At 38.8% G+C, this 72,089-nt stretch overlaps 1 protein-coding gene across 1 annotated transcript; it reads right to left on the bottom strand.

Moving 5' to 3' along the window:
• Positions 1–26,837: 26,837 nt before the first annotated feature.
• Positions 26,838–46,122, bottom strand: LOC121394129 (mucin-5AC-like). Its single transcript, XM_041564140.1, has 4 exons — positions 45,965–46,122; positions 45,210–45,238; positions 27,522–29,166; positions 26,838–27,390 (listed from the first exon to the last, which is right to left on the bottom strand). The coding sequence occupies exons 1-4, from the start codon at positions 46,120–46,122 to the stop codon at positions 26,838–26,840; spliced, it is 2,385 nt and encodes a 794-aa protein (XP_041420074.1).
• Positions 46,123–72,089: the final 25,967 nt, after the last annotated feature.

Genomic DNA, 72,089 nt, shown 5'->3' with positions numbered 1-72,089 from the left:
TCACTGTTCTATAATGAAGTCAGAAGTATAATTATACCTACCATGCCACAGGGCGGGCATTTTGTCAGTTGAACCATGTTGGTCTAATTGGGCCCTCCACCCATGGGGTGACCCCACACAAAGGTTGCCACATCAAGCTTTAAATATAATGAAGCAAAAAAACAAAAGCAGGATAGACTTAGTATCTAGTATAGGTCAATCTAAAAACAACTGGACTTGCTGAGTAATCAATGAAAGCCCAAATAATATAAAAAGTAGAAAATCTGTATCGGAAAATATTCAAACATGAAGTGTTTTTGCCCACTCTTGGCATGAAACACATCAGGCTTGAATATATTTCAATAAAGATTTTCTACTTTTTATATCATCTGGGCTCCTTTTTCAACTAACAGTAAGTCTATCCCGCTTTGTTTTTTTTTTGCTTGATTACATTCAATTACATGGCCCATGGACTATGGGTCTGCTTGGGATTAGAGTCGACTACTGTGAATGACTTTGTTAATGGAATGAGGAATTTTTTGGAATCTACATTGATTTTTGGACAATGTTCCAGAAGTAGAGGCACACACCACAGCGAATTAGTCTATTAAAAACACACTAAGGAAAAGGGTTGAAGGTTGGGTAAGTAGCAGAGAGCAAAAAGTATAGTATGCAGACCTTTGGTGCTCTACAACCTGCTTTTAATTCCCCACAAGTCCTATCAAAATGGTCCAAACTGGGCTCCACAATTGCTAAGGCTAATCTTGCCTGGCCAAGTACATGGGGCATGTCATGATCCATTAATATGAAGCGCTTCAAAAGTGGAGATGAACGGGAACCTTTGATGTGGATCTTTCATGGGGTCCAGGACGGAGACTTGAACACTTAATTAATCAAGAACAAACATCCCTTAAATTATGGGTGGCAGAACATCATATTTGTTGGAAGTTAGTGAAGTCTGCAATGAGGACCTAATGTCATCCATCCTGTCCCAGTAGGTGAATTAAGGTCTCTAGAACTGGGCACAGAAAATGAACCCAATATTGAAGCCAAGGAGCCTATGAGCCCCTGTTGTCCTCCTTCATGAACAGATTTGCCTCAATTTGAGGACATAGTGAAACAGAGATGCACCCCCTGCTGCCCCATGATGCCACTTCCTTACAGCAAGGATAAAGATATGGCACATTAATACATTAATATACACAGAAATAACAATGTCATATTAATAGGCACAAGTAAGTGCATTTTCTTGGTCGTCTACAGCGCACAGATAATGATTAATACTGCATGTACCCAGTACAAACATAATTTACTTTAAAAGGATACTGTCATGGGAAAAAAAGTTTTCTTTCAAAACACATCAGTTAATAGTGCTGCTCCAGAAGACTTCTGCACTGAAATCCATTTCGCAAAAGAGCAAACAGATTTTTTTTATATTTAGTTTTGAAATCTGACATGGGGCTAGACATATTGTCAGCTTCCCAGCTGCCCCCAGTCATGTGACTAAAGGCTCAGCCATGTATTGCAGATGATAGAAGGGAAAAGAAGATTAATTGTATTAGGCAAACATGCTAATGTTTTATTCAGTTGATTTAAATCAAGTTTTACAAAACCGTCTGGCCATAGCCCCAAAGCAAACTTCTCCGCATTCTGTGTGTGCCTGGCATCTTGGAAAAAACCGACGTTATCAGTTGGAAATCCCAGCGTCTAATAATGTTACTGGCTGTGTGTAATAGTGGGGGTCTGGACAGGGCTTTTTCTAGATAAGCTACCTAATGCGCTTTAGAATTACATGTCGGTCATTCTTGGGGAAATATTTTGATAGATTAATTTTTGCATTAAAAAAAATAAGACATTTTAGCGGCAAGAAACTGAATTTTTTTTTTAGATTAAAAAAACATTCTACATTGTCCTCTGCCTGAGAAGTTATAAGGCAAGTATAGTATGATAGTAAAATCTTCATAGAAAGAGTAACACGGCCAAAACCACAGCGGTGAGTTGAGTAAAGTACTGATTTAAAACGGCCATTAGTGTCCAAGTGAGTAACGGCCATTAGTGTCCAAGTGAGTGACCATTGGCCCAAGTGAGAGAGGGTTGTTCAGGTTTATGTTAAATATGGGCAAACTGGACAAAGGTCCAAGTTTTTGGACAAAGTGTATGTGTGTAGGGGGGGTTGTTTCTGTTTATCTATTATCTATCGATTTATCTATCTATCTATCTGTCTATCTATCTATCTATCTATAATCTATTTATCTATCTATCTATCTATCTATCTATCTATAAATCTACCTATATCTATCTATCTATCTATCTATCTATCTATCTATCTATCTATCTATCTATCTATCTAACTATTTATTTATTTATCTATCTATCTATCTATCTATCTAACTATTTATCTATCTATCTATCTATCTATCTATCTATCTATCTATCTATCTATCTATCTATCTATCTATCTATCTATCTATCTATCTATCGATAATCTATCTATCTATCTATATCTATCTATCTATCTATCTATCTATCTATCTATCTATCTATCTATCTATCTATCTATCTATTGATATATCTATCTATAATCTATCTATCATCAATCTATCCATCCATATATTATCCATTATCTATCTATATATTATCTATCTATCTATCTATCTATTATCTATCTATCTATCTATCTATTGATATATCTATCTATCATCAATCTATCCATCCATATATTATCCATTATCTATCTATATATTATCTATCTATCTATCTATCTATCTATCATCTATATATCTATCTATATATTATCAATCTATCTTTTTATCTATCTATCTATCTATCTATCTATCTATCTATCTATCTATCGATAATCTATCTATCTATCTATCTATCTATCTATCTATCTATCTATCTATTGATATATCTATCTATCTATCTATTATCAATCTATCTTTTTATCTATCTATCTATCTATCTATCAACTATCTATATAGGATTATTATTTATGCTTCTAGGGACACTGCAGGCTTCCAAAAAAGTCATGACATATTTTAATAATGGGCCTAAAGTAATGGCTTGAAGAAATACAATAATGAAAATAGAGAAAATAATAGACTAATAAAATTCCGTGCAAATCGTTTACATTTCAAAATAATGGGGTTTTTAGTTACAAGTTCATGATCATAAAATTGCCACAATAAATAGAAATCTATAATGGAAGTTCAGATCTGGCTTAAACATTTTAGAAAAGTTTTCTTTCATAAGCATTTAGCTACAATTATATGATCACAAAATTGCCAAGCCACCATACCACGGCAAGGTAACCCCCATATGGTGGTTTTTTTTTTTTTATTATTATTTTATTATTTAGAAATATTTACTTTGTCTTTTTAAATTTACCTATACAAGATTTACTTTGTCTGTGATTCATTCTTTTTATCAGACTGCTGAGATTTGATGACTCGAAGCAAATCTTTTATTTTCATCTTTGGTGCTCTTTCCTTCACTCGTGCTGTGAATACTGAACTGGGTGGAAATATATCATCTGATGCACACTCTTCCTTTCCTTCTATTTTCTGTGCATCTGGTTTTCTCTCTAAGGCTTTGGGATGTACCTTAGGTCCTTTGCCAAATCTCAGCCTGAAACGCTTGGGGTTCCATAAAGCTGCATCTTCTGAGTTGGTGTCCAACTTTCGCTTTCTTGTTCAAGGAATTGGGTTCCTGAATAGAGGGGAATTTTCCTGAACTGAAAATGGTGACTCTCTCAGATGTTTCATTTGCTGCTGTAGAGCCACCTGCTGCTGTTGTGCACGAGTGGCACGTTCCATGTCACTTAAAGTTATGTATTCATATATTCCCCTGGTTGTAGTAGAGGGATTCTGAGGGAACATGACATTATTTTGAAGATTCCACTGATTAAATTGCATAAAATTATATTGTTGTTGTGTAGAATTGCCTTTCTGTGCCATGGAATAACTAATATTAGGCATCATTGTGTTACCAGTTGCTGGTAATGAAATTCCACCAACGTTCCCAGTGTTATTTGCATTGTGCTGTTCAAATCCACCTTTCTTCATCACCAAAGAGCTAGTACTTGGTATAGCGTTAGTATCTTTGGCTACAATTATTGTTGGTGGAGCAGATGTTTGACTAGGGACAACACTAGTGTTTGCTGCACTGCTAGTACTTGGTATAGCGTTAGTATCTTTGGCTATGGTTATTGTTGGTGGGGCAGATGTTTGACTAGGGACAATACTAGTGTTTGCTGCACTTGTAGATATTATAAGAGCTTTGGCAAATGCATCCTGTAATACTTCTAAATCAGACTGTTGCTGAGTAGATGAACTGGGCTGTGAGATTTTCCTATGCCTTGTAGGTTTTTTAGGTTTTTTGCTTCTCTTTCTACGCTTTTTTTAGCCTTTTTGTCTTCTCTATGTTTTTTCTTATTTTTTGGCTCTTCGTATGTCATTGTACAAGTTCTCATCACAGCAGAACAGCTGGACACAATATGTCCATATATGGTCATGTCATTGAATACATTCTCACTATGTCCATATATGGTCATGTCATTGTACACATTCTCATAATAGCAACTGGGCACTGTGTCCCTATATGGTCATTTGTCATTGTAAACGTTCTTATAAAAAACAAAACAGCTTTGATGTCTAGTGATGAGAGAATTTGTCCCGTTTCGCTTTGACGCAAACTGGCGAAAAATTTGCGAAACATCGATTTTGCCGCCCGCGACAATTCACCGATGCCCATTAAAGTCAAAGGGCGTCCATTTATCAGCGTTAGCATCAAATTTGGTGCCGGTGTCGGAACCGTTGCCAGTGTCAAAAAAACTTTGATGCCGGCGTCGAAACCATCGCAGGCGTCAAATTTTTTTCTACGCTGTCGAATTTTCGCCAGCAGAGTTTTGCAGCAAATTTGCAAATTGATTCACCAGTGGCAAAATGGCCAAATTCACCGCAAATCCGCGCCTGATGAATAAATTCGCCCATCACTAGTGATGTCATTATTTTCAGCAGTGATGTCACAATACCACAGATATACAAAACAGTGACAATATATGTTTTAACATGATTTTTATTTGTTTCTCACATGTAATCATACAAAATACATGAAAAGACTTAGAACACTGCTGTGTGCCTTCCAAATGGTGTATCTGATATATTATAAAATAAACGAGACATACTTTGAACTGAGCCAGGGTTAAATTTAATGTAGAACAAGCGAATTAAAAACACAATAGAAATGAAAGTATAAAATAAAAACAATAAAACTATTGACATAAAATGGTATTTTCTTTACATTAGAGTGCTCTTCCTATAGTAACAGTCCCTTGATGAAATATGAATTCATTCTATAACAGATTTTGCTGATGTTAAACCTGAATAATCACTTCAGAAAGCTACATTGTTCTAGTCAAAACAATCTTTGCATCTTCATCTTTCTATGTCAGGTAATGCACCAATAAACTTGTTCCACTTATCCCTAAATCCTTCAAATATCTCATGACATCATCTGTTGAACGAGCAGTTGGCTTAGTCCATTATAATTGCTTTCCTAGCAGCAGCACAAATGAGGTTAATAAAAGAATGAGCACCGTTTCATTATTGGTCAAAAAGTATTGTGTAGCATAGAACGTACCTGATCTGATTATTTGTCTACTTTGGACTATTATAAATATATTGACCAGAATACTATGCAAACGATAAAATACTTTACTCAGCCTTCTCCTCCAAACTTTTCTTTGAAAAATTCCATATTCTTTTAAAGCTGTAGATTTCAACATTTGTACAAAGTCCCCTGTTGATAAAGGGTCCCATGTGGTCAGATAAGTTCAACTGGCCTATGGCTGATACTGCTTGTCAGGCCTTAAATTATCATTGTTAGGACTGGGGTTTTAGAAAAGGGATGATTAAGGATGATTAAGGGATTGTTTCCCGAAACGCGTAGGGCATTTTTGATCCTTGCATGAGCTTGCAATAAAGACTTTTTGCCTCTTCAAGTGAAGTGCCGCCCTTTCTTTTGGCAATGTTTTAGAAAAGGGGGACCCCAGACAGTTTTATCTGTCGATTCAGCTCCTTCTGTCCGAGTCGGCAGTTTATCTGCCCAGACATGGGGAACTCCAATAGGCCTACCCAACAGATATCTGGAGCAAAATTGAGGACATATGGATCAGACTGGTTAAAAAATCTATTTGGTCATTGCCCCAGTGGCCTGTATCCAATTGTTTGCTCCTAGGCCCAAATTAATGGATCAATCTGATATTGCCCACCTATTGGGGAAAGGTCCACTCATTCGGTGATCTTGACAAAACGCAAATTTATTAATATATGGCCAGCTTAAGTTTTGGACTTTTTCTGTACAAGTCCCACTTTACAGTCTGAAATTTTTGTTTGCTGTCGTCTTTGCATCATTAAAAGATATATTTGTCATATCTGTCATCCTACTGCAGTTTTGAGAATATTTAGTAGAGTAAATACTAGGGATGCACCAAACCCCCCCAAACCCTTCGCGAAAGATTCAGCTAAATACCGAACCGAATCCTAATTTGCATATGCAAATTAGCAGTGGGAAGGGGAAAACATTTTTTACTTTTTTGTTTTGTGACAAAAAGTCACATGATTTGCATTTGCAAATTAGGATTCGGATTCGGTTCGGCCAAGCAGAAGGATTTCTCGAATCTGAATCTTGCTGAAAAGGGCCGAATCCTGGATTCGGTGCATCCCTAGTAAATACATGTTTACCTTAAATGTCACATTAGCTGGACTTCATGTTGAACATCAAAGAATAAATAGGAAATGCTGTCCAACGTTTTCATATATAGCGGTCCAGTTATTCACTGAGGAACATGTTTGGAGGCAGATATTAATAAAATTATAATGTTATCAAAAGTGGTCATTGAACAGTCTATGGGGGATGTCATAAAAATCTGTTTTGTGGTCCTCCAATTGGACAACCCTAAATCATCTTATTCTAACTGGATCTCTTGTTTTTCCCCTCTCTCCACTTTTAAATGGCCCTTCAGTGGGATGAGGGCAACAGTTTAGGAATTGACAGGCTTCACAGACAGAATATTGGGTGACTCTTGTACTTGATGGCACCCTGATTTATAACACAATATCTGGCATTGTACAATAGGAGAGACATTTTAGGATTAAGTCACAACACCTTATTTAAACCCCATCATTTCTTTCTACCCTTTTACCACTTTATGTTGCAATGCTATACTTTTTATTTAGATTGTAAGCTCTTGTATGTCATTATGTTATCCCTGATAATGGATGTTTTTGAAAGTTCTGCACTTTTCTTATTCAAGTATCTTATTGTGCTAATGTGCATTATTGAAGATCAATAAACAGAGGGTCTCTTATTTAAAGAAAATCTACAGCTGAACACATGCGTGTTGGGGTCATTTGGAAATTGCATAAATATTTATTTAACATTTTTCATGTTGTTATTGATAACCAGTGATGTTAACAAGTGCTGTTTGTAACTAGACTTATTTTGCTCTGATGAGCCTCTGATCCCTGCTGGGCTCCACAATAGCCTTACAATATAAGGCCAGGAGAAGTGAGGAGTACAAAAGGAATTTGCATCCCTAAGAACAAACTATGAGGGGGCTTAAACCATTGTGTTGCAATGGGGTTTCCCACATTCTTCTTATGAATTCTTACTATCTATTTAGATATTTAGGGCGCTGGGCACAGGGCACATTATCAACCCTCCCACTGTTGATGAATTGTCCGGCAATACTTGCTATGACACCCCAGGGCTAACACCCCTTTATTTTATATGGACACATTACCCCTGCAGGCCCATGGTAGTGGTTGCTCCATGGTTCCCCTGCACCGACAGGTGCCCTTGTACAAAATTCATACTAGCAGCATGCACAGCATCTCACTTAAAACATTTATTTGTGCAATTCAAACAAACTACAATTCACATAAGCCTTCATGGCATTACAACATTACACACCACAGTGCAGTGTCTCCCCCCAGTCTGCCTACCTTATGTTCAGCCACACCCTCCTGATGCGTTTCATGCTATTGGGCGCTTCATCAGAGGAGGTGTGGCTAGTACAGGTCATATCCTTTAAACACCTACAAGACATAAGAAAATAAAGGGCATGACCAGAAATTATGTTGTGAAAACAAACTCACCAATAGGCAAAAAATTCATTACTATTTTTCCATCTAATGGGAAAATATTCATGAAAAAGTGCATATATGCCATAAAAAATACATATTATTGGTATCTTTACAATTAAGGTGCACTGGTGCAACACAATATATAAATATACTCAATATAATATAATATATATATATATTAAAAAGTTTCAGTGAGTTCAGAGATACTTCAGTGTTAAAAATCTTTACTTTAAGATCAATGATTTAAAGGGGGTTGTTCACCTTTGTAACAAATTGACAAATCTAACAGTTCACATGAATAGAACAAATTTTCCATAGAAATAGTTAATAGAAAAAGTACAGTTCAAGAGATATTCACCTCAGAAGTGTCCCTGTACTAATCCTTCAGTTCCACACAGACCCTGTGCTGGGAGGGGGTCACTGACCCCCAAAAACACTACAGTGTTCACTTCCTCTTCCTTATATGACATCACACATTGTACTGGCAGCTAACTTAACTCCTATTGGCTAATGTCTGCTGTCAATCTGCCACTGCTTACTGTGCTGGGGAATTTGAGCAGCATTCATGTACTGAAGAGAAACTTTGTGAAAGGGAGGGGGGGTGTGGGCTGTGTGCTGCAGAGACTTCAACTGTGCAGATGGGGGAGATCGAGGTGCTAGGGACCTGGAGTTGTACAGATAATGGATCTTTCCATAATTTGGATCTTCATACCTTTAGTCTACTAGAAAATCATGTAAACATTAAATAAACCCAATAGGCTGGTTTTGCTTCCAATAAGGATTAATTATATCTTAGTTGGGATCAAGTACAAGCGACTGTTTTATTATTACAGAGAAAAGGGAAATAATTTTTATAAATTTGAATTATTGGATTATAATGGATACTATGGGAGATGACACTTGTACTTTCCAGAAATATACTATTTGGGGGGTGGGGGGGTCCATGTATTATTTTGTGTATTTACCTCATAAAAAATCATTATTCAGCAGCTGACGTGACTTCCGGGACTATTTGTATGAGCTTGAGGCTTTCTAAATGAGTTGAATTTTTGTGCATAAAGTAAAATATTTTTCTGGTATAGATCCCTATATCATGAAAAATATAACTTTTTAATTTTTTGGTATTTAGAGCTCTAAATCTTGTTCCAGGAGTGGAACACTTAAACACTTAAAAAAGGTATCGTTTTCCTAGGTAAATAACCGCCCCGCCCCCCCCCCCCCGGAAGAGCGCACAAAATGTTCAAAAAAACTACCTGCCCTCAACACTGTTCTGCCTGTCACTTAGTGCTGCCACCTCACCCTTTTAAAACCAAACACATATGAAATCCACAGCCTGCGTGGCTAATTAGCAATTCATTTAGATGCATGATACATGGCTGCACAGAAATCAGTTCAGTCTGCAGCATCTAAATGAGTTGATAATTAGCCATTCAGCCTGTGGATTTCATATGTGTTTGGTATTAAAAGGGTGAGGCGGCAGCCCTACTGTCCCTGCTAGATGTGTAAGTTACATACGTTTCTAAGCAAATCAGTGCTGGTTTTGTTGCAATTTTGTAAATAACTGACATTATGCTTAATGCCAAAGGTATTAAAAGATAAAAAATATAGAAAAGCCAGTATTTATTCCCAGAAAAGGTTGCACCCCTTTGGCACTCCATTCAGTTTTAGTCTAGGCAGAAGGAGAGAGAACAGAATTGGGAGAATAATGTTGCTCCTTCCTTTTCTGCAGTATTTGTCTGCATGGCTGTGTGATTGTTTGTTGCAAGGCAGATTTGTTTATATGCTGCGTCTGTTAACCTCTGCCATTACAATTGAGTAAACAACCAATGACCATTCAAATTATGTGACTGGTTACAGTTCACAAGCAGCCAATAAATTACTAGGAGGAGGGCAGTATCAACATCCAATAGGAAACAAGTAAGGGCAAAGCCTGGGCATGATGATGTCATCATATAGGAAGTTCTTGGTGTGTCAGGTTCAAAATAGGCCACTCCCATCACTTCAGAAAACTGGTCAGAGAGACAGGAGAAGGACTGAGTTAATAGGTATAAAAATTAGCTTTTACAATGGCATTTTTACTTTTTGTTATGGAAAATGGTTTTTCTAACACATTGAGAGCATTGTTAGTGGTTTCATAAGATTTGTACATTGAAGGTGAACAACCCCTTTAACTCCATAGTGATTTAGCAGATGCAATGCATAGAGTAGAAAAGCTAAAGGGTAAAAAAGACAAGAATGAGAAGAAAATAGAAAGATCAGGAATGGGTGGTGAACGAGAGATGATGTATTTTGGAATATGGATTACAATACAAAGCAGTGAGGAACAGTATAATAAAAAAAAACTGTAAAATTTTAAATACAGATCCAGATATACGGGCGCTCAACTTAACTCCAATGGTCAATAGCAGGAAGGCTAAATCTATAGCTAGTCAAGTAGCCCCTAATAGGCTAAAGAAGGATCTAAAAAAGAAAAATACCTGGCTGGAGTTAAGAGATTTTTGTCCTTGAAAAAGTTGCGTAGTGTGTTAAAGCAATTATTGTAAAAAGGTGCATAAATTCAGTAATAAAGATAACAGTCAGGAATTCATGATTAAGAGAACTATAACTTGCCTTCAAAATATGTTGTTTATGCTATACAATGTCAGTGCGGGGCCCTATACGTTGGCCGTGCGATTAGACAGTTGCGGGTTAGGTTGGGAGAGCATTTAAGAGGTGTCACCAGCAAAGACAAAGATAATCCAATATATAGACATTTTCAGACCTCACATGGGGGATTACCTCAGGAGTTTAAGATGTTTGGTATCGACAGCATAAATAAAAAAAGTTGAGGTAATTCAACCACAAAATTGTTAAGATTAGAATCAAACTGGATTTTTAAATTGGGAACAATTATACCTGAGGGAATGAATAGTCACTTTGAATTGAAACCGTTTCTTACATTACTATGGAGTTAAATCATTGACCTTAAAGTAAAGATTTTTAACATTGAAGTATCACTGAACTCACTGAAACTTTTTAATATATATATATATATATATATATATATATATATATATATATATATATATATATATATATTTATTATATGGAGTATATTTATGAATTGTAAAGATACCAATAATATGTATTTTTTTATGGCACATATGCACTTTTTCATGAATAGTTACCCTTTAGATGGAAAAATAGTAATGCTTTTTTTTGCCTATTGGTGAGTTTGTTTTCACGACATAATATCTGGTCATGCCCTTTATTTCTAATATATGTTATTTTTTAAATAGCCCTTTATAAGACTGAAATACCAATTTATTTAGTTTTTTAATTGAAGTGTTGAACACTGTATTATATATAAAAAGAGCTGTGGTTACCATTTGATGGAACTTGCACATAAATGGTTAAACGATCAACCCTTCATGATGTATAAAATATATCTTGTAGGTTTTTAAAGGATATGACCTGTACTAGCCACACCTCCTCTGATGAAGCGCCCAATAGCGTGAAACGCGTCAGGAGGGTGTGGCTGAACATAAGGTAGGCAGACTGGGGGGAGACACTGCACTGTGGTGTGTAATGTTGTAATGCCATGAAGGCTTATGTGAATTGTAGTTTGTTTGAATTGCACAAATAAATATTTTAAGTGAGATGCTGTGCATGCTTTTGATTTATATACAGTGATATTGGACATGTGCACAGCTCTCACCAGGAGATAGCATACAGCCCTAAAATAAAAATGTATGGATTATTTATAGCTGGAGGTCCAGGCTACATTCCTTTGTGCATTAAAGACATTTTTATGGAAAGTACCGCATTGAAATAAATTAAATAAATTAAGTAATAATATAATTCAATAACAGATTCATTTTAACCTTTAATCACCACAATGGCAGAAAGTCAACCTTTTTGTCTGTCAGACCCTATGTTAATTGATGTAAGGACAAGAGTGACAAAAGTATTTAAAGGGATACTGTCATGGGAAAAACATTTTTTTTCAAAATGAATCAGTTAATAGTGCTGATCCAGCAGAATTCTGAAATGACATCCATTTCTCAAAAGAGCAAACAGATTTTTTTATATTCAATTTTGAAATCTGACATGGGGCTAGACATTTTGTCAATTTCCCAGCTGCCCCTGGTCTTGTGACTTGTGCTCTGATAAACTTCAATCACTCTTTACTGCTGTACTGCAAGTTGGAGTGATATCACCCCCCTCCCTTTCCCCCTCAGCAGCCAAACAAAAGAACAATTGGAAGGTAACCAGATAGCAGCTCCCTAACACAAGATAACAACTGCCTGGTAGATCTAAGAACAACACTCAATAGTGAAAACCCATGTCTCACTGAGACACATTCAGTTACATTGAGAAGGAAAAACAGCAGCCTGCCAGAAAGCATTTCTCTCCTAAAGTGCAGGCACAAGTCACATGACATGGGGCAGCTGGGAAATTGACAAAATGTCTAGCCCCATATCAGATTTCAAAAACGAATATAAAAAAATCTGTTTGCTCTTTTGAGAAATGGATTTGAGTGCAGAATTCTGCTGGAGCAGCACTATTAACTGATTCATTTTGAAAAAAAATTTTTTTCCCATGACAGTATCCCTTTAAATACCCAGGAAAGGTTCATTTTGGAGATGAGGAAGATATAAGAAATCATTTTCGAAATTTACAAATTTAGAGAGAAAAAGAAATGAAGGCATGGTGGCAGAAAGAAACTCTTTTACAATATGCAGCTGAAGGGATAGAACCGAGGGGCCTAAGAATCACAAAGAAATGGCCGACCTTCAGCAGAGATGATGCCGATTTCCTGCTGGAGTGGAAAAAGTATTTGCAGAATTGTTCCATGAATCTTATAGCAGGGGTGTCCAAAATGTGTGGGGGCCGACCATTTTGCCCGACATTCTTTGAACCATTAACACCATTTAACTCATTTAAGCAAGGAATCGCGTAGCCATATCGGTAATATTTGGGCACATTAGTTACACTGGCCCTCAGCCTCCATCATGAAAATAATAATAATGTGGCCCCCCAGCACAGTGTGATCAGGAATCCTGTAGCAGTAATATTTGGGCATATTAGTGAAATGATCTGCCACTTGGTCTATACTGCTGCCTGTGTGCTGAAGGTGTTAGTAATAGACACGTACTGGCACATAGAGACGCACTGATCTCACATACTTCTTTAGGGCTGAAGGTGCAATAGACGTAGTGACGTGCCAGTACAGTAAACTAAAGACGTATGGTGTCACTACATTCCAGTACGTGTCTATTACTAACACCTTCAGCACACAGGCAGCAGTATAGACCAAGTGGCAGATCATTTCACTAATGTGCCCAAATATTACTGCTACAGGATTCCTGATCACACTGTGCTGGGGGGCCACATTATTATTAATTTCATGATGGAGGCTGAGGGCCAGTGTAAATTTGATGAAGGACTGCAATTGGCCCCCGGGCTGCACTTTGGACATGCCTGGTCTATGTGTTCTGTATGATATTGTATGGAAAAGTTGATGTTATATGGATTATCATTAACATAGTTAAGGAAGCCCATTAGCTCATCTATAGAGCCACTCCATACCATGATGACATCATCAATGTAACAATACCAGCCCATGATGTCATCATCATAGGGGTTGTCTGCACCAAAAATGTATTCCTCTTCCCACATTGCCATAAAATGACCAGCATATGTGGGTGCAAACTTTGTCTCCATATCTGTGCCTGTAATTTGGCAATATATTTGTCCATTAAAGGACATAATGTTATGTGACAAAATAAATTTGATGGCTTCAAGCAAAAAATCAATGTGTGTTCTTGACTGTAGAAATCTGTTCAAAAACATATTCACTGCCTTCAAGCCATCTACATGGTTTATTCATGAATACTGACTGAACATCCAGAGTGACCCAAATGCAATGTGTCTTCCAATCCAAAGTGCTAATTTTATAAATGGCATCCTGACTATCCCTAAAATATGCTGGTGTAGTAACCACTATTCCTTTCAAAAAATTCACTTAAACGACCTTTTCTGGAGACTATCGGTCTTCCGGGTGGTTTAAGTGCATCCTTATGAACCATTGGAAGTGCATAAATGTGTGCCATAACTGGGTATTCATGCCAAATGAAATTATATTCTGTTTCATCAAGGATGTTACATTCCTTTGCATACAGTAGCATTCCTTTCATTTCTCTTTTATGCACTTCCAAAGGATTTTGCTTCAAGCATTCATAGGGATTTTCATCTTTTAGAATACTCTCTACCATTTCAATATAAGGATGTTTAACTAAAATGACCACTTCTGATCTGCTCTTTTTATGCACATTTGACCATTATTCTGCAATTTACACAATTCTTTTTTTGAACACTGTTGATATTTCCCTTATATACGTGACTCTGCAGTTTTTCTGAGAAATTTTAATCAAATCTTGTTCAATTGCTTTTCTATACATCAGAATACCACTTCCTGGGGGCACATTGGGTTAGAACACTGAATTTCTTTTTAGATCACTGTGTATTATAAAACCTCCATTGTTTTTCTCTATCTCCTTATCCACTGGCTGATATAGTTCACCTTCTTTCTGGCATTGTGCCATAAAATTAACAATCTCCTGCGTGTGTTAAAATCAAAAAGCATATCTCCCTCTTTAGATGAATCATCAGTACACATTACAATCTTTTTTTTGTTTTTATCTGCAAAGAATGTTTTTTAACGCTATTTTTCTGATTAATTTCTGCACATCTACATAAGCATTAAATTGGCTCATTTCAGCAGTAGGGCAGAAATGTAATCCCTTTTTTAGAACTTCAATTTCGTCTTGATCTAGAACATAATGGGATAAATTCATAATCTGTTGCCCATGCACAGTTATTAAATCATTTACAGTTAATTCATTTTTATCCACTTTCGATCTATTTTTAAATAAGTCAGTTCCAGATTTCATCAGATTTGTCTCTACATTATCATTTGTATCCATCACAATAGGCTTTTCATTTTCATTAATTGTTTGTTTCTGTATTGCCTTTAGTTCTCTCACCTTGATATTCATTTGATTTGACCAAAGTGTTACAACAGTCACTTCCAAAATCAATAGTCATTTCACTATAGTGTCTTTAATCATAGCAGGACTAGGCCCGCCCATCAGTTCTGCTAAGCCGGGAGCTTGTGATGTAACTTCACTACCGGTTATGCTACTCACCACCTTGTGCGGGGTTTGGGTTGCCGCAGTGACCTGCGTGGTTCCTCGTAGCCTCTTTGCCACTTCTTCCTCTTTCCTCCGGATGTCTTTGACTCTAGACTGTGTATCCTTCCATCTGGAGGTATCCCCGGTCCTCCATATATGGCGCCTTCATATTCGCGCCTGTGGTTACCGGTCCGCTCTGCATTCTGGGTAGAAATCTCCCGCTGGTGTTCGCCGGTCCCGTTGTGTTACAGTCTCGCAATCTTTCCCCCCTTCCACCATCTTTGCTTGTGCAGGGGACGCCGAGTCCTCGTGGCTTTCTAAAAAACGAGCAGAACTGGTAAACGATGTATCACTATGCACAGCTACAGTATCATCTTTATAATTTCTGTTTTTCTTGTTTTGATGTTTAAGTGATGTTTAAGCTCGATTCAGTACGTTCTATTGCTCGTTTAAGGTATCGAACAGTTCACTGGCTTTAAATTGGGACCAGTCTTTTTGTATTTCATTGATTTCAACATTTATAACTTTCAACTCTTTCTCTTTCTGTTTAACTATTAATGCTATAAGGTTCATGGAACAATTCTGCAAAATCTTTTTCCACTCCAGCATGAAATTGGCATCATCTCTGCTGAAGGTCGGCCATTTCTTTGTGATTCTTAGGCCCCTCGGTTCTATCCCTTCAGCTGCATATTGTAAAAGAGTTTCTTTCTGACACCATGCCTTCATTTCTTTTTCTCTATAATTTTGTAAATTTTGAAAATGATTTCTTATATCTTCCTCATCTCCAAAATGAACCTTTCCTGGGTATTTAAATAGTTCTGCCATTGTGGTGATTAAAGGCTAAAATTAACCTGTTATTGAATTATATTATTACTTAATTTATTTAATTTATTTCAATGTAAAAAAAAAAAAATTTCTTTAATGCACAAAGGAATGTATTTGATAGCGCCAGTCCTTAGCCTGGATCTCCCACATTTGGCCCCCGGGCTGCACTTTGGACATGCCTGATCTAGCTCTATCTATCTCTCTATCTGTCTATCTATCCAACTATTAAAATACTATTACTATTAAAATCCCTTTCACAAGAAATAACACATGCAAATTTAAAAATCTATTTATCTATCATCAATCTATCTGTCTGTCTATCATCTATCTATCTATCTATTATCATCTATCCTATCTATCTATCTATCTATCTATCTATCTATCTATCTATCTATCTATCTATCTATCTAGTTACCTACTTACATAGTTACATAGTTAAATTGGGTTGAAAAAAGACAAAGTCCATCAAGTTCAACCCCTCCAAATGAAAACCCAGCATCCATACACACACCCCTACCTACTTTTAATTAAATTCTATATACCCATACCTATACTAACTATAGAGCTTAGTATCACAAGCCTTTGATATTATGTCTGTCCAAAAAATCATCCAAGCCATTCTTAAAGGCATTAACTGAATCAGCATCACAACATCACCCGGCAGTGCATTCCACAACCTCACTGTCCTGACTGTGAAGAACCCCCTATGTTGCTTCAAATGAAAGTTCTTTTCTTCTAGTCTAAAGGGGTGGCCTCTGGTACGGTGATCCACTTTATGGGTAAAAAGGTCCCCTGCTATTTGTCTATAATGTCCTCTAATGTACTTGTAAAGTGTAATCATGTCCCCTCACAAGCGCCTTTTTTCCAGAGAAAACAACCCCAACCTTGACAGTCTCCCCTCATAATTGAAGTCTTCCGTCCCTCTAACCAATTTAGTTGCACTTAGTCTCTGCACTCTCTCCAGCTCATTTATATCCCTCTTAAGGACTGGAGTCCAAAACTGCACTGCATACTCCAGATGAAGCCTCACCAGGGACCTATAAAGAGACATAATTATGTTTTCATCCCTTGAGTTAATGCCCTTTTTTATGCAAGACAGAACTGTATTTGCTTTAGTAGCCACAGAATGACACTGCCCAGAATTAGACAACGTGTTATCTACACAGACCCCTAGATCGTTCTCATTTAAGGAGACTCCCAACACACTGCCATTTAGTGTATAACTTGCATTTATCAACATTGAACCTCATTTTCCAGTTTGCTGCCCAGTTTTCCAATTTAGACAAATCACTCTGTGGCAGCATCCTGCATGGAACCTATAGTTCTGCACAATTTAGTATCATCTGCAAAAATAGAAACAGTACTTTCAATGCCCACCTCCAGGTCATTAATAAACAAGTTGAAAAGCAAGGGACCTAGTACAGAGCCCTGCTGTACTCCACTAACAACACTGGTCCAATTAGAAAATGTTCCATTTACCACCACTCTTTGTAGTCTATCTTTTAGCCAGTTCTCTATCCAGGTACAAATACTATGTTCCAGGCCAACATTCCTTAATTTAACCAGTAACCTTTTGTTTGGCACTGTATCAAATGCTTTAGCAAAGTCTAAGTAAATCACATCCACTGCCATCCCAGAATTGAGGTCTCTACTTACCTTCTCATAAAAAGAAATTAAATTAGTCTGGCAAGATCGATTACGCATAAAACCATGCTGGCACAAACTCATAGTATTATGATTTGCTATGAAGTCCAGTATCTTATCCTTTATTAACCCTTCGAAAAGCTTTCCTACCACTGATGTCAGACTAACTGGCCTATAGTTTTGAGGCTGAGAACGGGATCCTTTTTTGAATAGAGGCATCACATAAGCAATTCGCCAGTCTCTCGGCACTATGCCAGATCTCAATGAATCCTGAAAAATTAAGTAAAGAGGTTTGGCAATCACAGAGCTAAGCTCGCTAATTACCCTGGGATGAATACCATCTGGCCACGGACCTTTGTTAATCTTAACATGTTCTAGTCTCTTTTGAATTTCTTCATGTTTGAACCATGCATCATTAGTTGTATTACTAGAATTGGGACTGTTAAGAAGGAAACCTTCACTTACTGGTTCCTCATTTGTGTAGACAGATGAAAAATATGAGTTCATAATCTGCGCTTTTATTTTGTTTTCATCAACCAGCTGACCCCCTCTGATAGTAAGGGTCCCACCCCTTCCTGCTTCAGTTTTTTTACTATTAACATATTTAAAAAATAATTTTGGATTTTTTTTACTGCTTGCTGCAATATCCTTTTCTATATCAATTTTAGCTTGCCTTATAGTTTCTTTGCATGATTTATTGGCCTCCTTGTACCTTATAAATGTTTCGGCTGTACCAGCTAACTTGAAAGCCTTAAAAGCACATCTTTTCTTACCCACCTCAACACCAACGCTTCTATTGAACCAAAAAGGTTTTGCTTTGCAACGACGTTCCTTGCTTACAAGTGGAATATACTGACAAGTATATTTATCAAGCAGCATTTTAAAGACTTCCCATTTTTGTTCTGTGTTCAACCCTGTGAAAAGCATTTCCCACTTAATATGTTGCAGAGAAGCCCTTATCTATCTATCTATTTATCTATCTCTCTATATCTCTAACTTTCAATCTACCTATCTACTATCCTCTCTTCTCTCTCTCTCTCTCTCCTTCTGTCTCTCTCTCTCTCTCTTCTTCTCTCATCTATCTATCTATCTCTATCTCTATCTATCTATCTTCTTTCTTTCTTTCTTTCTTCTTTCTTTATGTATGTAACGCCAATCTGGGCTATCCAAACCACAGATAGTTAAAGAGTCCAGCTATTGGTATGAGCATGGGTTACATTGGACTCAAGGTGTAGTGCAACTACAACACTCACTCAAATGATTGGGCCCAGAAGGTTCTTATGGTGCAAACAAAGTAACTGTTTAATAGTCAGAGACAATGACCTCAGCTTACTACATCACCAGAGGTACAAAAGGCACAGCACATAACATTCAGCTTTCTCTCGGCCTTGCTGTACTCTGGCTCCCCTGGGCACACCCAGCCATATCAGCATCCAGCAGCCAAAGAGGAAGAGGCCACTCCTTACACACACTATAGTGCAGTGTGGCAGGAAGTTGTCATATCACCTCTTGGCCAATAACACTGAGCTACACAGGATATTGCCTGGTAACTGAGAAAAGGGTAGGGCCTTAAAGCCATAGGGGCAGATTAAACCCTATGGACCCCTAATCTATATAGGATTATTATTTATTGTATGCTTCTAGGGACACTGAAGGCTTCAAAAAAAGTCATTACATATTTGAATAATGGGCAAAAAATTGTAGCCTGTCTCTGAAGTAATGGCTTAAAGAAATACAATAATGAAAAAAGAGAAAACAATTGCCTAATAATATTCCATGGAAAATGTTTACATTTCAATGTAAAGGGGTTTTTAGTTACAAGTTTATGATCATACAATTGCCACCATAAATAGAAATCTATAAGCATTTAGCTACAATTATATGATCACAAAATTGCCAAGCCACCATACCACGGCAAGGTAACCCCCATATGGTGGTTTTTTTTTTTTTTTTTTTTTTATTATTATTTTATTATTTAGAAATATTTGCTTCGTCTTTTTAAATTAACCTATACTAGATTTACTTCCTTTTTATCAGACTGCTGAGATTTGAAGCAAATCTTTTATTTTCATCCTTGGTGCTCTTTCCTTCACTCGTGCCCTGAATTACTGAACTGGGTGGAAATATATCATCTGATGCACACTCTTCCTTTCCTTCTATTTTCTGTGCATCTGCTTTTCTCTCTAAGGCTTTGGGATGTACCTTAGGTCCTTTTGCCCAATCTCAGCCTGAAACGCTTGGGGTTCCATAAAGCTGCATCTTCTGAGTTGGTGTCCAACTTTCGCTTTCTTGTTTCAGGAATTGGGTTCCTGAATAGAGGGGAATTTTCCTGTACTGAAAATGGTGACTCTCTTAGATATTTCATTTGCTTCTGTAGAGCCACCTGCTGCTGATGTGCATGAGTGGCACGTTCCATGTCACTTAAAGTTATGTATTCATATATTCCCCTGGTTGTAGTAGAGGGATTCTGAGGGACCATGACATTATTTTGAAGATTCCACTGATTAAATTGCATAAAATTATATTGTTGTTGTGTAGAATTTCCTGTGCTCTGTGCCATGGAATAACTAATTCAAATCCACCTTTCTTCATCACCAAAGAGCTAGTACTTGGTATAGCGTTAGTATCTTTGGCTACTAAGTATTGTTGGTGGGAGCAGATGTTTGACTAGTGACAACACTAGTGTTTGCTGCACTGCTAGTACTTGGTATAGCGTTAGTATCTTGGCTACAGTATGTTGTGGGCGGTTTGACTAGACAATACTGTGTTGCGCACTGAAGAATACAGAGCTTTGCAAACGCATCCTGTAATTACTTCTAAATCAGACTATTGCTGAGTAGATGTAACTGGGCTGTGAGATTTTCCTATGCCTTAGTTTTTAGGTTTTTTGCTTCTCTTTCTACTCTTCTTTTAGCCTTTTTGTCTTCTCTATGTTTTTTTCTTATTTGTTGGCTCTTCGTCACTGGAAGAAGAAGAGTTTTTTTCTCACAGAGGAGCTGGTACTTTGAGCCTCTTGCTCCTGGGTCCTAGCAATGCTTTGCTTGTGCCGAGTGCGTCTTTTTATCTTTTTATATTTTTCTTTTCACCTTTTGCTGCTGCGGCATTTTGTTGTGATACTGGGGACCATAATATGATATAAGGGACTGTGGAAGTGGTCTTATCATCTTTATCAATTCTTTGAGATTTTATTACTGCTAGTCTAGTCTTCAACAGAATGAACTCTTTTCCTTACAGAAGAGGTGGTACTTGGTCCTGCAGTTGAACTGCTGGCCAAGTTTGTACTGGCTGATTGTCCAGTTACAATGCCAGAGTTTGCTCCAACTGAGCTAGAATTAGATGAAATGCCAGGGGCCTTTTCAATGGCATGCAAAGCTGCTGTCTCTGATTCTCTTTTTTTTTAAAATTATTTTATTACTTAGAAATATTTAATTTGTCGGTGATTCATCCTTTTTCTCAGACTGCTGAGATTTGATGACTAGAAGCAAATCTTTTATTTTCATCCTTTGTGCTCTTTCCTTCACTCGTGCCCTGAATACTGAACTGGGTGGAAATATATCATCTGATGCACACTCTTCCTTTCCTTCTATTTTCTGTGCATCTGGCTTTTCTCTCTAAGGCTTTGGGATGTACCTTAGGTCCTTTGCCCAATCTCAGCCTGAAACGCTTGGGGTTCCAGGAAGCTGCATCTTCTGAGTTGGTGTCCAACTTTCGCTTTCTTGTTTCAGGAATTGGGTTCCTGAATAGAGGGGAATTTTCCTGTACTGAAAATGGTGACTCTCTCAGATGTTTCATTTGCTGCTGTTGAGCCACCTGCTGCTGATGTGCACGAGTGGCACGTTCCATGTCACTTAAAGTTATGTATTCATATATTCCCCTGGTTGCAGTAGAGGGATTCTGAGGGAACATGACATTATTTTGAAGATTCCACTGATTAAAGTTGCATGAAATTATATTGTTGTTGTGTTAGAATTGCCTTTCTGTGCCATGGAATAACTAATATTAGGCATCATTCTTTTACCAGTTGCTGGTAATGAAATTCCACCACGTTCCCAGTGTTATTTGCATGTGCTGATGTTCATACCAAAACTAGTACTGTCTTGCTACTTGCACTCTAAGAGACTAGTACTGTTGCTGGCTATACTGTAAGCGTTAGTATCTTTGGCTACAATTATTGTTGGTGGGGCAGATGTTTGACTAGTGACAACACTAGTGGTTGCTGCACTGCTAGTACTTGGTATAGCATTAGTATCTTTGGCTACAATCATTGTTGGTGGGGCAGATGTTTGACTAGTGACAACACTAGTGTTTGCTGCACTTGTAGATATTACAAGAGCTTTGGCAAACGCATCCTGTATTGCTTCTAAATCAGACTGTTGCTGAGTAGATGTACTGGGCTGTGAGATTTTCCTATGCCTTGTAGGTTTTTTAGTTTTTTTGCTTCTCTTTCTACGCTTCTTTATAGCCTTTTTCTCTATGCCTTTATGTTTTTTCTTATTTGTTGGCTCATCGTCACTGGAAGAAGAAGCAGTTCTTTTTCTCACAGTGGAGCTGGTACTTTGAGCCCCTTGCTCCTGGGTCCTAGCAATGCTTTGCTTGTGCCGAGTGCGTCTTTTTATCTTTTTATATTTTCTTTTCACCTTTTGCGCTGTGGCATTTTGTTGTGATACTGGGGACCATGATATGATATAAGGGACCGTGGAACTGGTCTTATCATCTTTATCAATTTTTTTAGATTTATTACTGCTAGTCTGGTCCTCAGCAGAATTAACTATTTTTGTTACAGAAGAGGTGGTACTTGGAGCTGCAGTTGAACTGCTGGCCAAGTTTGTACTGGCTGATTGTCCAGTTACAATGCCAGAGTTTGCTCCAACTGGAGCTCCAACTGGAGCTCCAACTGAGCTAGAATTAGATGAAGTGCCAGGGGCATTCAAAGCTGCTGTCTCTGATTCTCTTTTTCTCTTCCCCAAAAGGGAACTAGTGGGTTTTTTTGGATCCATATCACCAATGTTAATTGCAAGAGATGGAAAAGCTGCAAAAACAATGTACAATAACTATAAAGTATGTAACATGCAAACTATTCCATCAGCTCGCTGAAAAGGTGACTGCATCCATCGATATCTAAAGATCAAATGACAGCTGTCGAAGCTGCGACCGTCCTTTATATAGCCGTGGAAACTGATGCTATATGCCCATATATGGTCATGTCACTGTAAACGTTCTCACTATGTCCATATATGGTCATATGTCACTGTACAAGTTCTCATCAGAACAGCTGGACACAATATGTCCATATATGGTCATGTCATTGAATACATTCTCACTATGTCCATATATGGTCATGTCATTGTTCACATTCTCATAATAGCAACTGGACACTGTTTCCATATATGGTCATTTGTTGAAACCAACAGCTGTGATGTCATTATTTTTAGCAGTGATGTCACAATACCACAGATATACAAAGCAATGATAATGGAATAACAGTGCAATATATGTTTTAACATGATTTTCATACAAAATAAATTAAAAATACAAAAAATACAAATACATTAAAAGACACCGCTGTGTGCCTTTCAAATGGTGTATCTGATATATTATAAAATAAACTAAACATACTTTAAACTGAGCCAGGGTTAAATTAAATGTATTTCAAACAAGCTAATTAAAAAAAAACAATAGAAATGAAAGTATAAAATAAAAACAATAAAACTATTGACATAAAATGGTATTTTCTTCCCTATAGTAACAGTCCCTTGATGAAATATGAATTCATTTTATAACAGCTTTTCCCGCTATTAAACCTGAATAATCACTTCAGAAATCTAATTTATTGATCTCTCAAAGTCCCTGATGGGCTCCACAATAGCCTTACAATAAGAGGCCAGGAAGCAAAGTGAAGAGAGAAAAAGAAATTTGCATCCCTAAGTAAGGGCACTTGCCGCCGGAAACATTAGAGGACCCGCTTTATTTGATTGTTGGGGAGGTTATTCTAATTTCTGACAAACTATGAAGGGGCTATATGGAAGTAATAGCTTTGGGTGCAAGTACCTGTAACAAAGGGGTCAATGTGTGCAACCATTGCGTCCATTTTTGTGTGATAAAACACCAATAAACACATTAGCCAGCAGGAATTTTTCTACCAGTATAGCTATACTTTACAATTCCTTCTGCTTCCGTAATATCAAAATACGTTTGTTTCTTCAACAGAGTGATTTTTTATCGCCAATCGGAGGAACATAGCAAATTGGCACATTTCAAAGGGATCTGTTAGTAGGGGAACATCTATCAGTGGTATCGACGCTGAGTATTCAGTTTGTGTTTTCTGCAGTTATCAGATTTCTGCCGTATGTCCTCAGTGGAGTCTCAGAGAGTCTTTATCCCTTTAATCTGCTGAGCGTGGATTCCTCAGTATCGCATAGCACTATCTATCGATAATCTATAATCTATCTATCTATCTATCATCTATCTATCTATCTATCTATCTATAAATCTACCTATATCTATCTATCTATCTATCTATCTATCTATCTATCTATAATCTATCTATCTATCTATCTATCTATCTATCTATCTATCATCTATGTATCTATCTATATATTATCAATTATCTTTTTATCTATCTATCTATCTATCTATCTATCGATAATCTATAATCTATCTATCTATCTATCTATCTATCTATCTATCTATCTATCTATCGATAATCTATAATCTATCTATCTATCTATCTATCTTTTATTCAGCAGTGCAGGCACACTACATGTTTCGGGCGGAGCCCTTGATAAAGGGCTCCGCCCGAAACATGTAGTGTGCCTGCACTGCTGAATAAAACACATTGCAGTTGAAAATTACTGCCTGGAGCTGTATTGATTCTATATTTTTCCTTGAATTATGCACATGGGGTGTAACACAGACACCTACTGAATCTTACAGCAATAAAGTGAAGAAATTGGAGGCTGAATCATACCTACTCTATCAATTTTAGCTTGCCTTATAGTTTCTTTGCATGATTTATTGGCCTCCTTGTACCTTATAAATGTTTCGGCTGTACCAGCTAACTTGAAAGCCTTAAAAGCACATCTTTTCTTACCCACCTCAACACCAACGCTTCTATTGAACCAAAAAGGTTTTGCTTTGCAACGACGTTCCTTGCTTACAAGTGGAATATACTGACAAGTATATTTATCAAGCAGCATTTTAAAGACTTCCCATTTTTGTTCTGTGTTTAACCCTGTGAAAAGCATTTCCCACTTAATATGTTGCAGAGAAGCCCTTATATCTATCTATTTATCTATCTCTCTATATCTTTAACTTTCAATCTACCTATCTACTATCTCTCTCTCTCTCTCTCTCTCTTATCTATCTATCTTTCTATCTATCTATCTTTCTTTCTTTCTTTCTTTCTATGAATGTAACGCCAATCTGGGCTATCCAAACCACAGATAGTTAAAGAGTCCAGCTATTGGTATGAGCATGGGTTACATTGGACTCAAGGTGTAGTGCAACTACAACACTCACTCAAATGATTGGGCACCAGAAGGTTCTTATGGTGCAAACAAAGTATTTGTTTAATAGTCAGAGACAATGACCTCAGAAAAAAGCACAGGCACATAACATTCAGCTTTCTCTGGGCCTTGCTGTACTCTGGCTCCCCTGGGCACACCCAGCCAGATCAGCATCCAGCAGCCAAAGAGGAAGAGACCACTCCTTACACACACTATAGTGCAGTGTGGCAGGAAGTTGTCATATCACCTCTTGGCCAATAACACTGAGCTACACAGGATATTGCCTGGTAACTGAGAAAAGGGTAGGGCCTTAAAGCCATAGGGGCAGATTAAACCCTATGGACCCCTATATCTATATAGGATTATTATTTATTGTATGCTTCTAGGGACACTAAAGGCTTCAAAAAAAGTCATTACATATTTGAATAATGGGCAAAAAATTGTAGCCTGTCTCTGAAGTAATGGCTTAAAGAAATACAATAATGAAAAAAGAGACAACAATTGCCTAATAATATTCCATGGAAAATGTTTACATTTCAATGTAAAGGGGTTTTAGTTAAAGTTAGATCATACAAAATTGTAGCCTGTCTCTAGTAATCTTAAAATCATAATGAAAAAGAGACACAATTGCCTAATAATATTCATGAAAATTTACATTCAATGTAAAGGTTTTTAGTTACAAGTTTATGATATACATTGCACATAAATAGAATCTATAAGCATTAGCTACAATTATAGATCACAAAATTGCCAAGCCACCATACCACGGCAAGGTAACCCCCATATGGTGGTTTTTTTTTTTTTTTTTTTTTTATTATTATTTTATTATTTAGAAATATTTACTTTGTCTTTTTAAATTACCCTATACTAGATTTACTTCCTTTTTATCAGACTGCTGAGATTTGAAGCAAATCTTTTATTTTCATCCTTGGTGCTCTTTCCTTCACTCGTGCCCTGATTACTGAACTGGGTGGAAATATATCATCTGATGCACACTCTTCCTTTCCTTCTATTTTCTGTGCATCTGCTTTTCTCTCTAAGGCTTTGGGATGTACCTTAGGTCTTTTGCCCAATCTCAGCCTGAAACGCTTGGGGTTCCATAAAGCTGCATCTTCTGAGTTGGTGTCCAACTTTCGCTTTCTTGTTTCAGGAATTGGATTCCTGAATAGAGGGGAATTTTCCTGTACTGAAAATGGTGACTCTCTCAGATGTTTCATTTGCTTCTGTAGAGCCACCTGCTGCTGATGTGCACGAGTGGCACGTTCCATGTCACTTAAAGTTATGTATTCATATATTCCCCTGGTTGTAGTAGAGGGATTCTGAGGGAACATGACATTATTTTGAAGATTCCACTGATTAAATTGCATAAAATTATATTGTTGTTGTGTAGAATTGCCTTTCTGTGCCATGGAATAACTAATTCAAATCCACCTTTCTTCATCACCAAAGAGCTAGTACTTGGTATAGTGTTAGTATCATTGGCTATAGTCATTGTTGGTGGGGCAGATGTTTGACTAGTGACAACACTAGTGTTTGCTGCACTGCTAGTACTTGGTATAGTGTTAGTATCTTTGGCTACAGTCATTGTTGGCAAACGCATCCTGTAATACTTCTAAATCAGACTGTTGCTGAGTAGATGAACTGGGCTGTGAGATTTTCCTATGCCTCGTAGGTTTTTTGCTTCTCGTTCTACTCTTCTTTTTAGCCTTTTTGTCTTCTCTATGTTTTTTCTTATTTGTTGGCTCTTCGTCACTGGAAGAAGAAGCAGTTCTTTTTCTCACAGAGGAGCTGGTACTTTGAGCCTCTTGCTCCTGGGTCCTAGCAATGCTTTGCTTGTGCCAAGTGCGTCTTTTTATCTTTTTATCTTTTCTTTTCACCTTTTGCGCTGCGGCATTTTGTTGTGATACTGGGGACCATAATATGATATAAGGGACTGTGGAAGTGGTCTTATCATCTTTATCAATTCTTTGAGTTTTATTACTGCTAGTCTGGTCTTCAACAGAATGAACTCTTTTCCTTACAGAAGAGGTGGTACTTGGTCCTGCAGTTGAACTGCTGGCCAAGTTTGTACTGGCTGATTGTCCAGTTACAATGCCAGAGTTTGCTCCAACTGAGCTAGAATTAGATGAAATGCCAGGGGCCTTTTCAATGGCATGCAAAGCTGCTGTCTCTGATTCTCTTTTCTTTAAATTATTTTATTACTTAGAAATATTTAATTTGTCGGTGATTCATCCTTTTTCTCAGACTGCTGAGATTTGATGACTCGAAACAAATCTTTTATTTTCATCCTTTGTGCTCTTTCCTTCACTCGAGCCCTGAATACTGAACTGGGTGGAAATATATCATCTGATGCACACTCTTCCTTTCCTTCTATTTTCTGTGCATCTGCTTTTCTCTCTAAGGCTTTGGGATGTACCTTAGGTCCTTTGCCCAATCTCAGCCTGAAACGCTTGGGGTTCCAGGAAGCTGCATCTTCTGAGTTGGTGTCCAACTTTCGCTTTCTTGTTTCAGGAATTGGGTTCCTGAATAGAGGGGAATTTTCCTGTACTGAAAATGGTGACTCTCTCAGATGTTTCATTTGCTGCTGTTGAGCCACCTGCTGCTGATGTGCACGAGTGGCACGTTCCATGTCACTTAAAGTTATGTATTCATATATTCCCCTGGTTGCAGTAGAGGGATTCTGAGGGAACATGACATTATTTTGAAGATTCCACTGATTAAATTGCATGAAATTATATTGTTGTTGTGTAGAATTGCCTTTCTGTGCCATGGAATAACTAATATTAGGCATCATTCTGTTACCAGTTGCTGGTAATGAAATTCCACCACCGTTCCCAGTGTTATTTGCATTGTGCTGTTCAAATCCACCTTGTTTCATCACCAAAGAGCTAGTACTTGGTATAGCGTTAGTATCTTTGGCTACAATTATTGTTGGTAGGGCAGATGTTTGACTAGTGACAACACTAGTGTTTGCTGCACTGCTAGTACTTGGTATAGCGTTAGTATCTTTGGCTACAATTATTGTTGGTGGGGCAGATGTTTGACTAGTGACAACACTAGTGGTTGCTGCACTGCTAGTACTTGGTATAGCATTAGTATCTTTGGCTACAATCATTGTTGGTGGGGCAGATGTTTGACTAGTGACAACACTAGTGTTTGCTGCACTTGTAGATATTACAAGAGCTTTGGCAAACGCATCCTGTATTGCTTCTAAATCAGACTGTTGCTGAGTAGATGTACTGGGCTGTGAGATTTTCCTATGCCTTGTAGGTTTTTTAGTTTTTTTGCTTCTCTTTCTACGCTTCTTTATAGCCTTTTTCTCTATGCCTTTATGTTTTTTCTTATTTGTTGGCTCATCGTCACTGGAAGAAGAAGCAGTTCTTTTTCTCACAGTGGAGCTGGTACTTTGAGCCCCTTGCTCCTGGGTCCTAGCAATGCTTTGCTTGTGCCGAGTGCGTCTTTTTATCTTTTTATATTTTCTTTTCACCTTTTGCGCTGTGACATTTTGTTGTGATACTGGGGACCATGATATGATATAAGGGACCGTGGAACTGGTCTTATCATCTTTATCAATTTTTTTAGATTTATTACTGCTAGTCTGGTCCTCAGCAGAATTAACTATTTTCGTTACAGAAGAGGTGGTACTTGGAGCTGCAGTTGAACTGCTGGCCAAGTTTGTACTGGCTGATTGTCCAGTTACAATGCCAGAGTTTGCTCCAACTGGAGCTCCAACTGGAGCTCCAACTGGAGCTCCAACTGAGCTAGAATTAGATGACATGCCAGGGGCATTCAAAGCTGCTGTCTCTGATTCTCTTTTTCTCTTCCCCAAAAGGGAACTAGAGGGTTTTTTTGGATCCATATCACCAATGTTAATTGCAAGAGATGGAAAAGCTGCAAAAACAATGTACAATAACTATAAAGTATGTAACATGCAAACTATTCCATCAGCTCGCTGAAAAGGTGACTGCATCCATCGATATCTAAAGATCAAATGACAGCTGTCAAAGCTGCGACCGTCCTTTATATAGCCGTGGAAACTGATGCTATATGCCCATATATGGTCATGTCACTGTAAACGTTCTCACTATGTCCATATATGGTCATATGTCACTGTACAAGTTCTCATCAGAACAGCTGGACACAATATGTCCATATATGGTCATGTCATTGAATACATTCTCACTATGTCCATATATGGTCATGTCATTGTTCACATTCTCATAATAGCAACTGGACACTGTTTCCATATATGGTCATTTGTTGAAACCAACAGCTGTGATGTCATTATTTTTAGCAGTGATGTCACAATACCACAGATATACAAAGCAATGATAATGGAATAACAGTGCAATATATGTTTTAACATGATTTTCATACAAAATAACAAAAAATACAAATACATTAAAAGACACCGCTGTGTGCCTTTCAAATGGTGTATCTGATATATTATAAAATAAACTAAACATACTTTAAACTGAGCCAGGGTTAAATTAAATGTATTTCAAACAAGCTAATTAAAAAAAAACAATAGAAATGAAAGTATAAAATAAAAACAATAAAACTATTGACATAAAATGGTATTTTCTTCCCTATAGTAACAGTCCCTTGATGAAATATGAATTCATTTTATAACAGCTTTTCCCGCTATTAAACCTGAATAATCACTTCAGAAATCTAATTTATTGATCTCTCAAAGTCCCTGATGGGCTCCACAATAGCCTTACAATAAGAGGCCAGGAAGCAAAGTGAAGAGAAAAAAAGGAATTTGCATCCCTAAGTAAGGGCACTTGCCGCCGGAAACATTAGAGGACCCGCTTTATTTGATTGTTGGGGAGGTTATTCTAATTTCTGACAAACTATGAAGGGGCTATATGGAAGTAATAGCTTTGGGTGCAAGTACCTGTAACAAAGGGGTCAATGTGTGCAACCATTGCGTCCATTTTTGTGTGATAAAACACCAATAAACACATTAGCCAGCAGGAATTTTTCTACCAGTATAGCTATACTTTACAATTCCTTCTGCTTCCGTAATATCAAAATACGTTTGTTTCTTCAACAGAGTGATTTTTTATCGCCAATCGGAGGAACATAGCAAATTGGCACATTTCAAAGGGATCTGTTAGTAGGGGAACATCTATCAGTGGTATCGACGCTGAGTATTCAGTTTGTGTTTTCTGCAGTTATCAGATTTCTGCCGTATGTCCTCAGTGGAGTCTCAGAGAGTCTTTATCCCTTTAATCTGCTGAGCGTGGATTCCTCAGTATCGCATAGCACTCTCAGTAGGAAACCTTCAAACATTGAAACTCCTGCAAACCACAGGAATTACTGGAAGATAGTATCCTCATTACTGTATTTCCTTGCCCTATGGCAGAGGTCAGGGAGCACATGATCATTAGTTGATGAACGGGAAAAAAACCAATAAGGCAGATGGGTGGTGCCTGATGGCCACTTTGTTTCCAAGGCCAGATTGTTGGAAGAGTTTTGTTGTGTTCTAAGGGCTAGTCCACACGAGGAGATTCGGGGAGATTTTGTCGCCTGGCGACTAATCGCCTTGTTTTTTGAGTGACTATCTCCCCGAACTGCCTCACTGAGTCAACTTTGGGCAACTATTGAAAACGCATCGCCGCGTGTGCATTAGCACAGGCGACTTTTCATTGTAGCCTATGGGGAAAAACGCTGAGGCAGTTCGGGGAGATAGTTGCTCAAAAGACAAGGCGATTAGTCCCCAGGCGACAAAATGTCCCCGAATCTCCTCGTGTGGCCTTACCCTAAAGGGAAGATCTGGTTGTATTAATTATGTTTAATAAACACACATCAAACATGATCAAACATGTTGCATGGCAGTGGAAGATGCATTTAAGGGCACTTTAACACCCAACTTTAAGCTTATATGGGATGTTGGGAGCTGGTGGGTCTCATTTCAACTGTTGGAGGTCTTTGCCATGTACATACATCACCCAATATTTAACCCAACTTTCTGGCCGTTCAGTGTAGGAGATGAAAGAAAAAGTCAGGACATTTCAGTAACAATCTTGGACTGCGGGTTGTGCTGTCAAAATCGTCACTGTCCCGCAAAACGTGACAGTTGGGAGACATGGCAGTATCTGTCTAAAAAATTCTCACAATGTTTGGTGTCATCCTAGATCTTCATCTGATCATTGGCCCTGGGGCCCAGTGCATGGGAGGTCCCTTTGATCAGAAATTGGTCATGATGTCTATGTCCTCTGTCTTCAGTTTCTCACCTGCCAAATATTTGTGCGCTATTATTTATATCAACTGATTTGCATTGCCTTATTATCAAGGAACAAATGCCTGCCATAAAGGTAATTGAACACATTAGAAATCAGAGCTTACACCTTGCGCAACTATAACTGGATACGCAACACAAAGAGGACTTCAAATCCCAAAAAGACAATATAAGTAATAGAATGAGTGTGCGCCTCCTAAGATTTGAAGGTGATATTATTCTTAGGAGGCGCACACTTATTCTATTACTTAAATTGAACTCATTAGGGTTTATTTACAACCCCTCCCTACTACACCTTGCCCGTCTGCTTTATGCATGTAATAGCTAAAGAAATTGTGTTTATATATTATATCATACCTCCCAACTGTCCCGTTTTGATTGGGACAGCTCAACCCACAGCCCCGTATTTGTACTGAAATATCCCGACTTTCTCTTTCATCTCCTGCACTGAACAGCCAGAAAAAGATACAAAGTTTCTAACTTAAGTGGCTTTTAGCAGAGAGCCCAGAATAGATACTTGAAGGGGTGGTTTACCTTTAAGTTAACTTTTAGTATGTTGTAGAATGGCCACTTCTAAGCAAGTTTTCAATTGGTCTTGATTATTTATTTTTTTTATAGTTTTTTTAAATTATTTGACTTCTTCTTCTGACTCTTTTTAGCTTTCTAAATGGGGTCACTGACCCCATATAAAAACAAATGCTCTGTAAGGCTACAAATGTATTGTTATTGCTTTTTATTACTCATCTTTCTATTCAGGCCTCTCCTATTCATATTCCATTGAACATTGCACTGAACAGCCAGAAAAAGATACAAAGTTAATTGGCTTTTGGCAGAGAGCTGGAATACGTGGCAGGTGCACTTAGATACGTTTGTAACAATTTAAGATAAGCAGGTCTCTTGGGGACTTTTAAAGTTTACAGGGCAATTCACCTTCATTAGCAAAACTATAATGACACATAAAAAACACAGAAATGCATTCAAACTTTCCTAACGTGCCAAATTTTTTAAAATTAACATGGTAATTAGGGAGTGTGGCCACAAAAATGGGCGTAGGCTGAATCTTTTTGTCCCTATTTCTATTTCCAATGTTATTGGGAGGTATGGGGGTCAGAGTGAAATAAATGACTTTCAATATTTGATTGTCCAGCAGTGCAAAATAATGGACCCCCTCCCCAAGGGTTGGACTGGGTTAGACACCTGGAAAAAACCTAGTGGACCCCGGCCTTGGTGGGCCCTGCTGGCCCAGACTCGATCCCCTTTGGCTGCTGAACTCCCACCCCTGACACTCTGATGGTAAGTTCATTTAAACGCTCTTGGGGGAGGGGGTTGGGCGGCTGGTGGCAGCCCCTGTAGGGGTGTGTGGGAGGACTGCAGGGGGGCCCCTGGTGGGCGGTGGGGCCCCAGGGGCAGCAGCCCAAGTGAGTCCTGCAGCCACCAGTCTGACCCTTGCCTGCAAATGCTGGAAAGTGTGCTATATTTCTCCAGGATTTTTTTTGTAAGAACATGCCTTTCATTTTCTAGCAATAGCAAGTTTTCCCTTAATAAAAAGTTTATACACACTTAGCCCCGTGAAAGCCCATTATTCATACATGTACCTCGCACGTATCTGCAAAAAAACAAGGCTATGTGTTAGCAAGCGCACTGGGCTTACGCTCTCTTTATAAACAGCGCAGGAATGACATTATCCACATTTTGGCAGAACTGACCTATTTTCCACTTAAAACAAAAGAATTCCAAAAAAATTTTTCACATTGCATTTTCAGCTCTAAGGTTGCATTTTTTTTTAATAATGTGTATAGGAAAGGAAAACGCTGTTCTCTAAGAGGTATTAGGGAATAGTGGTATATGAATATTAGGAATCCATTTCTCATTAAAGTCGCTCTACGGTTGCACGGATTGTTTTTCCACATTCCCCGGTGCCCTGTAAAGCGGCGCAGTGCGAAGAGAAAAAAAAAAACATTTGACTATTTCCTAGATCTTGCTCTGGGATTATTACTATTACCTAATGTTTCCATACCGAGTTACTGTAAAAGCACTATAAATGGCACCTTTCACGAGCCAGGGTTTTTTTTTCCTTTTGGAGCTTATTGGTGGAATCCCTTTCTTCTCTAAAAATATTCCTTCTGTCTGGGAACGCTTATAAAAGAAGGATTTTCCAATACACAAATGGGAGTCGTGCCTGTGTCATTTAACAGGATTATAATAGGCATAAATATTTGTCAAGCGTGAGAGTTTTTTTTTTTAAAGGGGCATTAAACCTTGGTAGGTTCCTGCAGAAGGGGATACTTACTGTAAGGTGGTGCAGTTTGTGCTATCTCTCTGCACAGGTAATGAGCTTATTTAGTTTTTCCTGTTGCTGCCTTACTTAGGTTACTACCCACACACACAAGCCATAGTTCCATCTAAAAAAGGAGTGGGCCAAATCGTGCTGTTGAGTTGACCTTCAAGTTGATGATTAGATCACATAGGAGGCATGGTCAGACCCTTTGGAATGGAACTGCATCCACAGTAAACATGGCCCTTACAATGGAAATTTCCAATCATAATGATTGATCTGGGTCCAGGTCCTGTTTAGATATTAGTTGGGAAGACAATCATTTTGGCCCCAGGTCAATAAGCTACAGACTGGGTCATAAGTGACCAGGTGAGAAGTAGTGAGACAAGTTCAAGCTTACAAATTGCTATCTCTCTGCACAGGCAATGGGTTTATTTAGTTGCTCTTGTTGTTGTCTTACTTAGGTTACTACTCCTACTTTTGCCTTGCCACACACACAAGCCATAGTTCCATCTCAAAAAGGAGTGGGCCAAATCATGCTGTTGAGTTGACCTCCAAGTTGATGATTAGATCACATAGGAGGCATGGTCAGACCCCTTGGAATGGCACAGTAAACATGGCCCTGGACCATTGGAAATTTCCAATCATAATTAGTGATGGGCGAATTTATGCTCGATTCACCGCCAGCGAATAAATTCGCGAAACGCCCGCGAAAATTCACGGCAAAAAATTTGCCGGCGTCAAAAACGGGCGCCGGCGTCCAAAACGGGTGCCGGCATCAAAAACGAGACTCTGGCGCCATTTAGCGAAATTCGCACGAAATTCGCGCATTTTTCGGCGAAGCCAAACGGCGCAAATTCGCCCATCACTAATCATAATGATTCATATGGGTCTAGGTCCTGTCTAGATATTGGCTGGGAAGACTGTCATTTTGGCCCCAGGTCAATAAGCTACAGACTGGGTCATAAGTGACCAGGTGAGAAGTAGTCAGACACGTTCAAACTTACAAATTGCCCTTAGAAGAGGTTGATGGTGGATGGTGGGCTGTATTCAAGGCCACTCCATTCCCTCCTTGACCTCTCCATTGTCCTAGTCCCACTAGTAATGGGTGACACTCACATAGATACTTGTGCTTTCCTTGGCCCTTTCAAAGACATCAGAGATGTAGGGTAATGTAAATATGACCATGATTGGGTTTGTAGTGGGGATGGGGTCGGTTAATATTGACATAGTTCAAGAGGTGGCCAAACAGGAGGGAGTACAACAGTTGAGCCTTTCCAGCAAAGTCAGGAATTCAAGTCAAAATGACCTTTACTATCAGATAGTTGATTTGGTCTCTACTGAATCCCGACAAAGTTAATTGCTGTGTGGGCCCAAAAGGATTGCCTGATCTCTGATATCTGACTTAGAATATTCCTCTATCACCCTGCAGTGATCCAGTTGCCGGTCAATGTGGTGAATGCTCTGCTCGTCCTGATTTTGCAAACACTGCAAACCAAGACCATGTATTTCTTATATATACAATTTACAATTAAAATTATTTAATCAAAAACATTGCTGGAGAAATACGTAGACATTGCTAAAGGTCTGATTCTGTCCATAAAACCCTAAGACGTTGCTACAAGCCATGTGTCTCAGGCTATTAGAGTTCCTTGCTTATTCATATCTAAACATTGGTGCTAGCCCTGTGCTCCTTGTGGCCGGCATCCTTAGAGCCAAACGAAATGCAGATGCACACCTGGTCCCTCTTTCAACGTTCACGGTGCATGGAACATAGGAGGACGGCAACTCCAATTAATTCTATTTACGGCATCCTTAGAGGCCAAAGCAGTTTGCTAAATACTCCTTAAGACTACACTGAACACTACTGTTCATACATGGGTCTGCTTGATAAATATCTCTTTTGTGTTTCTAGGCATGGCCATGATTTGACCATGGAGCTCTGTCTCCTCTGGTCAAATCATAGACTGGCTATTACATAGGTCACACTGTGTAGAGCCTCGGGGGCCTGGCCTGAGGCCTCACTCTCCTAAATATACCATTTAGACTTGTCTGTTAAATATCAAATGCTCCACATTGTACAAGGTTGGAGACCTCTCTGGTGTAGCCACTCACAATGGTCCTTTTGTGTGGCTCGCATGGGATGTGGGCTCATTCGATTGCATTAATACTTTAATTAGGCAACCATATAAACAGGAAGAGAAAAGAGGGAAAGTTTATTTTCTCTTTGCAAGACTGATATAAGCTATCGTTCAAGAAGATGTCAAGCAACGGCACATAGACATCTCCCATTACCTATCGAGGACCACAATCCCCAAACCAATTTCATCTTCATGCTTCAGCATTCACATGTTAGCATTTTAGTTGTTACAGAACTGAATGGCTAAAAATTCTAATTCTAATTGTTTCAAAAGCACACTATGACATTATTCATAGATCCGTTATCCAGAAAGCTCTAAATTACGGGAAGACCATTTTAATCAAATAATTTTACTTTTTTGAAAATTATTTCCTTTCTCTCTGTTATAGTAAAACAGTTCATTGTACTTTATCCAAACTAACATTAAGGGGCCGATTCACTAAGGGTCGAATATCGAGGGTTAATTAACCCTCGATATTTGACTAGGAACTAAAATCCTTCGACTTCGAATATCGAAGTCGAAGGATTTAGCGCAGATAGTTCGATCGAATGATCGAAGGATAATTCCTTCTATCGAACGATAAAATCCTTCGAATCGAACAATTCGAAGGATTTTAATCCAACGATCTAAGGAATATCCTTCGATCAAAAAAAGTTAGGCTAACATTGACTTCGGTAGCTTTTAGTTGGCGAACTAGGGGGTCGAAGTTTTTTTAAAGAGACAGTACTTCGACTATCGAATGGTCGAATAGTCGAACGATTTTTACTACGAATCCTTCGATTCGAAGTCGTAGTCGAAGATTGCAGTAGCCCATTCGATGGTCGAAGTAGCCCAAAAAAAACTTCAAAATTCGAAAGTTTTTTTACCTTCGAATCCTTCACTCGAAGTTGAATCGGCCCCATATTGTTTATTTCATGTATAATCCTTGTTTAGGGTATAGAGATCCAAATTACAGACCAGTTATCCAGAAAACCCCAGGTCCCCAGCATTATGGATAATAGGTATCATGCCTGTATTGGTATGGGACCTGTTATCCGGAATGCTGGGAACCTTTGGTTTTCCTGATAACTGATCTTTCTGTAATTTAAATCTTCATACCTTAAGTCTACTAGAAAATCACGTAAACATTAAATAAACCCAATAGGCTGGTTTTGCTTCCAATAAGGATTAATTATATCTTAGTTGGGAACAAGGACAAGCTCCTGTTTTATTATTATAGAGAAAAAGGAAATCATTTAAAAAAAATTGAATTATCTGGATAAAATGGAGTCTATGGGAGATAACCTTTTCGTAATTTGGAGCTTTCTGGATAACGGTTATCCAGATAACGGATCCCATACCTGTATTTGAAACTCAAAAACTCCTTTTTATTGTTGTGAAAAAAAGGCTAACCATCATGTCTATGAGTGTGTAGAGTAACTTAGGCACATTTTTAATAACAAAAATGTATACAGGTATGGAATCTGTTATCCAGAATGCTCGGGACCAGGGGTTTTCTGGATAATGGATCTTTCCTTAATTTGGATCTTCACATTTTAAGTCTACTAGAAAATCATGTAAACATTAAGGGGCACATTTACCTAGGGTCGAATATCGAGGGTTAATTAACCCTCGATAATCGATCGGCGAAGTAAAATCCTTCGACTTCGAATATCAAAGTCAAAGGATTTACCTCTATTTCTACGATCGAACGATCAAAGGAATAATCGTACGATCGAACGATTAAATCCTTTGAATCGAACGATTCGAAGGATTTTAATCCATCCAAAATTGTTAGGAAGCCTATGGGGACCTTCCCCCATAGGCTAACATTGGCCTCGGTAGATTTTAGGTGGCGAACTAGGGGGTCGAAGAATTTTTTAAAGAGACAGTACTTCGACTATTGAATAGTCGAATGATTTTTAGTTTGATTCGTTCGATTCGAAGTCAAAGGTCGTAGTCGAAGGTCGAAGTAGCCCATTCGATGGTTGAAGTAGCCAAAAAAAAAACATTCGAAATTCGAACTATTTTTCCTCTATTCCTTCACTCGAGCTAAGTAAATGGGCCCCTATATAAACCCAATGGGCTGATTTTACTTCCAATAAGGATTAATCATATCTTAGTTGGGATCAAGCAAAAGATACTGTTTTATTATTACAGAGACATAGGAAATCATTTTTAAAAAACTAGATTATTTGGAAAAAGTAGAAGACCTTTCGGAAATTCAGAGCTTTCTGGATAATAGGTTTCCAGATAACGGATCCCATACCTGTATATTTCACTATTTAACTGATTCTATTATTCTTTGGAAAGGAACGATTTTTTGATTTATTTCATTAAGAAAAGAGGCATGGGAAATGAATTCATTACTTACCTTACATTGGAGCGATATACCTTAGACTCATTTGAGTGAATGAAGGTTGAGTGATAAGCATTGGGGTGTAACAGTGGAACCTATTCTTACTGTCAGAGCCAGTACAGAGAATATATTATAGAAGTTACGTTGCAGTGCATTTTCCTTCCCATAATGAGTTGCAGTGCTGCTTCAGCTTACATCTGACGGGACATGACTGTTTCATAACAAATTTGACCCAAAGAAGAAGAATACCAGTCTCTAAATGGGACATGGAACTGCTGAACTACGACAGCTGCTGCCTGCTATTTAAATGTTAACATAGTGTAATTACGCCAGGCTTATATGTAGGGCAATGGAATCACTGGCCATCAAACCATTGTTGACTGAGTTTAAAGGAACAGTTCAGTATAAAAATAAAAACTGGGTAAATAGATAGGCTGTGCAAAATAAAAATGTATCTAATATAGTTAGTTAGCCAAAAATGTAATGTATAAAGGCTGGATTGACTGGATGTATAACATAATATCCAGAACACTACTTCCTGCTTTTCAGCTCTCTTGCTTTCCAGTGATTGGTTACCAGGCAGTAACCAATCAGTGACTTGAGGGGAGGACATGGGACATAACTGTTGCTTTTGAATCAGATCTTTTGAGGATCAATTGCAAACTCACTGAACAGTTATGTCCCATGTGCCCCCCTTACTAACTCAAGTTAGAGAGCTGAAAAGCAGGAAGTAGTGTTCTGGCTATTATGTTAGACATCCACTCACTCCAGCCTTTATACATTACATTTTTGCTTAACTAACATATTAGAAACATTTTTTATTTTGCACAGCCTATTTATTTACCCAAGTTTTATTTTTACACTGAACTGTTCCTTTAAAGGAGCAGTAAATCCCCACAAGCCCCCCCCCCCAGATTTTTAGACCATTTGTACCTATACAGTACCTCTAGCCGACCCAAGTTCCCTTGTGCTCATATAACCAGAATTCCATATTATTATGCTGTATGGTTATGGCTAGGATTATCCAGTACATCACAATGGGCAACTTAATTATCGAGACTAGTGATCCCCAACCAGTGGCTTACAGACAACATGTTGCTCTCCAACCCTTTGCATGTTGCTCCCAGTGGCCTCAAAGCAGGTGATTGTTTTTGAATTCCAGGCTTGGAGGCAAGTTTTGGTTGCATAGGGGCTACCAATAGCCAATCAAGGTGCACAACTGGCATCCCCAGGAACTTTTTATTCACGCTTCTGTTCTTTATATAATTGAATGTGGCTCAAGGGTAAAAAAAAAAAAAAGGTGGGGACCCTCAAACTAGGCATCTACAACTTGTAGAGCACCCTGAGTTTGGATTTCCATTAGCTGTTGAGAAACATATCATTGGTATCAAATTTCACTAAGCATCTGAAAAAATGTCACTGTTGAATACTGTATACTCCGATTACAAGGGGCGGTTCACCATTAAATTAACTTTTATTAAATTATAGATTGGCTATTTCTAAGCAACTTTTCAAATTATCTTTATTATTTTTTTTTTTATAGTTTTTTAATTATTTGTAGATTTCTTCTGATTCTTTCCAGCTTTCATATGGGGGTCACTGACCCCTTCTAAAAAACAAATGCTCTTTAAGGCTACAAATATATTGTTATTGCTTCTTTTTATTACTCCTCTTTCTGTTCAGGCTCTCTCCTATTAGTATTCCAGTCTCTTGTTCACATCAGTGCATGGTTGCTAGGTTAATTTGTACCTTAGGAACAAGATGGCTGAAATTGCAAACTGGAGATCTGCTGAATAAAAAGCTAAATAACTCAAAAACCACAAATAATAGAAAATGAAAGCCAATTGCAAATTGTCTCAGAATATCACTCTCTGCATCATACTAAAAGTTCCTTTAAAGGAAAACTATACCCCAAAATGAACACTTAAGCAACATATAGTTCATATCATATTAAGTGACATATTAAAGAATCTTACCAAACTTTAATATATATTTAAGTAAATATTGCCCTTTTACATCTCTTGCCTTGAGCCACCATTTCTGTGTGCTGCCTCAGAGATCAACTGACCAGAAATACTTCAACTTTAACTGTAACAGGAAGAAGTGTGGAAGCAAAAGACAGAACTCTGTCTGTTAATTGGCTCATGTGACCTAACATACAGTACAGTGAATCCTACGATCCCAGGGGGCGGCCCTTATTTTTTAAAATGGCAATTTTCTATTTATGATTACCCAATGGCACATACTACTAGAAAAGTATATTATTATGAAAATGGTTTATTTACATGAAGCAGAATTTTACATATGAGCTGTTTTATGCAATATCTTTTTATAGAGACCTACATTGTTTGGGGGGTATAGTTTTCCTTTAAAGGTGAACAACCCCTTTAAGTAGACTCCACCCAAAACCATGCCATCACCCTTTAAAAACATAAAACTAAAAGGTTTAAAGAGGTGGTTCACCTTACAGTTAACTTTTAGTATGTTATAGAATGATCAATTCTAAGAATCTTTTCAATTGGCCTTCATTATTTATTTTTCATAGTTTTTTAATTATTTGCCATCTTCTTCTGGCTCTTCTTAGTTTTCAAATGGGGGTCACTGGCACCATCTAAAAACAAATGCTCTGTAAAGCTCCATATTTGTTGTTACTGCTACTTTTTTATTACTCATCTTTCTATTCAGCCCCGCTCCTATTCATATTCCAGTCTCTTGTTCAAATCAATGCATGGTTGCTAGGGGAATTTGGACCTTAGCAAACAGATGGCTGAAACTGCAAACTGGAGAGCTGCAGTATAAAAAGTTAAATAACTCAAAAACTACAAATAATAAAAAAGGAAAACCAATTTCAAATTGTCTCAGAATCTCACTCTCTACATCATACTAAGGGGTAAATTTATCAAAGAGGGAAGTTCCGCCACTAGAGTGAAACTCTGCAGCTCTCCATTTATTTCTATGCGATTTTGAAAGGCGTATTTATCAATGGGTGAAAGTGAAATTTCACCCTTTGATAAATACGCCTTTAAAAACGCCATAGTAATGAATGGGAAGTGGCGGAATTTCACTCTAGTGGTGGAACTTCACTATTAACTTCACTCTTTGATAAATATACCCCTAAAAGTTCCTTTAAAGGTGAACAACCCCTTTAAGTAGATTCCACCCAAAAAAGTGCCATCATCCTTTAAAACCATAACTAAAAGGATGGTGGGAATAAGTGATCATTCTCCTCTAAGAAAAGTTGGCCTTGATCGGCTCTTTGACCTTCATGAACTAAAACACACAGGCGGGACTACCAACTATTTTGTGCACCCTTTTGCTTTCTAGAGCATTAAATTCATGAAATATTGGACATCTGGCTATGGCAGATGGTCCAGTGAGACTAAAATGCTACAAGTAGCCCAAGCAGGACATTATAGATGCTCTCTCTGGCTGGATACAGTTACAGTAAGAACAAAGGCTACTTTATACGTCGGCTAATGAGTTGTGAGATCTCTTTAAATTTTTATTCTGCTCACAAACATGTATCACGTCATAGGGAAGCCTTAATTCAACAAATACCCAGAAGGTCCATTAATAAATATATTTGTGGGTAATGCATTAGCAAATTGCTAAATTGCTTTCAAGGGATCTCACCTTCGTTATGAAAAATAATTTCATTCCTGGGGTTCTCCCAATAGAATATTGTCGCAACTTGCACATGCAATAAAATATATATCTAGTTTGAGGCTCTCCAATGTCTTCAGTGTAGTCAGCCATTGATATAATATATACTGAAATGGTAATGGGCAGATTTATAAGGCAATAGCAATGGATCACACAGATGGGTCATTTTCAGTCTGGGAGGCAGGGTCTCTGCACCAGTCTACATGAATTTCTCCAGGTCCCTGTGCTCCTATTTGGACAATACTGTATTTCTGAGATGGTGAGTGTGGGGTGGCAATCATTAGGGAAAAGAATGTCAGATAAGGTGGCAGTGCAATTCATTTCAAAACATAAGCCAACGGGGTGTTTTGATGCATAGGGCACAATTGCACCAATTGCAACTCCCTCTGTCTGATAGATGATCCGGTCCAATGGGATCACTGAATAGGAAAGTATTTCCCAAATTGTGGGGTGCACCCCTTTGCCAGCAGGAGAGGTCACTAGGTCCCTATCAAGAGTTGGGTGCTAAGCAGCATCTGCTTTGAGTCTTTCCCACTTATGTGTAGGGGGACATAAATATTTAGTGCTATATAATGATTATTATATATAATTATAGTGATATCAGTTATGTTATACAATATAATGAGAAAAAACAAACCTGCACTCCTGGAGCCAGCCAATGAGGTCAAATCGAAGTTTATTCCATAATAAAAAAAGCTACACGTCCTAGGTTTTGATTTCATTAATTATGATCTGATTGATTATACTGATTTATTATAAGTATATATCATTCATTTTTAATTGATGAATTAATTCAGATTTAATATATTTACGAATGTATATGTACATTGCCTATTTATTTATTGTTTATGAACTATTTCAAGTTACTAGTAATATATGTTCATTAATTATTATGTATAAATACTGTATGTTTAGACATATCTTTATAATTATATATATTGCCTCGGTATTTTCTAAAATTGTTGCGGGTTTTAAAATCGATACCTAAATTAGGACTTATATGGTGACTTAGATATGAATTGAATATACATCGATTATTGTTTCTTCTTATGCTCCTCAAATCCATTGCAGCTGATGTTCCATAATTGCTTATTTGGTTTTTAATTGGAAACTTAGGGTTAAACCCTATGCAGATGAATATTGTACATATTTATTGTATATTGTATACAGTTAGAAATGTGAATATATTTATTATTTATAAGAAAGCTAATGTCATACTTTATGGATAAAATTACAATATTACCCAATGCTAGGGCTGGAAACGTGAATTTGATGAGATGCAACTGATGTCACACCATATTGAGGTGTAAAGGGCGGCCTTTGACTCCCTGTTGTGTTCTGCACCTTCGACTGGATTTTTCATGCAGCATGTGGTGCATCAGGGCAGATTTAATTTAGATACCTGAAATCCTAGTGGGCTCAGGCCTGGATTTGTGGAAAAGCCACCTAGGCCCGGGTCTAGGGCGGCAGGATTTTAGGGGGTGGCATGCTGCCCAACCACACCCACATTGGTTCAAAAACACTGGGGATGCGCTGGAGATACAATTATTTTTTAAATTTCCTGTGCACCAATCCCCATTGCTCCAGTCCAGATGATGAAAATTTGTACGAATAAAGGGGAAGGGACAAGGGCGGCGAACGGCAGTGGGCATTAAAATTTAAACAATTTACACTAAATTTACACAATTGCTCATGCACGTCGATGCAAAGTCCCACTGGAGCTTTTCAATAATTGAGGTCAAGATGAGGTCTGCAACAAATCCATTGGCTCAGTTATCAATTAATTATGGATACACCGAATCCAGGATTCGGTTTTGGATTCGGGCAGGATTCAGCCTTTTTTCAGCAGGATTCCAATTCCGAATCCTTCTGCCCGGCCTAACCGAATCTGAATCCTAACTTGCATATGCAAATTAGGGATGGGGAGGGAAATCGTAAGACTTTTTGTCACAAAACAAGGAAGTGAAAAATGTTTTCCCCTTCCTATCGCTATCTAATTTGCATATGCAAATTAGGATTTCGGATTTGGTATTTGCCCGAATCTTTTGCAAAGGATTCGGGGGTTTGGCCGAATCCAAAATAGTGAATTTGGTCCATCCCTACAGTTAATACAGGCTACTATGGGAACCCTTTGAGTTCCCTTAGGTAAATAGTCACACTTATGCACAAATGGCAAGAGAAGGCAACTATGCAGAGGAGTAGGGAGCATCTTTGGGCACCAATTCATGCAATGACTGCGGCAACAGTTTTACAACTGTAACTGTGACTTTCTTTTCAATTGCTGGACATACTATAAATCTACTAGGCAACGTATCAGAATCCCTAGCATAAATAATAGAATTGATTTCTGGCAGCGCATTCCGTAAGTGGAAGAAGTCATTTGAAAATGAAGGAAAATGTTTCATTCTGCCTAAAAAAAAAGGGGTCGACTAGACATTGTTAAGTAGGTAAATTAAAGTTCCAGCTCTTGAGTACGGCTGTGCGTGGGTATGTCAATGACCTCATCTAATAACTCATTATATAGGGTTTAGGAAAAATTAATGCAGGCACCGTATGCACAAGGAATGCACCTGATCTGCCAATAAAGGGAACATGAACTGCTCTCTACATAGTCACAAATGGGAGTTTACTAGTCTCTGGCCCACTTGGAAACCTGAAGCACAATGTAACCAAAGCAATAGATTCTCACAACCTTCTTATACTTTTATGTCACAGTTTCTTTTTATTTTTCGGCCTTGCTCTTAGACAGTAGGAAAATCCCAATATTCACAAATACCAACTGTACTTAATTTTAAGGGGCAGTCCTGGGTTTTGCATGGAAATGGTTGTTCCTGAAGACTGTAAAACTGGGACACTGCTGAAAAGTATTACACAGAGCAGTGGTTGTCAGACTTTTTAAATTCAAGCCCCTTGGACAGGTCCAGCCAATGGTCACTGTCCCCTTGGCTCATAACAGAAAATTTTGATATAATTGTAGGGCCCCCCCAATGTTGTTGGCACAGTAAGGACCTAATCAGTGTCAGATTTGGGCAGCAGAGGACCACCTGGGCTGCCATGTGAAGGGCCCCTCAATGTACCCCCCAGCAAGCAAACATGTGCATGTCACACCATGTAAGTTGTGTCTCCTTAGTCCAAATACTTCACTGAGCTGCACAGATGGGTGCAGGCCTGGCCTACTGGATTTTCTCCTGCTGTCCAACAGGCCCAGTCAGACCCTGACCCTTATTAATGAGCAATTTCAATGTATCTTGGTAGAATCGGTCAACTTACCAAAGTTTTGAGGTCCTGAATTGAATTTGCTGTGGGACCCAGTGACATCTAGTTAGACCTCTACATATTAGTCATAGTTCCAAGGATATCAAGAAGAGCAAATTCGTTTTCACCCTAAACATACCTTCTACTTGCCTTCAAGTTAGGCTTTCACATGTCTAAGATAACAAATAGGCCTTGAGCCTCTAACCCGCCTTGAGGCTGAGTCCACCGCCCTACTCCTCAGGAACCTGTCTCATGGGACAATAGGCTCAATTTGCTGCAATATATCCAGTGGGATTCAGGAAGGGGCACTTCCAAGCAGAGTGTTTATAGACACCGTTCATACTTCAAACTCACTTTCTGAGCATGGTGGCTCAATGGTTAGCACTGGGGCCTTGCAGTTCTGGAGTACTAGGTTCAGTTCCAACCAGAGCACAGGAGATTGCAAGGAGTTTGTATCTCCTCCCACACTCCAATAACATACAGTAAGGTTCATTGACTCCTGATAAAATTTAAAGGAAAAATATAGAAAAAATGCTTGGTTGGGTATGCTCAACTTTCAACTTAAATAACTGCTCGGAGTTAACCCTGTATTGAATAGAGCCTTGCTACTTTAAATATCTCAAAAATGAGTGGTTAACTCTAATGCAGATAAAAATTTGCCGCTCACGCAGTTGACACACTGACCTGGGTGTGTAAAACCACGGGTCCTACTCTTGGGTAAGCAGTGCTTCAAACGACATATGAGGATAGCAATGGGAAGGAGCACTCACCAGACGAAACGAGTGGCTCGGGTGCGTCGACCCCGAACCCGTAGCTGAAGGTGAAGTGCGTATAGAAGAAATGTCGATGAGCACTCCACGTCCACTCGTGTATTAAAAGTAAAGAACTTTATTTCAACTTGTTCAAAGCAAACATCATCCTGACGCATTTCGTTTGAGACGATATGAAACGCATCAGGATGATATTTGCTTTTAACAAGTTGAAATAAAGTTCTTTACTTGTAATACACGAGTGGACGTTGAGTGCTCATCGACATTTCTTCTATTCCTGATAAAATTTACTCTAGTGTGAGTTAATGTAGTAGGGACCTTAGAGTAAGCTCTACTAGGGCAGAGATTGATGTATAAGAGCTGTAAATATAGAGATTTGTTTCCAAAAAATATTTGCACTGTCTGCAAATGTCATTTAGTAGTAGGGATGAATGAATCTGTCCAGTTTCACTTCGCCAAAAAATTTGCGAAACCAGGAAAAAAATTGCAAAACGGGGAAAATTTCACAATTGTAGACATGTGACAATTTTTCTCACTCCAAATGCATTGAAGTCAATGGCCTTATGTTTTTCCCTGGTGGAAAATTTTCACCGCCGTTTCTCGAAAGAATTCGCAAATTGCGGAATTCGGAACTTCACAGCGAATCCATGGCTGGCGAATAAATTCACTCATCACTATTTAGCAGGTGTGATTGCTTTGACTCTGTTGAAGAATGCAAAATAATGTTTTTTCCTCAACGCTCAATTTCACTAAATATTACACATTATCTAAAAGGAAACAAATACCAATGTTATGAATTAACGGTAATGTTTCTGTAAAAAAACCTGATTTTAAAAAAAAAGGCTGACCCAGACACTTCCATTATCTGTGGAGTCTGTGTTATTCCGAATTTTCCTGCAGTGGAGCAAGCATACTAAAAAATGCCAGATAAGCTGCTCATAGATCCTTGCTTGGCTCCTTAATTGCTATTTAACTGTTCTTTTCCAAGTGGGTCGCACTTCTAATTGCCTTTAGTGCTAATCCCTTGTTCTCTGGAGATAGGAAGTTGTATAGCAAGATAAGAGATTCTGCACTGAATGCGCAGCTTGTTAAGGCCCCATCCACTTAATCACTCCAGCAAGTTAATTAAAGCCCTTGTTTTATGTATATGTTTCAAAGGAAGCACAGGCCGCCCATGCCCACCAAGCCATTTCTGATGCTAATGTCATTGGCTAGCATGCATTCATTTCAATATCGTACAAAATCTAACGTAGAACTGGAATACAATGGGTAGTGTGGACCTCGTTGTGTTAGTTGAGGAGGTGGAACTGCCATAAGGGCAGCATGAAGGTGAATAAAAGTCAGATATTTGGGGTGAGCGTTTTCCCTCGATATCTATATAACATTAGTAAAGTATCCATAGTTCAGGGCACATTTGTGCTATAAATAAAATGTTCTTGAACCCATGCATATCCCTAGTAACCTACAAGGAACACCTATAAGTCTGTCCATCCAGCTCTGATGAACGGTGTGCATAGGCGGATTTTCATTAAGCCTTGGAGGCTAAGCCTCCCCAAACCTGTTTACCTAAAGAATTATAACTTAGAAAAATGAAAAAAAATCCTCTGTCTCAGAAATTTGAGTTTGTTTGGTTTGTTTGATGATGTTATCATAAGATTTTGCACTGAAAATCCTGTGAGATTTTGGATGGGAAAGCTTATGAGCTGATCTGTGTGCCAATCACAGTTAGGGAATAGGTGAGACTGAACTTTAGCCAGGATGGTTGTTTGTGCTGGGGATCGGAGCCAAGAGAGAAAGCAACTGCTAATCCTCCCCCTGCTTGCCTGGTATGTGCAACTTACATTGCATCTCAACTCTCCCCAGTGGTGCAAGTCATATGCTCTGCCTATGATTTATTGTTACCGTTTCTCTATCTCAATTGATGCTGTGAGTATTAGCCCTGTGGTGCTTGGTTCATGTTCAAGAATGCACACTCCAAAACAAATGAGGTCAATTGCAGTTATATATTATAAATCAACAAGACACAAGAACAACTGTTGGACCCCAATATGCATGTTCATCACTGTATAGTAAAATAATTCCATAATCTTGACAAAAACTTCCACAGAGGCCCAGGACATGGGAAACCGCCAGCCGTTAGTATGGTGCCAGTTCCACTTTGATGAAACCAGAAGCAACTATTATTCTTTACTAAAGTCCGTTGTCATGTAACTGCAAGTAGGACTTACTATGCACCGACCTGACACACAAAAGCAAATTATTCCATTCTATATAAGCCTACAATCTATGCCAAATGACCTTTCATGTAAAGGATTCCTCTACTGACATGATGTAGGACTGCATAGGAAGGAGAGCAGCTTGGTGCAGAGTAAGGTCCCAGCTAACTAGGAAGAGGGACATGTTGGCTTTGTACTGGGAAATATCTCATTTTACTGACTAGATGAGATAATTCATTCTTATCTACCATCAACTATATCATCATTTATCTTTCCACCCAGTTTGTCACAAGGTCATTAAAGGTTTTAGTACAGTCCAGTGAAACAAGCTGGTGATATCTGAGTATTATCTGCTGTTTGAGTAGTGTTGGTTTTTTGAATTGGAGCAAGTTTGAATGGTATTATATTACCCAGAACAGGCTGAACCCCTTTTGGTCATAACGAGGTTAGATATACATAAAATCCAGTAGTGTTCTATAAATATCCAGTTCAGCACTAGCATTCACCCCAAAGTCTATCAGAATTATATCTTAGAGTGGGTCCCCAACTGCTACTCTGGGCCGTCTTATGGTCCTATAACTTATAAGGTTTACAGTGGTTGTTCCAGGAACCCAAAAAATATAAACCACACCCCAGAGACCATCTATTTTTTGAGGTATCCCAATACATAGACTCTACTAGGCTTTGGGGACGGGGATCAGAGCATGCTTGGGCTATAAAGAGGCCTGAGAAGGTAACTGGCCATGGTTGGCTCATAAAGGAGTGTCATACTGGGATAATAAATGAGACACCTCTGGGGGCCCATTTATACAAATCTTAAAGCACGGTAAGATATGGAGTATATTTTGGAGGTGTTCATTTGCTTTATATATAGGCAGTGTGTAACTAGAGTGAGTTGGGCCCACCTGGAAGAAAATCTTCAGATATTCCCGGCGCACTCTGATTCCCGTCCTCCTACCCACTTCCCGTTCTGCCTCTGTCCCGCCCATATCCCGCCTGCCAACATCCTGTCTCTGTCCCACCCACATCCTGCCCCGACTCTGCCCACTCCCGCCCCAATTTTTTCTCCCTTTCTCGCAGGTAAGAGAGCGGCTGGGGAGGAGGCTATTTTTATTAGCTATAGCGGAAGCAGACCCCACAGTCCGTGCCCCCCTGCGACTGCGGGGCCTGCTTCATCTATAGTTACGCCACTGTATATAGGCCTCAGACTCATAATGTCTATGAAAGCCAAAAAACCCATGCAATGTAGTTGGGAAGCTCTAAAAAGAATCTGGTAGACTGAAGATGTTTTAGGATAGAACCCTCAAAGCTGCAGGCTCTAGTCTAACAGAACTCTTGGTTCAAAAACAATGTCTTACATAGGAGAGCTTACGTAAGCAATTTTAAACTTATCTGTTAGACCACAGTCTTAATTTGAGCCCCCGAAATGAGTATTATTCAGGCTGGCTGACCACTGCCTGGTGACATCTGTTTGCACTCCAATTGACTGGATCAGGGCAACTGAATCATCAATATAGGTAACCAAATTGCACAATAAGTACTCATGGGCTGATCAGAGGGATGTCCATAGACAGTCAGTGGGATTCTGAGATTTGCTGTCCAACAACAGATGGAGGGCCGCAGTTTGGACATCCTTGGTAAAATATCTAATAACTACACATTATAATACAGGTATAGGACCTGTTATACAGAATGCTCGGGACCTAGGGTTTTCCGGGTAACGGATCTTTCTGGAAATTGCATCCTCATACCTTAAGTCTATGAGAAAATCAATTAAACATTGAATAAACTCAATAGGCTGGTTTTGTTTCCAGTTAGAACTAATTATATCGTTGTCTGGCTCAAGTAAAATGTACTGTTTTATTATTACAGAAAATAAGGAAAACCTTTTCAAAACTTTATTTGGATAAAATGGAGTCAATGGGAGATGGTCATCCCATAAATCGGAGCTTTATGGATAATGGGTTTCTGGATAACGGATCCCATATCTGTATGCCCCTTGTATTTTTTATGTATATTATCACCCGCAAGGACCCCTGCGATCTTTGGGGCCCTAAGCTAATGCCTTTTTTGGGTAGGGGAAAAAGTCAAAATGGTTGGTCATTTGTTCTGCAAAAAAAAGAGTTTTCCAAATACTCGTGACATTCTTGTTGAGACCAACATTCCAGGCCTGATAAATGCACAGCTTTATGTTGACCCGTGAGAGGGCTAATACACTGTGAGACAATGATATAAGAACATTTAAATATTTGCGGAGAATTTCACGTTTTGCCGCGTTAATTTCAGATTTTCACGATTTTTTCGGGAAAACGTTCGAATTGCTCGATTTTTCGTGAAAACGTTTGAATTGCTTGTTTTTTTCGTGAAAACGTTCGAATTGAGAATTTTTGTAGTGAAAATGTTCAAATTGCTCGATTTTTTTGGTGAAAGTGTTCGAATTGCTTGATTTTAGTGGGGATATTCGAATTGCTTGATTTTTAAGTGGAAACTTTCAAATTGTACAATGCTGGGTTTTCATTTGGAGGGGTTGAACTTGATGGACTTTGTCTTTTTTCAACCCAATTTAACTATGTAACTATGTAACATAGAAATAGCTACACTGACTTAGTTTTATGGTTTCTTAGAGCTCAGGCTGTAGAAGACGAGGAAAGAAAAATTTAGACAAAATAATTATTCCTTCACCGTTTTAAAGTATAAAGTAAAAAAATAAAAAAATAAATTCTGTCCTTTAAGGCTTGCCAAGATTCTTGTTTGCAATTACTCCATTGCTCAGAAGCTCTACAACATTTTACAGCCAGTCTCATCAGACACAATGCTCCTGTAGTGTTTGGTGCAACTCATAAGCTGTGATCTAGGGATATCAGCTATTTAGGAACTGTGTCTATAAAACAATTAGCTTGAACTGTTCTGACTCCAGGGGACCCTGTTCATCTCTAGTTAAAAAATAATCCACACAGGTGGGGATGGCCAGATTGTTTAGACTAAAGGAATGAGAAACAAGAGTGCTGCTGGTATTTTTCAGGTTTTCTAACCAATGTCCACCCTGGAGACTTAAAGGGCATGTAAAGTCTAAAATAGAATAAGGCTAGAAATGCTGTATTTTGTATACTAAATATAAACATGAATTTACTGCACCACAAGCCTAATCAAACAAATAATTTATGCTTTCAAAGTTGGCTACAGGGGGTCACCATCTTGTAACTTTGTTAAACATCTTTGCAAGACTAAGACTGTGCACATGCTCAGTGTGGTCTGTGCTGCTTAGGGATTGTCATAAACAAAGCTGCTTGAGTTCTGCATGGCTGGGAAGCAAGGCGGGGGCTCCCCCTGCTGTTCATAAGTATGATTGTTTCCCTGCTCAGCAGTTAGGGACCGTCTGACAATTCCTATCCACAGCAGTAAATGAAGGGAGAATTTCACTGCATACAGTCAGGTTTCTTATAAAAACTGTACACATATTTTAATTAAAGTATATTGGAGATAGGTTTCTTTTTCATTAAAGAAAGTAAAAATGGTATTTTATTTTTTTGCCTTTACATGTCCTTTAAGGTGGCCATAGGCGTTAAGATATTTCTCCAGAATTCTTGTCAAATTATCGTGAGTTTAGTGGGCAACTAACAATTCAATCGATCAATCAGGTTAGAAAATTTTAATCGTTCACAGTGAAATCTATCCATTGTTCAGTTTTCCGCAGGGTCAAGCAGGCAGCTACCCACAATTTTTGCAGCTTCAACTAGGTGACATCACTATCAATATCGATAAGCTTGGTCTTACTATAAAGAAATGATCTTTCAAAAATCTTAATGTCTATGGCCACCTTAGGTTACTAGTTGGGACCCTATCAGATTTAGCTTCCTCACGTGGCTTCAGTTATTCAGTAGGTGGCCACTGAGAGCATTTTCAATGTATAAAAAATGTATAAAAAATTTACTGTATAAAACAATCCTTTAAGTCACCGCCAGTTAAAAAGCGGGTTATTTATTAAAGTCCGAATGTTAAAACCCCAAAAACGTTGGATTTTTTTACTTTATAATCGGAATTTTTAGCAGAAAAAAAAACCTCAAATTTTTTCGAGATTTATTAAAACCCGTTGCTGCAAAAAGGCAGAATCCAAAAATCCAGCATTTTGGACCTGCATTGTATATGTCAATGGGAGAGATCCCTATGCTATTTGAACGTTTCTGTGATCTGCTCTGAAATTAGCCCAAAAATCCATCTATTTCGGACTTTTCAGGCAAAAATCCCAAAAATTTCGGCTTAAAAAAAAAACTCCTCAATTCGGGTTTTCTCTTGATTTGATCCGATTAAATCGTGCTTTTTTAATAATAAATAAGGTCTACTCTAGTTTCTAATTCTAGTTTGGTCAGCATTTTTTATTTAAATACTTTAAAACATATTTCAGATTTTAATAAATAAGGCCCAAAGTGTATAGATTTGGGCTTAGAGAATTCTCAAATCTTTTGTCACTGGAATAGGCTATAATGAATTGTTTCCAAATACAGTCGATGGATATCATGAACTATTTGGGGTAGAGTTTTTTTAAAACAGGTCAAAAATCTGATCAGAGCAAATTGCTGGCTGGTTGCAAAGTGTTATTTCTTAAGGGTAAAATTAGGTCCAATTTGTCAATTCCATTGGATCGACTGTAAACCCAACTGGAAAGCTACTGGGTGATAATGGGAATTAATAAACTGTGCTATAGTCAGGGCAAGTGCCATGTCTTATAAAAGGATGAGAACTATTGACATTTCCTATGGAAATTCTGAGCTACCAACCTCAATCGATATGCATTTTGGATGAATGTTTTATGTTTTAAAATATGATTGATTTAAAGTTTTGATGGGTTTCTGAGTAAGTATACGTTTTTTTTCTTGATACTGGAGTTTTCTTTTTTTTTACTTTAATCCCAACCATGAACGGATCCCAAATCGTATCCATTAGCGCTGGCAGAATGCAACTGGAATTAAAGACAGCTGTCTGAACTTTTCTGTTTGCAAAGGACAGATTGTCTTTATTGTAAGAACAACTTCATGGCTTGTTTGAAGCCAAGGCAATTATGGAATGAATGACTTCCTTCATTTTCAGATGTTTAAGCTTTTCCTTGCAGTTGTAGTGTGAGTGAAACAGCAAGCCCGGCTGTTGTCAGGAAGGGAAATAACTCTGAATGAACCATCTCTCATGGGCTGTAAAAAGCAGCCTTATTTAACTGCCTATATCTAATAATATGCCCCTGTTATTCAGCACATGATGTCTCAGTAGATCACAATTGCCTTTTTTATTGCTGTAATTGCTGGACATGTAGTGAATACAAGAACAGGTCTTTTCATAGAATTGCTTTGTAAAATCAACTTAGTGGTTGCAACCTGTAGACTATCACAGCTAAGACTAGTAGCGTTTTTTTTAGGGATGCACCGAATCCACTATTTTGGATTCGGCCGAACCCCCGAATCCTTTGCGAAAGATTGGCCAAATGCCAAACCAAATCCGAATCCTAATTTATTTTGTGACAAAAAGTCAAAAGATTTCCCTCCTCACCCCTAATTTGCATATGAAAATTAGGGTTCGGATTCGTTTAGGCCTGGCAGAAGGATTCGGCCAAATCCGAATCCTGCTGAAAAAGGCCTAATCCTGGCCGAATCCCAAACCGAATCCTGGATTTGGTGCATCTCTAGTTTTTTGCCTTCCTCTGGAACAGCTAGCAGTTAGGCAGTTTAAAAGGTTGAACTTAATGGATGTGTTTCTTTTTTCAGCCTAAAGTGATACTGTCATGGGAAAAAAAAATTTTTTTCAAAATGAATCAGTTAATAGTGCTGCTCCAGCAGAATTCTGCACTGAAATCCATTTCTCAAAAGACCAAACCGATTTTTTTATATTAAATTTTGAAATCAGACATAGGGCTAGACATTTTGTTAATTTCCCAGCTGCCCCAAGTCATGTGACTTGTGCTCTGATAAACTTCAATCGCTCTTTACTGCTGTACTGCAAGTTGGAGTGATATCACCCCCCTCCCTTCCCCCCCCCCCAGCAGCCAAACAAAAGAACAATGGGAAGGTAACCAGATAGCAGCTCCCTAACACAAGATAACAGCTGCCTGGTAGATCTAAGAACAACACTCAATAGTAAAAACCCATCTCCCACTTAGACGCATTCAGTTACATTGAGAAGGAAAAACAGCAGCCTGCCAGAAAGCATTTCTCTCCTAAAGTGCAGGCACAAGTCACATGACCAGGGGCAGCTGGGAAATTGACAAAATGTCAGATTTCAAAGTTGAATATAAAAAAAAATCTGTTTGCTCTTTTGAGAAATGGATTTCAGTGCAGAATTCTGCTGGAGCAGCACTATTAACTGATTCTTTTTGAAAAAAAAAATTTTTCCCATGACAGTATCCCTTAACTTACTATCAGTGATGGACGTATTTGTCCCGTTTCACTTTGACAAAAAATTTAAGAATTTCCCGTGAAAATTGCAAAAAAGCATACAAATTAGCAAAATGTGAATATTGACTCCCATGTCAATTTTGACGCCCACGTAAAGTCAATGAGAATCTGAATAATGTTGACACATGACAGTTTTGACGCAAGTGAATACTCCAATGGGCGTCCAAACTTTTTTTGACAATGGCAAATTTTAACCACAGTTTCGTGAATTTATTCGTCAGTGGTGAAACATGGAAATTCACTGAGAATTGCGTCTGGTGAATTTGTTTGCCCATCACTACTTATTATGTTACTATGTAGCAATGAGACTAGTAATTAGGGATGCACCGAATCCAGGATTCTGCCTTTTTCAGCAGGATTTGGACAAATCCTTCTGCCCGGCCAAACCAAATCCGAATTCTGATTTGCACATGCAAATTAGGGACGGGGAGGGAAATCACACGACTTTTTGTCAGAAGTAAAAAATGGTTTCCCCTTCCCACCCTTAATTTGCATATGCAAATTAGGGTTCAGATATGGTTTGGTATTCTGCTGAATCTTTCACGAAGGCTGAATCCAAAATCCAAAATAGTGGATTTGGTGCATCCCTACTAGTAATAGCCCTAGTTCTGCTTAGGAGATACTGTAGCTACATGATTTCTGGCCTTGGGTGCTTTAGATTGGCATGGAAGATCATATTTGCAAAATACCTCAGTACAGTCAGTATTAGTGTGGTCCACACTCAATGCTGTGCTTTTAGTTTTTCCTGTTGGCATCACTCAAAAAGTGCTGCTTACAGAAATCTCCAGTAGGCATCTCTATTGAAAGGCCTCCATCCTGGTGAAACAAAACACACCTCAACTAACTCAACCTTAACTTACAAAACACATGTGTATGTGATCTTAAGGTCATCTTGAAGGATATGAACCCAGTAGATTTGAGGATGTTTCATCACTTGAGCTTAAAGTATTTTTGGATAATATGGGAAGTGATTTCATTATTACAGGAGATCTATGAGATTATAGTTAGGAAAACTTGCATTGCAGCTCTAAAGGGAATATGAGTAAATAAAATAAAATGTTTTTTGCAACAGGGGAAAGCTGATTTGAATGAGAAAAACCTTGAAAAACCCGTGATTAACTCTCATTGTTCCATTCACTTTTTACAGTTGTAGCGCTATAGTAAACTGACTTGCGTGAGGGCAGTTTAAGCTACTTTCCTTTGTGGGCTGATACCACAGATGAGCTCTCTTTCTCAGGGGTAAGCCCTCGCAACGCGGTGGAGGCAGGGTGTAATGTAACTGTAACGGGGTGCGATAGCACAATGATGGGCGCCAGTAGTTCTTTAACGGTTGAACAAAGAACTGTATTTATTGAACAATAGCACATAGATCATTCAGCACATTGATCCACAATGGGGTATAGAACATACACAGCAGCATAAAGGAAGCATATACTCACAGTACGTATAGGCTGAATCCCCACAGGCTAGGGAATATACAGCATAGAGTAAATTGACAGCATGTGATGGGTATTGCCCAGTTTTCAGGATATCTTCCAGTGGCAGACATGGGGAACTCCTGACATCCCTATCTCAACACTTGGTTCCTTACTCCGGGTCAGTAATACCCTGGGATCTTAATCCCTCTAATGTCCTCGGCGGAGCCTTGAGCTGCTCAACTAAATAACCTCTCTATCACTCCTAGAGTGATCTATAAATGAGTATAGCTGTCTAATTACTAGGGCCAAGGCGCCTAGGGTCGACACTACCCATTCCCTTCCAGCCTGCTTGGTTGGGCTAAAGCAATGGACCCAGAACACATGGGGGTAAATTTATCAAAGAGTGAAGTTCCGCCACTAGAGTGAAATCCCGCAGCTCTAAATTCATTTCTATGGGATGAAGTGAAAGTTCACCCTTTGATTAATACGCCTTTAAAAATCCCATAGAAATGAATGGAAAGTGGCGGAATTTCACTCTAGTGGCGGAACTTCACTATTAACTTCACTCTTTGATAAATATACCCCATGGTTCCTAAACCTTTTATACTCTGGCACAGTGCCATCTGGTGTACACTGTGTGAACTACAGGGGTTACATAAGCACAAGGTCCCCATAAGGACCCACTGAGGTATCCATATTACTAGGGATCAGGGCCGCCATCAGGGGGGGACAGGGGGGACAAGCGTACCGGGCCCGGGCATGAAGGGGGGCCCGGCAGCGCTGCATTTTTTTGAAGATCCGGGCCCCCCTTACGAGCGCCCGAGCCGTACGTCTTGCCTCTTCAGTGCCGAATGCGGAAGTGCCGAAAAGCCGAAGCCGATGCGACGAAAAGACCCGAAGTCACGGAAAAAGCCGAAGTCCCGAAGTCACGAAGCGCCGAAAAGACCCGAAGTCACGAAAACAGCCGAAGTCCTGAAGCAGCGCAAAGACCCGAAGTCACGAAAACAGCCGAAGCCGAAGTCCTGAAGCGGTGAAAAGACCCGAAGTCACGAAAGGAGGCGAAGTTGAAGTACTGAAGCCATGAGTTCAATTCTACTGAACACCAGTTTGTGTTTTTTTTTTTTTTTAATCCCCTGGCCACCAATGTATTATTTTAATATTCTATAGGCCCCTGCCACCAATCTTTTTTTTAAAACTTTTGTTTTTGGGGCCCCAATTTTTTTTTAACTCGTAAGGGGCCCCTTGCCACCATTGTTTTTTTTTGGGTTTTTTTTTTTAAAAAAAAAATTAATTTTCTTTTTGGTGGCCCCAAATTTTTTTAACTTGTAAGGGGGCCCCTGCCACCAGTTTTTTTTTTTTTTCAAAAAAAAATAATTTTTTTTTTAAATTTTTTTTGGGGCCCCAATTTGTTTTTAACTTGTAAGGGGGCCCCTGCCACCATTTTTTTTTTTTTCAAAAAAAAATTTTTTTCTCCAAATTTTTTTTTTGGGGCCCCAATTTGTTTTTAACTTATAAGGGGGCCCCTGCCGCCAATGTTTTTTTTTTTTTCAAAAAAAAATTAATTTTTTTTCCAATTTTTTTTTGGGGCCCCAATTTGTTTTTAACTTAGAAGGGGGCCCCTGCCACCAATGTTTGTTTATTTTTGAGTTTTTTTTACATTTTTTTTGTTGGGGCCCCAAGTTTTTTTTAACTTGCCACCAATGTTTTTTAAAAAAAAAAAATTTTAATTTTTTTTTTTTTGGGGCCCCAATTTTTTTTATAAGGGGGCCCTGACCATCAATAGCTTTTTACAACTTGTGTGGGGGGGGGTTACTTTTTTAGCGCTGATGTCTGTGTGGTCTTTTAACTGCGATGTGGGCGGGATATGGGGCGGAGCTTGGTCGTCAGTGTGGGCGGGGCCCAGGGGGCCCCAAAAATTTTGTTGTACGGGGCCCCTGCTAGGGATGTGCCTGTCTGTAAAGTGTAAGGGTGTCTAAGATTTTCACATCTCTACACAGTCAAAAAAGATACCTCACTCCATTGAATTCTATAGAAATTTGCCTTTTAAAAAAATTACCAGTTTTCTAGTTTTAATAGATTATCAACAGGGATTTAAATTGAGATAAATGCAGATGTATGTAGAAGGGCCAAACTGTAAAAAGTAAGAAATCTATTTCTACCATAAATACTTGAATAACAGTGAAAAATATCAGTTGAGAATCTCACTAAGGGCTCTTACACACGGGCGCAGGAGTAAATGCACTCAATTATTGTGTCGGGGGCTGTACTCACACAGACGCATGTAAGCGTCAAACGCAGGTGGGACACAGCATGTTGTATTCTACCGGCGTTTGCAAATTGCATTTGGAGTTTATGAAACTTACATTTCCAAGATATAACAACTGGCAAGGTCATATAGAAGTTAATTCTATTTTTCAGTTTCGGTGTTTGAGATTAATTCACAAATTGTCAATCTCCACCTGATTTCACTGCATTCCAGTTCTATTTTCACATTTTTTGAGTGTCAATTTTTTCATAATTAACCCTCATTTGAGATTTTTACGAGTAAAAAGAAATCAAAAATTCTACTTTTGATACAACTGCCCCTAAAGCTCATTTACAAAGCGAAACCACGGTTGGACATGCAAAGCTGGCTGCAGTCATAGCACGCAATTATAACACTCATTACTTGCATCCTAAGCCCCTCCTTGCACTTCCTCATAGTTTGTTTGCTGCATTTGGGGGAGTCTCAACTGTAATTGTGTTTTTTAAAGCAGGAAGGCATAGTGCAAAGTGCAACAAATTTCAGAGGGGGTGAATCCTGGGCACTTCCGGAAGATAGGGTGATTTATGCAAATCAGGAATGTCCAACCTGCCATCGCCCATATGTTGCTGAACTGCAATTCTCATACCCTCCTAACCACCCAACAACTTTTGGCTGATGTTCAACAACAGTAATCAGGACTACACCAAAATAATAGCAAAATAATATCTCCTTTGGACTCTACAATATTAATCCCAGTGGGCTGAGGTCTCTCTCTTAAAATTGCCTGCATTTTCCGTTTCATTCACCCAACATATAATGGAGGTGAGAGTTGTGTATTTGTTGGAAAACAACAGACAGAGATTGTTCTAGTGGATGTTTAGGGAACGCATATTAGGACATCATCAGGGGAAATCCACCTCCTGTATGCAATCTCTTATTCTAGAGGAATGCAACGTCATCTGCTTTTCCACTCACCCCTCCTCAAAGCAGACGTCACACCTCGCTCCTCCCTTCTCAGCTGTCAGGTCCTGCTCCTCACTCCTCCCTCCTCAGCCATCCATCCTGGGTCCTAGCTTCTCCCTCCTCCCTTCTCAGCCATCTGTCCTGGGTCCTAGCGCCTCCCTCCTCAACCATCAGTTGTAGCTCAAATTTGACTGCTGCCATTAAAACACATATTGGCTAAAACAAATGGCAAGAGCAAGTAAGTATAATTAGGGTGCAGGGCTAAATATGCACACCCTGAGGAGTGAGGAGCAAGAGCTGACGACTGAGGAGGGAGAAGCTAGGACCCAGGGTGGACGGCTGAGGAGGGAGGAGTGAGGAGCGATGAGACAGGACGGATGGCTAAGGAGTGAGGAGCAAGAGCTGACAGCTGAGAAGGGAGGAGGGAGAAGCTAGGACCCAGGACGGATGGCTGAGGAGGGAGGAGTGAGGAACGAGGACCCAGCACGCATGGCTGACAAGAGAGGAGTGAGAAGCGAGGACCCAGGACGGATGGCTGACGAGGGAGGAGTGAGGGGCAAGAGCTGACAGCTGAGAGGGTGGGTGAGTAAAAAAGCATGCCATGTCGCATTCCTCTTGCTTAGGACAGCGCATGCAGGACAATGAATCCCCTGACGATGTCCTAAAATGCATTCTGTAGATGTTACTTAATGCAGGGAGGGTCTATTGTTGCTTAGCAATGTGATGTCATGTTTGACCTTTAACCTTTTGTGATTTTTCTTCTTCCTCTTCCTGTGTATGCTCTCTATGAAACTTCCTGTTACACACATGTTATTCTGAAGTGTTTATACTAAATTCTATAAAGCAACCAAGTTACTGTTCACACAGAAGTTAGTGTGTCTGTCCTCACTTACACATTACACATGCAGTTCAGATCAGCTCTCTGCTAACAGTATTTGGGTCCAACTAAAACCTGTGAAAATAAAATAAATACAATTAGAAAAATGCCACTCACCTTAAATCAGTGATTTATTACAGCTTTACAGTGAAACACTATACTCAGCACTTGAATGCTACGGGCAGAGAAATATTGCTTTTGGAAGGCTTTGTATGACACCTCAGACATTATTTCCTCTGTTCATATAATCCCCAGCATCACATTATATCAGCAATTATTTAGAGGGTTTTATTTAACGTAACAGCCCTCATCGCAGGTATATAATGAATCCAATGGAATATGTACAAAAACACCAGGCACCTAACTCTGCACCTCTCTGTGTCACACATACTTTATTTACACCTCACTTATATTGTGCTTTATTTATGCTAAAATAACGAAGAGGGAGAGACTTAACTCTCCCAGACATGGGATTGTGACAGCTCTTTTTTGTTAAAGTTTTATTTACGTGTTTTTTCCCCATTAAAAGCTTCCCTGTTTTCCCATTGATCAATATTTCAATTCCGGTTTTCTGATTGGTCGCTTCTAAAAAAAAGGGCGTAGCTTTGCAAAAAGCTGCGAAAGCCAGCTATAAAAAGGCAAACATGGCAATCGGTCTTCATTCTTCACCAGCGGCCGAAGGGAGAGGATCTTTCTGGAAATCCCACCTGCCTGTTATTAAATAAGGATATGTTCAAAATATATGTTTAAAAAAATAATAAATATTGTGTCGCAGTTTTAACTTGTTGATGACAGAGAAAGTGTCGTGCGGAGGTATGCACCTGGCTAGGTGGTAAATAGGCGGGGTTGAAGGATTATTATTATTAATTTTTAAGGTGGTCCGCTGCAGAGATCTGATGCAGAGGCTGGCTGGGAAGATATGTATGAGCAGCTATTATTATTATTATTATTATTAGCAATGGTTACTGTTCTGATTGATATGATAATTAATAAACAACAGCTGCGGCCATTCTCCACCATGTATATGTCTGCGTCTATAATTTGGTTGTTGGGTAAGTCATCATTTTGTTGTAGGTAAGTAAGTTGTGCTGGCTGCAACTCCCATGTACTGGACAAATATGCTTCAGCTTTTCTATTTAATTAAGACACTGGGATTAGGGCTGCCACCTTTTCTGGAAAAAAATACCGCCCTATATATTTATCTTTCTCCCTATCAATAACATTGGGAAAACCATCATTTTTACTGGCCGGGCCGGTAAAGTATTGGCCAGGTGGCATTAGGTCTGAGGTTTTCATACACCAACCGAAATAACATGTATTAAAATAGAAGGAAAGGCTAAACCTAAGTAAGCTTTATCAGAAAGATCTATATCAGGCATGTCCAAAGTGCGGTCCGGGGACCAATTGCGGCCTGTTTTCAAATTTACACCAGCCCTCAGCTTCCATCATGAAATTAATAATAATGTGGCCCCCCAGCACAGTGTGATCAGGAATCCCATAGCCGTAATATTAAGGCACATTAGTGAAATGATCTGCCACTTGGTCTATACTGCTACCTGTGTGCTGAAGGTGTTAGTAATAGACATGTACTGGCACATAGAGACGCACTGATCTCACATATTTCTTTAGGGCTGAAGGTGCAATAGATGTAGTGACGTGCCAGTACAGTAAACTAAAGACGTATGGCGTCACTACGTTCCAGTACGTGTCTATTACTAACACCTTCAGCGCACAGGCAGCAGTACAGACCAAGTGGCAGATCATTTCACTAATGTGACCAAATATTACTGCTACGATTCCTGTAATTTAATGTTAATGGTTCAAAGAATGTCGGGCTGAATGGTGGGTCCCTACACATTTTCACCTCACCAAATCTGGCCCTCGTTGCAAAAAGTTTGGGCACCCCATTTCTATATAAATACACCAGTATACCCTCAAAGTAATGCTGCTCTGAACCCTCTGTCAAAAGAAACACAGCATTTATTTCCTTCTATTGTGTACTCATGGGCTTCTGTATCAGACTTCCTGTTTTCAGCATAAACCTCCAGGGCTTGGGCTTGAGCATGCTCAGTTTGCTCCTCTCTCCCTTTCCCCTCCTCCACTCCCTGTTGTCACCTGAGCCAAAAGCTATTAAAGGAAGTGATGTCATACCAAGCTAATATTGCAGCTGCTATCCTAAACAAATAGAGAGAGCTTCTAGAGCTGGTTACTCAGCTATGGTAAAGCATTCTACAGAATATATAGCTTGTTCTATTGTGGCTAATCTATTGGCAACAAAGGGCCTCTGTAGCATTAATTCTCCTTTAAGATATAGGAAACCATTGCTTTATCACTCATGCTGCTATAAGTCAGTCAATATACTGTATAGGACAGCAAATACGTGCCCCCCCACACACAAACTTTGCCTTTAGTGGTCTGTAGGCTAGTTCTTTAATGTTAACTAAATGGTCATTTAAAAACATAACTAAGGTTGTATTACAATGTAATTATCCTAACATGTATGCTAATAGTATTGTACAAAAGTCAATTTTGTATGATTTTTAGGGTGTACAACTATAGCCTGGATTTTCCTACAGGTTTGCTCTTAGCACAAAGGAACACCAATGCTGAGACTGGAGATTTCTGAACAGAAAGAGAAAACCTAGGACACAACCGCTCCGGCCCCACCGTAAGTGTAAGTAAGTCCTCCTGGCTCATTATGGAGATTTTAACACAGTAGGAGGTTTGGTGGAAGTGAAAAGGAAGTCTACAGTGTAGGCAAGTCTAAAACGTCGTAAGCCCCTTCCTACAAACTAGGGATGAAGTAGAAAAATCTAAATAAATATACATTAACCTCTTAATACTTTCATTAGACAAATCACAGGGAAATGAGAAAAAGAAGGGGTGGTTCTATAAAAGGTTAAATCCTGTATTTCTATATTCAGTCAAATTTATTCTGGGCTCCAGGGACTTCCCCACGGCTCTTCTATTAGACCACGGTTCATCATATCCTTTTAAAAAGTAAAACGCGATTACAAAGCAATTAGAACAAATAATTAAAAGAGGGAGAAGGAAGCAGAAGGAGGATAATTAGCCGTGGTTAATATATTATAACACTCTTTTTTTTGGGATAATTGCATTCAATTATCAGTGTAAGTTTGTTTTTATTATTCTTGCGAAAGTTTTGGATATTTCAGATTTTTAATTCATGGAATATATTAATAATACCATAAAGGAGTTGATTTGTCTCTTTTGCTATGGGGGCACAAACCAATCTTTGTGGAGACCCATTGTTTGTATAGTGTATTAGAGCAGAACTATCCAACTGATAATGCTTTAACTGTACAACAATGCACCTATAGTGTCCGGCCTTTGTAGTGCAAAGTTTGTGTGCCAAGTGCAAGTAAAGGGCCACAGGTTGGGCAACACTGCCATCTTGTCCAACTATTTGTCCTACTATTTACATTTGATATAGCTGGAAAGAGTAGGATAGCTGTTACATTCCATTCTTCCTTACTGCTCAGTAGGGCCCAGGATGATTGCCCTGTAGTGATGGCTGAATTTGTCCTGTTTCGCTTAGTCGAAAAATTATCAAAATGTCAATTTTGACGCCCGCGCCAAATTTTGCGCCGGCGTTAAAGTCATTGGGTGTCCGAATAATGTTGATGCGCAATCGTTTTGACACAAGAGACTTTTCCAACGTGCATCCAAAAATTTTTGACGCCGTATTGCCCTGGTGTGCACTTCGTTAAAGACATTGCTGCAGTTAGTGAATTTGCAGATTGGGGTGTGGGGTACAGTATACTTTTCCAATTTTCCCTCTAATCCAGAGGTCCCCAACCTTTTTTTACCCATGGGCCACATTCAAATGTAAAAAGAATGGGAGAGCAACACAAGCATGAAAAAAGTCTATGGCGTGCCAAATAATGACTGTGATTGGCTATTGGGTAGCTCCTATGTGGACTGGCAGCCTACAAGTGGTTCTATTTGGCAGTACACCTAGATAGATAGATAGATAGATAGATAGATAGATAGATAGATAGATAGATAGATAGATAGATAGATAGAGATGATAGATAGATAGATAGATAGATAGATAGATAGATAGATAGATAGATAGATAGATAGATAGATAGATAGATGATAGATAGATAGATAGATAGATAGATAGATAGATAGATAGATAGATAGATAGATAGTGAGAGAGAGATAGATAGATAGATATCTTGTCTTTTGCTGAGAGTGAGTGAGAGAGAGATAGATAGATAGATATCTTGTCTTTTGCTATTTTTCGTACTGCTTAAAGGGTTAATTGGGTTATAGAAATATGTGTTTACAAATGTGCAAGGATCATTTGAATAAAACATGATAATAAAGCTGTGACCGACCTTCATCCACAAGTTAGCCTCTGAGTCTTTTATTGGGCAATTTAAAAAAGGGGGGGATTGTTTTTCTTCCCTGCAGTCATTTAATTCTTTGATGTTCAACATGAAGTCCAGCTAATGTAACATTTAAGGTGAACATGTATTTACTCTACTAGATAATCTCAAGTGGATCACATATACGCCAGCACTTTCATATATCTTTTAAAATGTAAATACGACATAAACAAAAAATTCAGACTGCAAAGTGGGACTTGTAAAGAAAAAGTCCAACACTTAAGCTGGCCATATATTGAAAGATTTGTCTTTTGTCAAAATCACTGAATAAGTGAACCTTTCCCCAATATACCCCCCTTGAGGTGGCCGATATCAGATTGATCCGTTCATTTGGGCCTAGGACCAAACAATTGGAGACAGGCCACTGGGGCAAAGACCAAATAGATTTTTAAACCAGTCTGATCCATATCTGCTCAATTTTCTTTCCAGATATCTGTTGGGTAGGCCTATTGGAGTTTCCAATGCATGGGCAGATAAACTGACCCATGTATGGCCACCTTAACCCCGTTATAGTTCAAATGACAACATAAGACTCTGCATACATGAATATTCAAGCTGAAGCACAGATATGGAGCCTGGACTATGGTTGCATCCTAGATGCAGTACCTGTGCTTGATGTATTGAAGAATGCCTGGCATGTGAATGTGGCTCTGCACACCTTTAGGCTTTGAAGCCATTACTTATGAACACTCAAAGCAGTACTGGCAATCAGTTAATATTAGGGATGCGCTGAATCCAGGATTCAGTTTGGGATTCTGCCCTGCCAAACCGAATCCGAATCCTAATTTGCATATGCAAATTAGGGGCGGTGGGAATTTGCATGACTTTTTGCCCTTGCAAATTAGGATTCGGTTTGGTATTTGGCTGAATCTTTTGCAAAGGATTTGGGGGTTCAGCCAAATTTAAAATAGTGGATTTGGTGCATCCCTATATTACAGATGGTTCTATAAGCATTTACCCATCCACTTCCTCACACACATGCACTGCTGTATGGATATCTAGGGAAACATGTGGTGTTGGGTGACAAGGGCATGACCTGAGAACAAGTGACCTATAAGACCAGTGTAGGGTTTATCAGTACTGTATAGGGTTTCAAGTCAGGATATAAGATATTTACATGTGCATGTGTTCTTTCTTGTGAAAGGGATTTTAATAGAAGGCAATTTTTCTTGTCATAGACAACTGGTTTCTATTGTCTTTCTCAAAAGAGATTTTTTTTAATGGTAAGACACCAAGACAGTCAAGGATAATTGCAGAGGTCATTTGCTCCTGAGCAATCACAATCATTTTATATTGTCCTAAAAATGTGTGTGTGCGGCAAATGGTCTTGTACTAGGAGTTTACTTTCTCCTTCAAAACCTGGAATTAGGGCTGGTAACAATGAAATAAATCACATTCCCCAACTATAAAGAAATATTCCAGGCTGCATTAGATGGTCAAGGAAAGAGGTAAATGTGAAGGAGACTTGTAACTCAATAACAGCTGGAGGGCCACAGTTTGGGCGTCTTATGAAGCCCCAATATTTCTGGTATTGTCTGGGGCCCCCCTTTTCTAAGACCCTAGTCCTAACAATGATAATTTAAGGCCTGACAAGCAGTATCAGCCATAGGCCAGTTGAACTTATCTGACCACATGGGACCCTTCATCAGAATCAGGCTGCTGACTGGTTTAAAGCAACTTAAAGCAAACAAATCATCTGAAAAGGATAAGTATTTCTTAACTGCTATTTTATATTAAGGTTTATATTTAACTACTGCGGTTTTATTTTTTTTTAAAGGTTTTTTTTTTCTGTCTTGGGTGCTAAACAGCAAAGTTTGGTGTGCTAGTGTGCTTACAGTAAGTTTGTCACAACCTGCTTTACTTTGCAGTTTTCCCTCCGTTTGAGGGGGTGGGGTTTGATTAGTTGCACCTGAACAGACTGTATAAATAGAACCGCTGGCACTCCAGTGGAGCTTGCTCTAGTGTTAGCTTCTCTTAAGTGTTTGCTCGTTAAGTGGGGGATCTGTAAGTGGAGTTATAAACACCGGAGTTAAGTGGGGGATCTGTAAGTGGAGTTATAAACACTGGAGTTGAAAACTAAAGGAGGTTCAAACTAGGTCAAAAGTTTGTTCTAAACCCTCATTTTTATTTTATATATTTATTTTTATTTTTTCCTGTTTTGATCTGTAACTGGGATAATGAGTGCTAGCAAGATTGAAGGTCTGACTCAGTGCACAGTCTGCCATATGTATGCAGATTTGGAACAAGAGATCCAAAATGCTTACCTCTGTGGTGGTTTTGAGCAAATTGCCACTTTGGAGGCTCACGTTAGAGCACTAGAGCAACAAATTGCAACACTGCGGTCGATTGACAATCTTGAAAGGAGTCTTTTGCTCACTGAGCAGGACTTAGCGGGGTCAGATAGTTTGGGGGGAACAGAACATCAGCAGGATATTGAGGCAGCTAGCTGGGTGACAGTTAGAAAATCTAAGGTGGGCAAAAGGAAAATGGAGGCTGATCCGGAGATTATACATCGCAACAAATTTGCCAGATTGTGTGGAGATGATGGGAGTATGAACTCTGGATTGGCAATTCTAGATGGGGCTGATCTCTCTAACAGCCGTGAGACCAGTTTCTCTAGTAGTGGTGGGGAGGAGAGTAGAGTCAGGCCTAAGCAGATTGTGGTTGTAGGGGACTCAATTATTAGGAAAGTGGATAGGGTAATTTGTCGTCTGGATTGCTGTCTACCTGGTGCCAGGGTTCGGCATGTGGTTGATCGGATAGACAAATTATTGGGTGGGGCTGGGCATGACCCAGCTGTCTTAGTGCATATCAGTACTAATGACAAAATTAATGGTAGATGGAAGACCTTAAAGAATGATTTCAGGGATCTAGGCTCTAAGATCAAGGAAAGGTCTTCCAATGTAATCTTTTCTGAAATTTTGCCTGTGCCACGTGCAAGTTTAGGAAAACAGCGGGAGCTTAGGGAGCTAAATGCGTGGCTCAAGTCTTGGTGCAGGAAGGAAGGGTTTGGGTTCCTAGAGCACTGGGCTGATTTTTCGTTGGGGTACAACCTATACAGCCGTGACGGTTTGCACCTCAATGGAAGGGGGTCCGCGGTGCTAGGGGAAAGAATGGCTAAGAGGTTGGAGGAGTGTTTAAACTAGGCAAGGGGGGGGGGGTGAGATAAAGGATTATGGGGAAGCTAGTGTAGACGGGGCAGTGGGGTTAGTAAGGGGTCATGGGGGAGGAGTGAGGGGGGCATACAGTTTACCAGCTAAGGAGGTCCCTCTGTTACAAGGAAAACAGAATAATACTAACTTAACATATAATTCTTCACTAAGTAATGCACATTTCAAAAGTAAAAGTAGTAGCCCATCACTAATAATTATGCCTCTTTATAGGTCCCTGGTCTTCTTCAGAGTATTTTGGTCAATACATTTATAATACTGTAATCCAATGTAGACAAATTTTGATCAGTAATGAGAAGGTCAGTAAAAAAAATGGTGCTCATTCTTTTATTAACCTCATTTGTGCTGCTGCTAGGAAAGCAATTACAATGGACTAAGCCAACTGCTCATTCAACAGATGATGTCATGAGATATTTGAAGGATTTAGGGATAAGTGGAACAAGTTTATTGGTGCATTACCTGACATAGAAAGATGAAGATGCAAAGATTGTTTTAACTAGAACAATTTAGCTTTCTGAAGTGATTATTCAGGTTTAATAGCGACAAAATCTGTTATAGAATAATTTCGTATTTCATCAAGGGACTGTTACTATAGTGAAGAGCACTCTAATGTAAAGAAAATACCATTTCATGTCAATAGTTTTATTGTTTTTATTTTATACTTTCATTTCTATTGTGTTTTTAATTAGCTTGTTATACATTTAATTTAACCCTGGCTCAGTTCAAAGTATGTCTCTTTTATTTTATAATATATCAGATACACCATTTGGAAGGCACACAGCAGTGTTATAAGTCATTTAATGTATTTTGTATGATTACATGTGAGAAACAAATAAAAAAACATATATTGTACTGTTATTCCATTGTCATTGGTTTGTATATCTGTGGTATTGTGACATAACTGCTGTAAATAATGACATCACAGCTGTTGTTTTCATGAGAATGTGTACAATGACATGACCTTATATGGATATAATGAGAACGTGTACATGACATCACCATATGTGGTCATAGTGAGAACATGTACAATGACATGACCATATATGGACATATTGTGTCCAGCTGTTCTGCTGTGATGAGAACTTGTACAGTGACATATGACCATATATGGACACAGTGAGAACGTTCACAGTGACATTACCATATATGGGCATATAGCGTCATTTGCCACAGCTATATAAAGGGCGGTCCCAGCTTCGACAGCTGTCATTTGACATTTTGATATCGATGGATGCAGTCACCTTTTAGCGAGCCGATGGAATAGTTTGCATGTTACATACTTTATAGTTATTGTACATTGTTTTTGCAGCTTTTCCATCTCTTGCAATTAACATTGGTGATATGGATCCAAAAAAACCCACTAGTTCCCTTTTTGGGAAGAGAAGAAGAGAATCAGAGACAGAAGCTATGAAAGTATTTCAGAAAGCCATTGAAAAAGCCCTTGGCATTTCATCTAATTCTAGCTCAGTTGGAGCTCCAGTTGAAGCTCCAGTTGGAGCAAACTCTGGCATTGTAACTGGACAATCAGCCAGTACAGACTTGGCCAGCAGTTCAACTGCAGGACCAAGTACCACCTCTTCTGTGAGGAAAAGAGTTCATTCTGCTGAGGACCAGACTAGCAGTAATAAATCTCAAAGAATTGCTAGGACCCAGGAGGAAGAGGCTCCGAGTACCAGCTCCTCTGTGAGAAAAAGAACTGCTTCTTCTTTCAGTAACGAAGAGCCAACAAATAAGAAAAAACATAGAAAAGGAGCAGAGAAAAAGAAGCAAAAAACCTAAAAAATCTACAAGACATAGGAAAATCTCACGGCCCAGTTCATCTACCCAGCAAAAGGCTGATTTTAAAGTATTCCAGGATGCAATTGCCAAAGCTCTTGGACTATCTACAAGTGCAGCAAACACTAGTGTTGTCACCAGTCAAACATCTGCTCCACCAACAATGACTGTAGCCAATGATATTAACACTATACCAAGTACTAGCAGTGCAGCAAACACTAGTGTTGTCACTAGTCAAACATCTGCCCCACCAACAATGAATGTAGCCAAAGATACTAACGCTATACCAAGTACTAGTTCTTTGGTGACGAAGAAAGGTGGATTTGAACAGCACACTGTGAATAACACTGGGAATATTGGTGGAATTTCAGCAACTGATACAAGAATAATGCCTAATATTAGTTATTCCATGGCCCAAAAAGGCAATTCTACACAACAACAACAACATTATAATAACTTTAAGTGACATGGAACGTGCCACTCATGCACATCAGCAGCAGGTGGCTCAACAGCAGCAAATGAAATATCTGAGAGAGTCACCATTTTCAGTACAGGAAAATTCCCCTCTATTCAGGAACCCAATTCCTGAAACCAGAAAGCGAAAGTTGGACACCAACTCAGCAGATGCAACTTTATGGAACCCCAAGCGTTTCAGGCTGAGATTGGGCAAAGGACCTAAGGTACATCCCAAAGCCTTAGAGAGAAAAGCAGATGCACAGAAAATAGAAGGAAAGGAAGAGTGTGCATCACATGATATATTTCCACCCAGTTCAGTATTCAGGGCACGAGTGAAGGAAAGAGCACCAAGGATGAAAATAAAAGATTTGCTTGGAGTCATCAAATCTCAGCAGTCTGAGAAAAAGGATGAATCACCAACAAATTAAATATTTCTTAATAATAAAATAAAAATGAAAAAAAAATCCACCATATGGGGGTTACCTTGCCGTGGTATGGTGGCTTGCCAATTTTGTGATCATATCATTGTAGCTAAATGCTTGTGAAAGAAAACATTTCTAAAATGTATCAGCCAGATCTTCTGAACTTCTATTATAGATTTATATTCACTGTGGCAATTTTATGATCATAAACTTGTAACTAAAACCCCTTTATTTTGAAATGTAAACACTTTGCATGGAATATTATGCATGGCTATTATTTTCTCTATTTTCATTATTGTATTTCTTCAAGCCATTACTTGAGTTAAACAAATAAATATTGGGCCTTACATGTTGCTGCGCTCTGGTATTTGTACTTATTTACTTTTTAGTGGGTGTTTGCTTTGTACAAAACAAAAGGCAAGTTAAAGATAAAGGGGGAGGATATTTTTGGGGATGATATATGAACATAGGTGCCAAATTGCAGTATATAGTACAGGTATGGGATCCATTATCCGGAAACCACTTATCCCGCTATATTACTGAATGGCCATCTCCCATTGACTCCATTTAAATGCTAAAGACAGTGTACAAAGTGGAAATGTTTTTCTTGCACACTACGTGGGGTATTGTAAGTAACCTGTATGGAGTTGCATCCCACATAAAGTCATAACAGGTAGCAGTGGAGTAAAATACTGGTAACTTCATTGAAAGCAATGCTAGACCAATGAGTTGGGGGAGTTGTGTTTAGCCTAGGAGGAGGGTTTGGCTGGTTTGTTATCAGCCTGGTAGATAGAGCTGCCTGGAAGGCATCCTTCATTCCCTATTCCTCGCTACTGCTACAGGTACTGCTGCATTGTGCAGAGCTACAGTTAGAAGGTGATAGAACATGGGAGTCCCCTGGAATGTTCCTTGTTACTCGGGATTCACAAGTTGGGGAGTGTCAAGTGCCAGGGGACACAAGGTAATAGGTATCCATAAAATGAATGCAACATATAGAAAACGTCATGTACAGGGGTCCCTTGTAACTGAGGTTTAATTCCATACATGGTGCAGAGTCCAATTTACTTGTGCCACGTGCTGTCAGTAATGCAGCCTGTAGGAACACTAAGTTGCGCAAAATTGTGCCCTATACTTCTCCAGCACTTGGGTCTCTATCATTGCTAAATAAACTCTATATATAAACTCTATACATTGTAATGTATACATTGCACACCATTTCTTCACCAGGTGTCCTTCTGCTCTTGAATCTCCAGCTGTGTAATCCTCTCAATGACGAAGTCTATTCCATCCTGTCTGGCAATGCTGCCTCTGGTCTTCATTGGTACCAATCTCATTGGTCTGTCTCCCTGCTGGGTCTCCTCTGGTTACCTAGCAACCAGCAACATGACTGCACCCATCAGGGACAGCAGATGAGCCCCTAAACCTAAACTATACTGTGGACACATGTGTAGGGCATTATAACAACTTTATATAATTTTATTAAGGTTCCCTGGCCTTGTGTAGTGTAGTGTATTTGCTGCAGCATATACGTCCATTGTACTTTAACTGCACGCCGTATGCTAATTAGCCAACGTTAGTGTAACCTTAAACTGCTGAGCGTAACTTCGGATTTTCGCAAATTAGCGTTGTCCAGGCGAATTTACGCCTGGCAAACTGTTTGGATGTGCGCAAAGCCAACGCTGGCGAATTTTCGCCGGTTAGTGAATTTGCCCCAGAGAGTGTGAAAG

Source organism: Xenopus laevis, chromosome 5S, assembly GCF_017654675.1.
Source record: "Xenopus laevis strain J_2021 chromosome 5S, Xenopus_laevis_v10.1, whole genome shotgun sequence".
Taxonomy (NCBI): Eukaryota; Metazoa; Chordata; class Amphibia; order Anura; family Pipidae; genus Xenopus; species Xenopus laevis.
This window is presented reverse-complemented; position numbering and strand designations above follow the sequence as displayed.

Excerpts from the sequence above, each read along its gene's own strand:
- LOC121394129 (XM_041564140.1), bottom strand. The coding sequence starts at position 46,122 with ATGCGTCAGGATGATGTTTGCTTTGAACAAGTTGAAATAAAGTTCTTT. Across the intron at positions 45,239-45,964 it reads CGAGCCACTCGTTTCGTCTG|CAAATTCAATTCAGGACCTC; the intron begins GTGAGTGCTCCT and ends TGGGTCCCACAG. Across the intron at positions 29,167-45,209 it reads TTCAGGACCTCAAAACTTTG|CTTTTCCATCTCTTGCAATT; the intron begins GTAAGTTGACCG and ends TTGTTTTTGCAG.